We start from the raw sequence: 72,089 nt of genomic DNA on the forward strand, positions 1-72,089 counted from the left end.
TTACAGCATATTTTCTGGCACACCTCAGGGGACTATCACTGTCAATAGTGGAAACGCACCACATGGATGATAAATGTTAAGATCAGCTCTGTGCTATGTTGTGGATGTGAATTATGATCTGAAATTGCTTCAGCATCTGCAGTTTATTCTGGGGGAAGAAATTGCTTTGTGAATAGTGTAGGCGTTCCTGTGCTTTGGGGATTTGAGTTGCTGTTGCAGCTGCATCTGATAACAGCCGCACCCACAGTGACTTGCCAAAGGTGGGAGCAGGACTACATGTCCCATTAATCTCATGCATGCACATTGTCCTTGACTAGTTTTTCACTGAGATCTAATTTAATCAATGGCCAGAGGTAAAGAAAAATATTTTACATCATCTGATTATAAAAAGTGATTGTCAGGCATGTAAAGAATGCTTTATTATTGCTGAGGAAACTATCACAATTGACACTGTTCTCTGAGGTAACATCGCAAACCACTGGCGTTCCAGTACATACTTTATTTCAGTAGTCATCAGCCTAACGTTCTCCTGGTCTGAAACGTTTTTTTTCCCTCTCACAGCTACTTGTTTTACATGCAGAAATCATTAAAGAGTCTGTATGCAGCATACATAGGCAAGCTTTCTCAGCCCCAAAAACTCACTTAAGATGCTTCAACTTTCTTCCAAAACCATGTTATGCTTCAAAATCCTTAACACAATTTAAAGTTACATTGGATCAACATAATTTGATTAGTGGGGGATGCTTTCAAAGCTTGAAGGTACGTCACCTTTGCAGTCAGCACCCCCTTCAGTTTATAATACAGAACACATGGCACTTGGGAGGTAATAGACATTCCAGTATGTCAGTGCTCTCCATTTTGTGCTAACATGGATCATCTGTCACTTAATTGTTTGTCTTATAAATGATGCCTATAATGGGCAAAGTGGAGACTTTTTATATCATCTAACAATGAACACGTTTAATTAGCATTTCATGCAACTGAATCATGTTAAATACTTAGACATAAGCCTGGCAGCTTATTCTGCCTTTCATATGAATTTCATTACTAGTTTGCCAAGACATTCTATCTGTGCAGATATTAGTGTTTATATATGCACTTCATTTCTTGTGAAGTAATTCTTAACTCAAACAATAGTGTATTTGGAAATGTTTTATGACTTGAACCATACTGAATTCCTTTTATGCTTTAAAATTCCCAGTGCTGCAACCCATCTTGTACACAGAACCAGGTGCTTCTGTAAACTCAGTGGGATTCAAGAACACAAAGTGCAATGTGGAAAAAAATGTTAATAATCCTTAAAGAAATCTTACAAATCAGGATCCTTTTAGATCGAGAGTCACCACCAGAATTCTCCATTTGTATTTCTTCTAAAGTGAAGAATGGCAATGTCCTATCTGAGCTATTCTTGATTATTGTTCTTTAGGGTCATTTTGGCAATAAACTTGAAACTTATTTTACCACAAAGTTCTCAGACAAACTTTCCATATTAAATGAGATTGTGAATTGATTACTCTAGGTTGGATAGAGGATCAATCAAAAGATTCATCAGGAAGCAGATTTGAGTAAAAATTGCAATTTTCCTTAGCTTTTCACTGCACTGAATATGTATTGCGGCCCATCAAAATTGACTACAATAAATTTATAGAGGATTTTATTGAATTCTCATCAAATTCTGTATTTTATATATCTATGATAATCATAAGATTTGCATAAAGGGAAATTGCAATTGATCAAATTAATTAAGAGCAGGAGCAGGCCACTTGGTCCTTCGAGCCTACTCAGCCATTCAATGTAATCATGTTTGGGGATTATAACCCAAATTCCACATTCTCGCCTACCCCCAATAACCTTTCACCCCCTGGCTTATCAAGAATCTATCTATTTCTGCATTAAAAATATTCAAAGACTCTGATTCCACCACTTTTTGAGGAAGAGTTCCAAAGACTCATGATCCTCCGAGATAAAAATATTCTCCCCATCTCTGTCTTAAATGAGTGACCAATTATTTTTAAACAGTGACCCCTAGTTCTAGATTCCCCCACAAGAACAAACATCCTTTCCACATCCACCATCTCAAGACCCCTCAGGATCTTGTATGTTTCAATCAAGTCGCCTCTTACTCTTCTAAACTCCAATGGATACAAGTCTAACCTGTCTAACCTTTCCTCATAAGATAACCTGCCCATTCCAGGTATTAGTCTCGTAAACCTGCTCTGAACTATTTCCAAAGCATTTACATCCTTCCTTAATTAAGGAGACCAGTACTGTACACAGTACTCCAGATGTGGTCTCATCAATGCCCTGTATAACTGAAGCATAACCTCCCTACTTTTGTATTCAATTCCCCTCACAATAAACAATAACATTCTATTATCTTTCCTAATTACTTGCTGTACCTGCATACTAAACTTTTACGATTCATGCACTAGGACACCCAGATCCCTCTGCATCTTATCTGCCATCTCTCACCATTTAGATAATATGCTTCTTTTTTATTCTTCCTGCGAAAATGGACAATTTCGCACTTTTCCACATTTACTCCATTTGCCAGAACTTTGCCCACTCAATTAACCTATCTATATTCCTTTGTAGCTTCTTTATGCCCCCTTCATAACTTACTTTCATACCTATCTTTGTGTCATCAGCAAATTTAGCAACCATACCTCTGGTCCCTTCATCCAAGTCATTTTAAAAAATTAATTCATGGGATCTGGACATCGCTGGCTAGGCCAATGTTTATTGCCCATCCCTAAGTGCCCTTGAGAAGGTGGTGGTGAGCTGCCTTCTTGAACCACTGCAGTCCATGTGGTGTAGGTACACCCACAATGCTGTTAGGGAGGGAATTCCAGGATTTTGACCCAACGACAGTGAAGGAACGGCGATATATTTCCAAGTCAGGATGGTGTGTGGCTTGGAGGGGAACTTGCAGGTAGTGGTATTCCCATGTGTCTGGTGCCCTTGTCCTTCTAGATGGTTGCGGTCATGGGTTTGGAAGGTGCTATCTAAGGAACATTGGTGAGTTCCTGTAATGCACCTTGTGGATGGTACACACTGCTGGCACTGTGCTTCAGTGGTGGAGGAGCACCAATCACGTGGGTTGCTTTGTCCTGGATGCTGTCAAGCTTCTTGAGTGTTGTTGAAGCAGCACTTATCCAGGTAAGCAGAGAGTATTCCATCACACTCCTGACTCGTGCCTTTATATGAATTGTGAAATGTTGAGGCCCCAGCACTGAACCCTATGGCACACCATTCTTTACATCTTGCCAACCAGAAAATGACCCATCTATGCTTACTCTCTGTTTCCTGTTAGCCAGCCAGTCTCCTATCCATGCCAATATGTTACCCCCTACACCTTGAGCTTTTATTTTCCACAATAATCTTTGACATGGAACCTTATCAAATGCCTTCTGGAAACCTAAGTGCAATATATCCACCCGTTCCCCTTTATCCACAGCATGTTACTTCCTCAAAGAACCCCAATAAATTGGTTAAACATGATTTCCCTTTCACAAAAGCATGTTAACTCTGCCCAATTGCCTTGAATTTGTCTTAGTGCCCTGCTATAACATCTTTAATAATAGCTTCTAACATTTTCTCTAAGACAGATATTAAGCTAACTGGCCTATAGTTTCCTGATTTCTGCTTCCCTCTCTTTTTGAATAAAGACCTTACAGTCACTATTTTACAACCGAATGGAACCTTGCCAGAATCTAGGGAATTTTGGAAAATTAAAACCAATGCATTAGCTATCTCACTAGCCACTTCTCTTAAGACCCTAGAATTAAGTCCATCAGGATCCGGGGACTTGCCAGTCTGCAGTACACTTCCCTGGCAATTGTAATTTTCTTGAGTTCCTCCCTCCCTTCCATTTTCTGATTTACAGCCATTTCTGGGATGTTGCTTGTATCGTCTATAATGAAGACCAATGCAAAGTACCTGTTCAATTCATCAGCCATCTCCTTATTTTCCGTTATTAATTCCCCCGACTCATTTTCTAGTGCACCCACCAGCGTTCACTTTGTTAGCGTTGGCAAGATGTAACGAGTGGTGCGCCACAGGGGTCAGTGCTGGGGCCTCAACATTTAAATATCTATAGAAACGCCTACTATCTGTCTTTATATTTCTAGCTAACTTTCTCTTGTACTCAAATTTTTCTCTCCTTATTAAACTTTTTGATCCTTCTTTTTTTATATCCTATCTGATCTTCTGGCCTGCCACCCATCTTTGTGCAATTATATGCTTTTTCTTTAAGTTTGATATTTAAGGCAACAAATACATAAGGCAATAAAACTTTTCCCTTTAGAGTATGCATCAAAAATATATCCCCCTTTCATTGACTTTTATTTTGAATAGTCGTCATGTGAATCTACCTTCTGTTGGGGACTGATACACACTTAGTTGTGCACTGAAATATCAGAATGCTTACCTTTAACTCCTAACATTCCTGTGCTCTGCTGAAAGCAAATAACAGTATGGGGTGCTGGGAGCTGAAGTCAACCCCCAGTATTTCATTTGAACCTCCATCCTCTGAACCTGTGCGAATGGATCTGTTCTGTTAGGACTACTCTGCGGTAGGATTCCCCAGAATTTGTTTTGTAAACGTGTGTGAAGGGGTGGGTTGCGGGTAAATGTTTTTCCATGAATGCTGAAAGAGGCCATTGTGCAGCTGTGACCTAATATATTCCATTAATTTTTCGGATCAGACAAGTAAGGATTTTAATGAAACGATGTAGCTTTTAGTATATCAAATAATTGATAAATAATAAAATAAAAGTTGATCATGCTCGAGGCCTAAGATGGGTCAGCACTTGGAAAAGAATAGACAAGTTGGTATTTTGAATGGGTTCCATCATTACAGTGGGTCACACTCGAAAGTTAACCTTTCTTTCCTGAGTTAGGTGTTGAAGGAGCTGCTGTGCATTTCCCCAGTCAATTTTTTCCTTTATCAGTAAATGCTTCTAGTGCAGTGATGGGAGTGTGGGCCACAGAGCTGGCCCTATAGTGTTAAGACAATGTGACAAGAGCTTTGTCTTGCATAACATTTACCTTTACAGTGTCAAACTTCAGCCATGGAGCCTTGGCCACCCATGTGTGCACATCAGGAAAGCACAGTGTGCTTGCCATGATTTTCCACTCATTAATTTTAATAACAGATAATAGTGGGAACCACATCCATGAGTTCCAGATACATTTCCCAGTGGGGGAGACTGTGCCAGGACTATCCACTTGAAAAAATTGGCCTCGCACATGTATGTATGTATTTACTTATTTTTCTAGTTAACTGATCTATCAGGTACTAGACAAACAACTTCCCACATAAATACAGCAAGGACCCAAGGCTTAAGGGCATGAATTTGCCAGAATGTTCCACAAAGTGAAAGAAGACCTTGACAACCTTGTAGCGCTGATATCAAAAATTTTGTTTTTGTAATTTTCTGTTTAAGTTGGCAAACTTTCACTTGGCTTTGAACTTGCGGAGCACTGAAAATGGATTTTTCTTTAACAAATCTTCACCAACAAGGGTGAAGAAGTTAGATTACTATTATCAAGCAAAAAAAAACTAATTGGGAACTTCCTCAGAGCTGGTGTGGCTCTGCTGTTGTTTCTTTATTGGAAACCCAACTTTTGCCCGTGAATTGGGTTTCCACCAAAATTACAACAGCGGAGCAGAACCAGCTCCAGGGAAATGCCGGGCACTTCACTTTTGGTGTCAGCTATTAAAGTGGATTTGGAATCTTGATCAAAATTACCTTCAAAAGCACCTATTAGAAGAAACCAGCATCTGATTTTTAACATCCCTAAGCTGCAAAGCTATATTGAGGCAATTAGCATTGGCAAACTAATGCAATCAGTAAGTACGTGGGGCAGGTTTTCCTCAGATTTATCGAATACTTTTATTTGAGACGAGTACATCAATGAGGATATTTATGAAATTGCTTGGATGGAGTTATTGGCACTAGAAGTGTAAAGAGTAGAACTAATGAGCCCAATTTTCATCTTCTTAATGTATCAAATTGGGTCAGTAATGGGATAGTAGAAGCTGGGAAATCCAAGGCCAGAATTTCCTCGTCGGCGTGCAGGAGCGGGCCCCACACGCTGATGCGTAAAATGACGCGTGGTGATGTCAGCGTGTGTCCCGACGTCACCGCGCGTCGTTCTGATCGTCCGTTCGGTGGGCGCGCGCCAGAGTCGGCTGTGCACCCGCCGAACTGTCAAAAGCCTATCAAGGCCATTAATTAACTAATTAAACTGCTTCTGAGGGCTGCCCGTCCAACCTTAAGGTTGGCGGTGGGGGGGGGGGGGGGGGGGGGGGGGAGCAGGTAAAGAGCCCAAATGGCCTTCGCAATTTTCATGGAACCTCATCCACAGATGGGATGAGTTTTCCTAAAGGCTTTATTATTTTAATAAATTGTTTCATGTGAGTTGGTAAACATAAACATGTTCCACCTCATGTGACAATGTCACACGAAGGGACATGTCTGAATAATTTTATTTTGTCACTTATCAAATTTTTATGACTTTCCTTAGTCTCCCTGAGGCAGGTCCGTGCATCGACTCTCCCTCCTCCCCCGCTCGCACAGATAGCGCTGAGCACTCCGGGATGTGCGTCACGCTGGGCAGGCCTCAATTAGCCTGCCCACGCAAAATGGCGTTCGGCTGTGTGCCCGCCCAGCCTGCCCAACGGAGAGAAAATTCTCCCCCAAGAGAAATTGGCCCTGATGGATTTTCCTGGGTTGTGGGAGCCATGCTATCTTCCAACCAGGCCCAGGGTGTGCATCTGAAACTCTGTCCCAAAGCAAAAAAAGCTTCATTTGTGCATGTCCAAGATAACATATTTACAGCAAATGGAGGACCAATGGAAGGATGTCAGCTGTGCCAGCCAGTGTCCTCTTGTTGGCATTTATCTGCAGAGAAAGGCAGCATACCTCACTTTGGCAAATGTTGTTGGGGAGGCTCTTCACCTCAGCAACAGCAGATCCCCAGTAACAGCACAATGCACGTGGATCTCTGACAGACCCATATGCTGGAAGGTTCTTCAGAAGCATCCCAATCGCAGCATGCCATGGTACTAAATAAAATAAGCTATACTAGGGTGATCATAAGCCAGTGTGCCTTTTTAGCCACACCTGCCACCTATCATTTCTGTGGACCCTGGTAAACATAGCTGGGTATGTCTCTGGCATTCTGCTTTGTCAGGGTATGGATCAGTGAAGGGACAGATACTGAACTGTGAAACTGTAAACAAGTAAGGCACAGCTCAGCACATTGTATCTGCTTTGACAGCTGCTGCAGAGTCGTGCCATCGGCTGCAAGGGGACCTGTATCAATCGTACAACAGAGGGTTTGTACATGTGCAGGGACAGTAACAATCAGATGTGGCCTGAAATGTGCCCGTACTTTCATGCAGCTATGCTGCCGTGTTCACCTCTGAGATGGTCCTGTGAAATTGTTTGGAGGTAAACCTCTCCCACCAGCATTTCATGCAGCATTATCTCAACTCCAGCAGCAAACAAAGATGATACCAATGTTCTCAATGTTTGCAGGCCAAGGACTGCTCCAGTGAAGACATGGCCCTGAAAGCCAAGAGGAGTTCAGTGACCTGTCACTGGAATGCCTTTTGAAGGCCCACCATGATGTCCTCCGCCCCGCTCTGGCCGCAGGAGGTCCATCAATCTCACCACTCCAGCTTGGGAGGCAGTGGCAGTGGTGGTCAGTGCCAAAGCTGCACAGAAGAGGTTGGCCATCCAGTGCAGAAAGAGGATGAATGATCTCACCAGTGGCTTCAGGGTAAGGCAACCATCTCATCACTCTAAACTCACAAGCCAATCACACATTCACTGGCATCTCACTCACTGCCAGCTCAAGGGACATCACCACTCACTCTCTCACACACACCCTCACATCTCCTCTGGAGACTGCCTCCTCAGCCCTCATCACCTTGAGGCCACTTGCATAGATCAACATGTGCCCCCACACACATCCTGGGCTAACCCCTTCCCCTCACCCTGCAGTTTGTTCCCTTGCCCGAGGCCACTTTTACCCCTGCAACCATTGAAAAGTCACCCCCACCTTATGGCTGGTCTGGTAGGTAGAGACCTGCCTGTGAGCCCCCCTCAACATGATGTGGTGCCGCCTACAAAGCTTGGCACTGAAGACCATGAGTGCTGCCTGAAGCAAGGTAGGCAAAGAAACTTTGAAGTCCTGAGCAATGTACAGCTCACCAGGTGCACATCGCTTATGTACGGCTGTGAAACACATCAGCGTGATTGTATGTCGATGTGCCCGGATGATCCAGTGTGGGGGCGATGATTCCAGCGAGCGGGGCTTATAATGAAATACAGATGTATTAAAATGGCGTTCCTGATGTCTGGGAGCAGGAAATGGGCCCACCAATGATGAGTAGAGCGGACGATTGCAAACTGGTTTCATGACATCATGAAACTGATTTTTGGCCTTCCCACCATTTTGTCTGCTCACGCCCACCATGACGCTTGATGCCAATGGGGATAGAAAATTCTGCCCAGTGACTCTGAAGCCATCAGATTGTTATTAAAATCCAACTGGTTTCCTTAGGGTAGAAAACCTGTTATCCTTACCTGGTTTGTTTATGTGTGACTCCAGTCCCACACTGGCATGTGTTGTGATATACCTTTAAGGGATATCAGCATGACATCACATGGAGGGAAATCTGTCATGTGATCTAGTCTTAGTTCCACTTTTGCTTTGGGCAGAGCACATGCACACAGCTCTGATGCCTTCAATCTTTATACCTATGGGCAGAATTTTGTCCTTGACGTACGGGATCAGCGGGGCCGATCAAGAAGCCGACCGCCGCAATCAACAGCACACCGTGATTTCATGCTGGGCGGGCTAATTAAGGCCTGCCCAGCATGATAAGCGAGCAGCAGCGCTCAGCACTGCCTGCGCGGGCAGGGAGAGGAAGGCGAGCAGGCCTAGCACGAACTTCGCACATGCATGTGAGAGAGCGCTGAATAACCTCCCTGAGTCACGGAGCTGCCTCAGGGAGATGAAGAAGACATTGAAAAAATTGATAAAGCACAGAAAAACGTAGTGAAACATGTCCCCTCATGTGACTCTGTCACATGAACAGGGACATGTGTTTAATTAAAAAATAAAGTTTTTATTTTGTTTGTATTTGCTTTTGGAAACCTCATCCCGCCCGTGGATGAGGTTTCCAAAAAAATGCGAAGGCCGCTTGGCCTTTTCACAGTGAAAAATTAACGACAATTGATAACTTAATGACTTTAATAGGCCTTTTAATTGTTGGCGGGCGCAGTGCCAGCTCTGGTGCGCGCCCGCCGACTGAACTACCGTGTGACTGCACGATGACGTTGGCACGCTCGTCCGATGTCATCACGTGTCATTTCACACTCGGTCGGGTCGGGCGAGCTAAAAATTCTGGCCTGTGTATAACCGTTCTCATGTACCTAGTCTTTATAAATGAACCCACAATGTGTTTACCCCATCCATTGTGAGCAATTGGTGTCTTGTACAATAAATAATTCCAAGGCATTATATCATTATAACAACACGACAACATGGTTGACTCTGAATTACTCTCTGTTGTAGCTGAGCAAACTAATCAGTTGTATCAAATTGAAGAAACCAGGAATGACATACAGGAGGTTCGAATTACATCAATGCAGTTGAGTGGAAAATCACAAACAGAAATAATTTGTTAGAACAAGGCTAAACCCCGCTCCCAATCAACACTTGGAAACTAGCATTGCCAAAGGAACATTTACCTTTACCAACGTTCTCACTCCACTTTGATTCCTTTGAATTAGACATTAGACTCCTGAGCACTCAAACATTGAGCACATGGTGTATTTCTGGGGAGAAAGGGAATCAGGAAATGTATTCTAAAAGTAAATAGGATGAGGAGTTGAGCTCTGGAAAAATAGATTTTTTGTGGGGAGCCTTAGATGTTCCTAAAAATTCTCATCTCTTTGTCTATTACTTGACTTATTGCATGTGTCAGGGTCCTCTCAAGTCTTTGTACCTTGTACATTTGCACCTGTGCTTTATGTGAATGGATTGTTACCTTTTACACAGGGGAAGTATTATAAATGCTTTACTTTCAATATTAACCTTGGTTAAGTGAATAGCTTTAGTTTGTTCTGTTTCCTTAGCACATGTACACATTATGATTTAAAGATAACAGATTTTATTTTATCCAGCTGTGTTTGTAAATTTAATAATGTAGGCAGTTTAACAAATGTCTAGTGTCAAGGTTCCAACAGACTTGAAGCATCCGTGACGATGTTGAAGAAAACCATGTTTTCTTTTGTTGGCTCATCTGATCTTGTTAGAGAAATATCAGCAATTAAATTATAAGATTGCGGCTTTGTTGAAACTTCAGTTAGAAGGAATGGTAGCCTGAAAATACGAAACAGAAAAAAAAAACAAGAACAGGATCAGCACAAAAGGAACAATATTGTGCACCATTATCAATAAACTGCATAGAATACATCAAATGTACACGGAGACGAAAGTAATATCACGCACCTCGCAATAGTTATCAACATTCCCAACCATCCCAATCACACATTACGAACGCTGCCGGGTCCTGTCCAGACATGGCTCGGGGTCAGTTTTTCAACTCTGCATTGATGGCAGTGGACATTGCTTGCTGTCAGGGAAAAGATGATAATGAACAAAGTTACCCAATACCAGCTGGTACTTGGAAAAGTTAGTCTGCAATTTTACCAGAAATATAATTCTCTGAAAACTGCATTATCTTCCTGTTTTTAAAATACTGATATGTAAAATATTGGGCATGGAGAGAAGGAAAAGAAGAAGGATTTGCTAATGTCAGGGATACGCTTGCACAATCTTCTCCCTCAACTCAGAAGCAAGTTAGAAAGGATGATATTCTCAGCTAGTCAGACCTAATGGGTGAAATTGTCCCAGATTTGCACTAGCTGCGGCAGCGGGCGTGAAAAAAGTCATTTTACCCACCGGCTGCAATGGCAAGTTTTCACGCTGTATTGTCCCATTTCCAGTGCGTCCCACCTCATTAATAACGCGTCCATAGGAAACAGGCCAGATTGCTGGCCAGGCATCCTCAGAATCTCCAGCCCCGCTGTCACCTTAGGCCTTCAATTATCCAGGCGCCATATTTAAAGGACACCCCTGCACAGAGCTAGCTCTCTCTAAGGGATTGAAAGCTGCTGGAAAGCCATGGCTGCCAAAGGGAGGAAACACGCTGCCCCAAATTTAGCGACATCTCCCTCGAATGCCAACTGGATGCAGTGGAGGCCCATCATGAAGTCCTCTACCCCAGGCTCTGGGCAAAGACAAGGAAGCAAGGTCACCAATTCATCATGAGAAGCGGCGGCAGCAGTGGGGGTCATCGCCAACGCCCTGCAAAAGAGCCACCTAGTGCCAAAAAAGGTTGAATGATCTCCATTCCGCCAGGGTGAGTCACTCTTCTCATTACTCTCAACTCACACACTCACAAGCCCACCACACATCCACAGGGATCTCACTCACTGCCAGTTCAAGGGACATCACCATTCAGTCTCACGCACACACCTTCATCTGCCCTGTGGATTGTGTCCTCATCCTGTTCATGGCACCACTCACCACCTCCATATGCCAGGCATACTAATCATCTGGCCTGGCAAGCATCCTGCTTACACTTTCTCCATCTCCATTCGTATAGGACAAACTGGCACACGACAGCAGGGAGGGTTCACAGACCGGTGGAGGAATGCCTGGAATCAAGGCCCTCATGGACTTTGAAAATAGGGCCATCCAGCTGGCCGGCGAGGATCTGGACCATTCCTGTGCTGACGGTGAGGTCGGCGCTGCTCTACTGAGCGAGCACCCAGCGGCGCAACATCCATCAGACAACCATGCTGTGCGTGATGTGTCCTGTTTCACAGGCCACTGCCATGCACTAATTATCTCCCCTTGCTTTCGCAGGCACATCTGGGAAACAGAAGGAGCCAATGACCCAGGGCCTCCAATCAAGCCCCGAAAAAACCTCTGAAGAGGAATCTGAAGGCACCTTCCCTGAAGTCCCATCACAGCGCTCACCCACACCCTCCACCAGCGCACAGACACACTCCTCGGTGGGCCCTAGCTTTGGAGTAGCCTCTGGATCTCAATCTCATGAGCACATCTCACTGTCTGATCCACAGCAGGCGACGGCAGGGACTTCCCTGGTTGTCCGCACTCGGAGGACTGCTGGAGGCAAGAAATCTGCTGAGTCCAAGTCAGATGACAAGCCCCTGGACTCGGTCATGTCACGGTTGCTGGAGCTGCAAAGGCAAGCTCGGGAACATCTGGAAGGGATGTCCGCTGCACTCCTCAGATTGCAAGGCACACTGGATTAGTCCGTCCGCCTTCAGGCTGAGGTGATAGCGCTGGCATGCCAACACACTGTGGCCAACACTGGTAGGATGGATGCTGCCATGGCCAGAACACCGGTCCTGCATTGCTGCACGGGTTGAACTCCATCGCTGACGTCATAATTGGCCTCCAACAGTGTCAACGCGAGAGGGGTGTGGGGCAGGTTAATCTCACTCCAGCTTCCCCTTCTCCTCAAGGAGTCAGACAGGGGTCTTTGGGCATCCATAGGGAAGAGGATCAGCAGGTGCACACCCCGGGGCCATCCATCCAGGTGACTCCAGGAATATCCGGCCGATCCAAATCCCCTCTTCCTGTGACTCCTGTAGCTGAAGCTCAATAGGCCAAGGAGGGTGCAGCTGGCCCACATCAGGACACCCAAAGCAGGCCGGGGCCCTCCAGGTCTCGGCCCTCCAGAGGATGCCCGCCAAGGCCATCACAGACAGGGCGTAGCAGTCAACAGGCTGCTTCCACCTCCGCTTTGGATGTTGGGGGAGCACCAAGACGTAGTAGCAGAGTTAGGAAGGTTAAGAAGATGTAGTTACACAGTCTGAGCACGGGTGTTAATCACTTGTATTTAATATTCACTATTGCAAATAAACTCCCAAGAATGTTTCCTTGCCTATGGCTCCTTGTTATGATGAACAGTGTTTGTGTCACTCAAATTGAAACCTTGGTTCCTGCACAAGATAAAGGCAGGTGTCTCAGTCCAGGGCCTCTTCCCTGTGCAGTGTGTAACCTTCAGACCAAAGTGAGATCCGGCTTCACACTCACTGGACACATTAGTGATGCCTGCACCTCGATGGTGCTTGTCATTGCTGCCAGAATGTAGTGGGCAGGAATCACAGAGTTCTCTCATTCTCTCTGTGAGCTCTCAACGGCTTTAAGGTGGGGCTGACCCCCATCTCTTCAGCATCTGTGACCAGTGATGCTGTGATCCTGAAGGGGTCAGGTACTGAAGGCTGATAAAGGATCAGTTGCACGTTAAAGTTTCACAGCTGCGTTTCCATGATATGACCTTGGTCACAGAGTGCAAGCGAGCTGCCCTCAGCCAGCCAGGAGTCAGACATTCTCAAAGGCCATATGATGATCTCTAGAGTGTCCTTACTGCATGTCGTCATCGTCTTCCTGGAATCTAGCGACTATTAGGGCCTCCGCTGCGTCTCCATGAGCCTGAGCACTGAGGGTATGTGCGCTGCCATCAGCCACACAGGAGCCAAACGTTAACAGATGCAAGGTGAGGATGTCACTACTGTGCCCACAGCATCTTATCATCATCCTCCATGAATCTTGCAGCTATGAGGGCCTCCCAAGCACGCCTGCCTCGTGTGGCCAGTGCGAGGGCCTCATCGCTGGCATCCTCGCCTTCGGGGACCTCATCATTGTCATCCCCTTCGACATCCTCCTCATCGGAGGAGACATGCAGCTCTTCCATCTCCTCCTCAGCCAGGTCCTCCCACTATTGCAACGCCAGGTTGTAAAGGGCACAGCTAGTGACGATGATTCGCGACACCCTCTGGGGCCTGTATTGCAGTGGCTCCACTGGACCTGTCGAGGCACCAGAACCTCATTTTCAAAATGCCTATCGTTTGTTCCACCAAAGCCCAGGTCATGGCATAAAACCAATTTTTGCCCACACATATCCCCCCCCGCCCCTGCCATGATGCCCAACACCAACAAGACTGGACAATTCCACCCAATGTTAATTTATGAGCAATGCTGAATCTATGTAAGAGTATGATATATTTTGTCCTGTGTATAATGTTAAAGAAAGGTTATATAAATCTCTTGTCATTATAAGCAAATGACCATTAATTACACAATTTTGTTCCCCTATAAACATGGAAAAACACATCCTCCAATGGGTGAGTTATGACACCTGAAGCAATGCATCTGCATTCTGATCATCTCACCCACCCAATCTTCAAAGTCACAAATGGCCTCTGCAATCAGTTTTTCCCTCTGTGCCCAAAATACACATGGTTCTTATGGAGCTATGAAGCGCACAATATTATTGCTTTCCTTTGTTCATCAAACCCCCCTTGTCAACATAGCAGCATACATTTTGCAGCAGCCTTCTGCTGGAGTAGCACTCTCTGTAAATCATCTTGTCAGACAAATAAGCCTGTCCTTGTGCTTAATGGTTTATCCACAAGGGGTATAGTCCGCTCCCAAAGAAAAGAAGCCCAAATATCCCAACGTTTGACTAATTTGTCCCTGATGGATCTCAATAACTTTTCACCCATGGACTGCATATCATGGGCTAATGTACTGGCCTGCAGTTTTGAATGCGGAATCTATACCAGATACCTTACACCTCTCCATCCCACTACCGGAGGTAAGTAGTAAGAGGCTTCTCTACACTGTTCATGTGTTCAATTGGCTTCTTCTTATCCACAAGAATTAAGTATTCTGACCCAAAGGACACTAGCATGATGACACTTCACTTTGCATCTATTACTTCTTCACTCTCCTTCACTCTGAAATCACTACTTGCCTTTCACTACTTTCTACCCTCTCCTCATCCTTGTCCCTCTGCACTATCTAGGACTTATTTTTGCCCTTCCACATTTGTAACTATTGAAATGTTTGTATTGGTTGCTTTGATGTACTGTGCTGCTTTGATTTTGGTTGTGCCTCACTGTGTCCTACAAACGTAATGTAGAGAGAACAACTTGTACATTTATGATTGTGCTCACCATTATCCTTGTGAGTAATGACTTGGAAAACAATGTCCTCCATGTCAATCTATTCAGATATTCGTGGCTTCACAATTCTGGGAGATGTTACATGAATTTGGAACATATCCAATGTGGTGCATCTCATTCCCATCTTTGCAACATGACTGGCTTTCAATGCCTCTATGTTGATACAGGACAACATCCTTGAACTTATACACCACCTTTATCTGACACTGAGTTAACATTATGGACAGGGTTCATTCAGAAAAATTAATCTAATTCTGAATAAGCTTTCCTGTACTTCAATGGTATGCACAATGCATTATTTTCATTTAAAAAAACGGTAATAATAGATTACATAATCATGTCTATATATCCTGCACAAGTTGAGCCTACAATGATAATGTTCGCAAAATGACAGATCAATAACGTGAATAAATTGCATAATAATATTGTAGTTTCAACTCTACATCAGAACGGTTTAACCTCTAATCATGGCACTGCTCCTTTACATCCTTTCGTGTTCCCCCCACCCTTCTGTCCTCTCTAGTTTCATAAGCTGTTCCTAGTGTTGATACGCCCAGTAATTCATAATCAGATAGCTTGGACTCAAACTCGTTTAGTGGACGTTACTCCAAATTCAAACCCCGCTCTCAGGAATTAAATAGTGCACCATTTTGCTTCACTACTCACTTTCATTTTTTTCATTTTGTGTCCAGCCATCCACTTCACTGTTGTAAAGATGCCCTCTGCATCGGTACCCTTTTAGAAACAAGGAGCCCCCCCAAACTATCACGGGGGCAACTTTTGTCCACTGAGTTTTGATGTGAGCTTAAAAATAATTCGCTCAGGTGAAAAAGAGGTCCAGAGATCTTTGAACGTCCAAGCATCATTTAATGATGTTAGCTGACTTTCCCCGTGTTTCTGGTGTGAAGTGGTGCAGATTTGCATTGCTTGGAGACCAGGTAAGTCTGAGGGATTGGCTTCCCAACCATCTTGGGTGAGTTCCCTCAATTGGTGGCGTGGGATGGCGAGAGTACAGCAAGGGAGTCTTCAAATTTCTTTGTGGGGCTTGGAGGAGCATTGGTTCCCTTCCTGGAACCACAAGATATTTTATTTTACAAGCTGCAAGTTAGCTTTATGGGCCTCTTCTGACCTGATCCTGTTCCACCCTAGTTTGGCCAGGCGGGACGCCGACTGCCATTTCCTGCTCAAGCCTCCAAGGAAATGTTGTAGCCAGGTCTCAGTGACACCATGCCAAAAAAAGGACCCTGCCAAATTTGGGCTGGTGTCCATCCTTGCCTCCTGCAGTGGGTCAGCAGGTCAGGCCCCTGTGGTTTCGGGATGACTCAGTCACCTGAGGGACTTGAACTGTGCAGTCACCTGGCAGAAACCAAATGGTTAGCATTGAAATCAATCCCAGGTCAACAGAAAACTGATCACCAGTTCCATGTGATATTTTGTACCGCAAATCTACTACAATTGCCAAACCCTGTAAGCACTGCAAACATTATCGTAAAAAACTTGCTGGGAGGAGTCACTGATGTTGGCTGATGAGGGGATTAACATTAACACAAACACAATCATTAAAGGGAATTTCACATTCAGTGGAGCAAAACTTTCAACATAAAATTCTCCCGATGTATCTCCCCTGAGAAGGGCCAGTTACTTTTTGGAAGGCAAACCCCTTGAAGACCCACCATATATTTCCCACGAGGAAGACAGTGCAAAAATATGCTTCCAATGGATCTTACCCTGTATGTCCATCGTTCGGTTGAATGGGCAACAGTTTTCCTATTTCTGGAAACCAATCCAGGCATCCACTGGAGATCAAAGGCTCAGTCCTGGAAGTACACATCAAAGGCTCTGCCTGTCTGGGAGCCAGTCAGTGCTGAGCCTTTTGGCGTGTATCTGAGTGCCAGTATCAGCATCCAGGAATGAGAAGGAAGATGATCCCAACCCAGTTCATGGAAGTCATAAATATTCTACATGCTTGCCACAAAATTATGCTTCTGGCTTTTACAGCATTAATGTCACTTTATTTGAACAAATTAATTCTACACTTTTTTAACATAAAACAGTCAGCTAGAGAGGGGAATATGTCCACTTATTCATCTTAAACTTTGTCTCTTCTGACTGGGAGACAGCACAAGCCGCTTTCATGTCGCTTAAATGTAAATCATTCTTCTGAGGGAGGAAATGTCATAAATAGTCTTATTAACAGATCCTACAGGAGAAGTCCTCTGAAAATCATCTTACTTTTAACTCATCGAGCTTCAGTGTCCATTTAATTACACTACACTCATAGGACTCACCAACATCCCCACTCATTTTAAACTCAAAAGTTCAAAAATTCAACACAAATTCAACAGGCAGATCTTACTCTTAATATCAGAATTATTAATCAGAATTATTCATTAACTGTTTTGTTTTCACGATACTATAATACTAAGCTAATGAGATTTGTTCTTTAATGTATTCATGTGGAGTAATAACATTGATTTCAGACAAACGCGTAAATTATCTTCACATTCATTTTGTGAAATTCTTTGATTTCTGTTTACATTCATTATTTATAAAACCCAAACAACTGGGGGAAGGAGATGGTTGAATAATACACCCGAATCCATCAACAATTGGCATTGAAGCTTGATATGTGGAAGTTTGGTGAAAAATAGCAGGCTTAGCCTTCATGATGAAATACTTAAATTTTAAAAAAAGCCATTAGAACATCTGTCACACATTGGACTTGTAATGGGTTATGTAACCGAAAACTACTGTTGGAAGCCAAATCACATTAAGTGCTCAGTCATGAGTTTAAGTATTTAATTATTTTAATTTAATTCACCTAGTTATATATCTACTGGTGTGTTTATGAAATGTTTACTTATCTGTGCAGTTTTGATTACATATTGGCAAACCAAACTACATTCACTCACAACTGCATTAACAAAGAGTTTGCTATCCTCTATTTGTTAAAAGCATTAAGTGATCTCCATGTGGCAAAGTTACCAGCTCATGCATTGCAATGGCTTCTCTTGGAACATAACCTTTAGTGTGTGATGAGTATCCATCAATGGCCCTCACTTTTTCTTCAGCTAAATGCTGCCCCTTAACAACATCCTCCATAGACATGGGTCCAAAATTTGAATTGGATTAAAGTTGGGGCTATCAGTAATGACTATGATTAAGCAGTAAATATGGCAGCAACTTCTGGGAACTGGACATATACAGTTAAATGCATAAATCAAGGGATTGCTGTCCGAGTTGCCCTACTTGTCCATAAACTTCACTACATTGGTGAGTCACCAGGAGACTCAACATTAAAACAGATGAAGGTCATATACTTCCTACACGTACCCTCTGGACATACCAGATAAAGTTAGGGGCAGTCCATTCAAATCTAAGTGAACAGTGTGCTACGTCTTAATTACTACCAAACAATCTTTCTGACTCTGAAAATTTAATTTTGCAAGTGTGGCATTTCATCCCTTCGAATATAATTTTAGAGTTTTTTTTGTCTCTTTTATCTCTCACTCTTGATCCCTACTTTCTTCCCCTCTCTTTGCTGTTTGTACATGATTTTGCGTTGAAGTAAATATTCTAATTTGTACTTCCTGGTTTTGACTCTGCATGGCTCAGTGAGATTTTCAATATGATTGGTCAAATGGCCACATTGTTGCTTGTCCTGTTCACCTATGTAACAGGTGTTGGGTGCTGTGTTGGAAATAATCCATAAAGACCATAATTCCTGCTCAAAAGCCCACAGAAGGCCTGTGGGCACCTGTAAATGAAATGGACAGTGAGCACTGTTCCTTTGCTACTGACCACACAGTCTAGGTCAGGGAGTTTCCACCATGCCTCAGCAAAAGTTAACATGGTACAGCAGGTTATTCTTCAAGAACATTCATCCCCATAGGGATTTCATATACACACTGATGACAGCCACCTGCCTCTCTTGGCCACACCAGTGCTTATAATTTTCTAATGAGCAGTAATTTCTTCTAGCTAAAAGTTGGGTAAGCAGAAGTCATCACTTCCAGCACTCGCCACAAACTCCATATCCTCAATCCATATACCTGGCCACTTTCTCAGAATGAACCAGACTGTTCACAAACCCAGTACCCCATTTGACCCCAAACAAAGCTTGACTCCACTTCCTCTCCATGACCAAGCCAACCTACTTTTACCTCTGGGAAAAAAAATTGCCGCACCTTTACGCAGCGTTAAATTTAGATTCGACTAAGACAGTGGCTGATTTTAACTAGTTATGTCTGGTGGAATCTGGGTGCTACAGAGTTAAAATTGTAGTGGTGGACTTCTCACTTTGATTCACACCCACTGGCATTCTCCTTCTGGTATTTTTGTGGGTGCCCATTTTAATTAAGAAACAGCCTCACAAATGCATGCAAATTGTGGCCCCCATGATGTACCTCAGACCATCCTGCCACCTCCCCAGCTAACTGGATGAAGCACCATTCAGTGAAAGCTGGAGGTGCAGCAGAAAAACCCAGACAAGTGACAAATTATTTCTTGTAAGGTGCTGCGAAGCAGGTGGTGACACTCTGAGCTGCAAAAAATAATGCGGGAGCACCCCCTTGTCTACATGGCAACCCCAACCTCCCAGACCTGCCTTATTTCCTGGTTGGCAACATCAAGTGGCCCAGGGTTGGTGAGCTGAACCGCGCCACCCATTAGACGTATGACCTTGTCACGTGTATATCAATCCTGTTATCTGCCCACTTGATAGTTGAAATCCAGCCAAACAACTAGCCCTAGTAGCCCTATTATGGTTGATTATAACTCAGATTAGTTATTCAAGATTGGTATATAATGTTATTCTATCAGATGCAGTAACATGTGATTTCTGCAAAGGAAAAGATCAAAGTTTGCGGGTGACCTGAAACTGGGAAATGTTGCAAACTGTGGGGAAGATAGCAACGGACTGCAGGAGTATGTTAAGTGGGCAGATGCATGACAAATTAAATTTAGCACAGAGAAGTGATCAGTGAATCATTTTGGTAGGAAGAATGATAAGAGGCAATTTAAAAACAGGGCACAGTTTTAAAGGTGATGCTGGAAGAGATACCTGGGGCTATGTACACAAGCCTCCTCGATCCCCTTCTGAGTCGCGGTGTCTGCGGTGACTTCTCCCAGAATGCTTTAGTCACTTCTCACTACTGCCCTCTGTTGGATGCTCTTCCTCCTGTTGAGCACAGGAGTCCTTCTCCTCGATCCCCTTCTGAGTCGTGGTGTCTGTGGTGACTTTTCCCAGAATGCTTTGTCGCTTCTCACTACTGCCCTCTGTTGGATCTTGTTCTTCATCAGAGGTACTAGGTAGAACTATATAACCTGTTCCTATGTTGTAGTGAAGGGGCAGCAGGGAACTGCAGCTGAAGTGAGTGAAGTGCAAGGCAGGTGAACTGACTTTGAAGAAGTTGGTAATCACCTGTCAAGCACTGAAAGCACTTTCTTAGGAAAAGCACTGCGAGTACCAGCCTTTCACATGGGCATGGCTGCAGCCAATCAATTTTGCTGTTCGAAGGCTTCTCCGGCCTGCCAGTTTCACCGAAGAAGCTCTCGTCACTGTGCTGGCACCTGATTGACCCTGGTGAGTTCCGCACAGCTCGGGAAACCCGTGTACTAGCCGTTAAAGCCAGAATACTGGTTTAATCCACAGTTACTTGGGGATTTAAATATTAAAATTACTTGCCACGGGGGCTTCCCACCTGTCTACAAATGCACCCACATTAAACTCAGAAGTGCATGGGATCAGGTCCTCAACCCAATGCTACTGTGCAGTGCTTTAACCCCAGCCCACACCTGGACCCACTCGTTCCCTTTGCAGTTAAAATCCTGCTTATTGTGTCCAATTCTGGGCACCTCACACTTTCAGAAGCCATGTCAAGGCCTTAGACAGGAGCTTTACTAGAATGGTATCAGTGTTGAAAGATTTCAGTTACATGGCGAGGTCATAGAGCAGAGAAGGTTAAGGAAGATTTGGTATAGGTGTTCAAAATCTTGAAGAGTTTTGATAGAGTTAATAAGGATCAGTAGCAGAAGGATCAGTGAACAGGAAAACAACAGATTGAAGGGTCAGAATTTTTTGGTCAGCATGCGGGTGCGTGCCCGACCTGACCAGAGGTGAAATTGCGCGAGATGATGCTGGGCGAGCATCCCGACATCATCCCACGCTCACGCAATATTTCGGTCGATGGGCATGTGCAAAAGTCGGAAGTATGCCCGCCGACAATTAAGAGACCTATTAAGGTCATTAAAATTGTAACTGTCTGCGATTTTTTTATGGTCCATCCAACTGTTAATTGGCCAGCCAGTGTGAATGCACGGTCAGGGGCTGATCGCTGTCAGCAGTCCATTTCCCAGCTGATCCTGGGCCCGCCGATCGCGCCCGCTCGCCAACCTAAAAGTCCTCCCCAAGACAATAGACGAAAGTACCTGAGGCGACTTGAGGAAACATTTTTATTGAGTGAGTTATTATGATCTGGAATGCACTGGCTGAAAGAGTGGTAGAAACAGATTTAATAATAACTTTCAAAAAAGAATTGAATAAATACTTGACTGGCAAAATGTGTAGCTGTATAGGAAAAAGAGAGGGGAGTGGGACTAATTGGATAACTTTTTCCAAAGAGGTAGGACAGGAATGTTGAGCCAGATGGTCTCCTTCTGTACTATTTAATCCTACAATCCTATGATCGTTATGTTCATGAACAAGACAAAATGGATGTTCAAAGCTAGTGTTCCCAAGGAAAAGACCTTGTAGAAAAATCTCCAAGAAGAATTCTACAGTACAAGTTATTTATATTGAATATCCATATCATTTTATATTATCCTTCATTCTCCTTTTTCTTCATCAGGGAATCATAATTCTAAATGGCTAATGATTATTATGCACGTGACTGATTTAAAGTAACTCTGAATGCTGCAATGTTACAAGCAGCTATTAAACAGAATGCAAATGCGCAGAAAGGAGTCACAGATGAAAACTGCTCCATTACAGTAGTGTCTCTTGATCTCCAGGCAAATGTCAAAACATGCTGTGTCGCAACAGGCAAACTACTGAGAGAGACCTAATGAACAGAGACGTTTCTTCTGTCTTTTCGAAGGCCATGCAGTCATCATGCTCTATCTCCGCCGTCTAATATTCAGAACTCTTTTCAACTCAGTGTGAAATTTTGCAAGATAAAGAAGGTAGTATGGCTTTTTATGTACTGTTATTTAGTATTTAGCTTAACAGCTGGCTTCTTTTCTCCTTGACTTAGTCAAAAAGTTATGAGTTATTCCCAACTATCGAGCCAATGGTTGTGTTATTATATTCTTCTATAGGATGTGAGTAGTAAATCATTTTTATTGTCTAAATTGGCAGCAAAATTAAAGATGCATTTTAACCCTAAAGTATTTGTTGAGGCGTTACATATTGTCGGACAATAGAGTGAGATGAAGCAAAGTTCCTTACTACCTTTTCTTCATCTATTTACAGGAGATAAATATCATTAATCAACACAATCAATTTTTTTGGTTGTATATGGCGGATTTTGTTTCTGATCGACATACTCCTATCTGTTACTAATGATCATGCCTATAAAACATTATTGAGACAGGGTGCTTAATTAATACCTTTAAATCCAGCTCCCATTAGGAGCCCAGTTTAAAAATCATCACTGCTGTGCAGGTTTCCCAGGGTGTTCGGGAAACTGAGCAGCAAACTGGGGGCACAATCTGCTCACTACATAAGGTAAGTGCCTTTCTCAGCACTATTTGTGAATCAGGGGAACAGGTTTGCTGCTTTCAAGGCCCTCAAGGAAACCTTCAGCTTTCCCCCTCCATTTCACAGTCTCCATCCATCCTTCATATTGTGGCTGCTCTCCTCATTCTCGACTGGAGGCCTACCCGCCTCGCAGATTCCCACCCTTTCCACCTCCCCATAAATATTGGGACCAGGACCTGAAGGGTTCTCAGAATTCCCACATTTTTCATATCATCAACAAAGATATGACTTTTGGACTTTTAAACTGTCGATTAAATGTAAAACCCTGCAGACAGGAGGCTGGGCCCATGAAGGCCTGGGGCTGGACATGCCCGGGCTTATTGAGTACAGCGTGGATTGTTTAGCCTGAAACCAGACAACGAGAGGAGACAGAATACACATTCTTCCTTTTAATACAATCAACCCAGAGAAAGACTTCACCTCACACGAAACTGAAGCCCATCAAAAATCTTGCATAAATAATCGCTACTAACTACTAAGGCAGGAAGGCACAATCAATTCAATTATGCGAACCCATCAATGCTCCACACATACAATGGCTTTCAGTTCAAAACTAGTTACTAGGCAGGAAGACAAGGATAAACATCATGCAAGCCCATTAAAAACAACAAGACTACAATCACCTAAGGAAGCCCACCAAAATCAAAGAAAGAACTAACCTTGATTTGGATTGAGATAAGAAATTGGAAAGACAGTATAACTGGGCAGTCAGTTACGAGGGAGAGAGGGAAACCAGCTGGCAGGCAGTGAGCAGTTGGGAGCGGTTGAAACAGAGTTTAAGCAAGAAGATCTGGAGGTTTGCAGGCCCGCAGGCAACATCACGGCGAGGGGCACGGTATGGCAGGCTCAACCGAAGACAACAAGGCCGCAACCGCAGCCCTCCACGAAGATCGACCACCCACAACCGCACCCTCCACCCAACTGAAGAACCTTCGCAGATTCCACAGACCAGGACCGTGTGGGGACGCAGGCCCCAGAGGACACAAAGAGCGTACCCCAAAACTGCAACCGGCTTACCTGGCTGGATTTTGAACTGTCAAGGAACCCTGGTTGGTGAGCATGATCCCTGACCTCTCCTAGTTCAATTTAGTTAGGTTTTGGGGGTGGGACAAGGGTAAGGGGATTAGTAGCGTGATTTTCCCTCGTTATGCCGTGTGTTCCCCTTTCTTAACTAAGTGTACTTTGTAGGTTTGTAGGATTACACTGAGATTATAATGTTATAAATTCATTTGTGACTTCAATAAAGCCAGTTTTTTCTTGCACCAAATCCAGTTGTCTGCTGCACTTTGTCACAACCTCCAAATAAGTCCAAGGTCTAGAACCCAGGGAGTGGGAGCGATTCAGACCGCTCAGAAGTCAGTTTTGAAAGCTGACACACACTACCACCCCTTACAGATCTCTGATCCTCCTGAAATGATATATGTCTGGTGTCAGGGGGAAAACTGGACACTGCCATTTTCCTCTGCTTTGCTGCTAAGTAGCAGCTGAAAATTGGTTCCAATTGATAGGAGAAATGGTACTCATTCTTTGCACCATCCTGCTTCTGGATAGCATTGCATCCAACCTTTTATGATGTCTGTATCGGACCGTGCCTCAAAAGTGATCTGCATATGAATGTAAGGTGGCTTCACACTCTGATTTCTTCCAATATCAGCAGGTACAAATCAGGGGCAAAGTGCTTCCATAAAAATCTGCCACCACTGATTCTTGAGCTGTTGTGCAGATGCTATGAATCTCAAGGAGTGGGTTGTTATTGTCGAGATAGCTTTTAAAAAATTTTTGTGTGTAAATTAGTTTCATGCTGCTTCAGCATTTGTCACAGAATGCTGTGAATGTTTTACAGTTAGTGATGGAAACTGTGCTCGGTACTTTCTTCCTCTTCCCCACCTCCCCCTCCCTTATTCAAATGCTGACAAAGGGACACAATCTAAGGTCTCTTTGACAGCGGCTGAAGTCACTCACTTGTCCCGAGATGCTTGAACAATGTAAGAACCTTTGCCCCCCCTGACCTTATCTCTGCTCCCAGCCACTTGGAATGAAAAGGAAAGCTATAGCCAAACCAGCATTCCATCAATCTTTCTACCTACCCTCGTATTTCCTTTTCCTCAACCTACTGCTTGGACCATGCTGCCACACACAGACTAGCTCTCTCCAAGGCAGGCTCCAGAGGTGCCCAGGTTAATGCCTAGGATGCAGCTGCTGTGGTTACTCCAACACAAATTAATTCCTTGAGAACAGAGCATTTACAGCTTCTGGCATATACTCATTATTTAAAAAAAAAACTTAACATGATTCATTGGACAGTGTTGATCTTATAATCTTACCCCATCACCTGAAAAACAAATCTCTTTGGCTAACCCATGTTGCTTTAGTTGTACTTGCTCCTTTAATGGTGCCATCCAGGGCCAGCAGGCTCCAAGACATCCTTCCCTCCTCATGGTAATGGCCAATAGTGTGCCCTGAGAGTGCCTCATTAGGCCTGAGAGCAAGCTTGGGCACTGAACTCGGGTTTCAGTAGAGGACATTTCTGCTGCACACTATACTATTTGCTCGTGAACAATTCTGGATAAGTAGATCCTCTCTCTGTTGGAGTTGGCGCCGAAACAAACTGACAAATGCCCAGATTTACGTACATCGCAGTTTTAGAAACTCAGAGAGTTACAAGCAAATTAGCTACGCATGAATGTTACACAATGTACCGTCAATGGGATTTTAAATATGTAAACATTGGGAAAACAATGTTGCAACAAGACTGGAATGATTATTTTTTCTGCATTTTTGTGAGATGTTATTTGCGGCCCAGCCAGATTTTCATCTATTGCGACAGAGTCTGTGCCTAAGACAATGGATGAAACATCAGGCATTCAAAAAATGATGGATAGTATTTAAAGGTAATCATTTTTTTATGGTTTGATTTAAGCACCTTGAGGTACTCTTTACTTGGAAGTTGCTTATAAGCAAACCTCAGCAATAAATTTAATTTGGCTTGCCAACTAACACAGGACTCTCGCAGTTCAGATGGCCCTTTGCTTCCTCGGCTTGCATTGTAAACAACCTTTATCCTATTCCATTTTCTTTTGTGGTCTTGTTTTGTTGCACGTCTATATCATGGTCAACTGTTCGGTTATTTTGCAAAAATTATTGGACTGCTTTTGTTCTCGCACAACATTGCCTGGAATTCCTAATGTTAAACAAAAACTAGCACTAAAAGCCACATTGGAAAAATGAAAAACATTTTTTTTTTATAAAACAAACAATAAAGGCTTGTTAAAAATATCCTTTATGCTTGGATCTTCATTTTCATGAACTCCAGATGGGCGAACAGACCACACATGGTAACCCTGCCCTAAACAGACAAGAATATCACGTCGTAGCCCAATAGCTGCACTGGTAAGGGGTGGGGTAGGGGGGTGGGAGGGGGAACAGTGTACGACTGACCTGAGTCAATTTACAATGGTGCTTGTCTATTCTTTCTCAAAAAATGAATCAGTAATCTTCTTGAAATATACAGATCTTCTTAAATTACTCTCAATGGCCGGAGGTGTGGAGCCATCAAATCTTGATTGACTTGAGTTGTAATATGATAGATTTTCACATGTTTGAGTACAAGAACTTTGGGCAGAATTTGCGTGCGCCTGACCCGATCAGGCGTAAAATCGCACGAGATGGCGTTGGGCGAGTGTCCCGACATCATCGCGCAGTCATGCGGCATTTTTCTCGGCGGGCTGAAATCTCCGTTATGAAATAAAATAAAAATAAATATCCGTGGACAGCATTTTTGTGAGGTATATTTTCAGGGGCTTGATTGTGATGCAAGGACATTATTTTTTTCCAGCTTTTTGAACCTTTATTTCATCAGTTGAAGGTCTGCAGCTCCCTAACGCAGCTGTCCGCCTCCCGGGAGCTCTCTCACAGCGTTCGCCCACGCCCGCTGCAACGTCATCGCCCGCCCTCTTCCTGCCCCTCACCCCGGCAGTGCTGAGCTTTTCAGCGCGCGTTTCACACTGGCTGGCCATTGGACATCAACAGAGATATCAATGGCATAATGATTAAGAAAATCATTGAGATTATTTTATTCCTTTTCAAGAAAATCCACATGAATTCCAATTTTTGTCCGGCTCAATGCATCAAAGCACTTTTTAAAAACCTGTGGTAACAAAATCCATGAATGGAAAGAAAGTGCTGACCCTTCACAGGTCAGCCTTGACGGTCTGTGGCTGCATCATCAGCTTCTCTACATTGAAATAATGGTTGCAAGTGATGTGATGCGATTGATACCTCTGAAGAGTAGATGCTAAGGATTGCTGCAATAGATTCACTCGTTCTAAATTTAGTTCCAGTTCATTTATCAGGGCATTAATATTGTCCTTTTAGCACCAAGTGTAGCATCTCAGTATTGAAAGACGAGATTGCATTCATTGATGATGATAAGCATTTTTTGCAAAATGATATGCACATATTCTGACTGTGGAAGTCAGGTTCAGTTTTAGCAAACCATGCCATGCTACTTTTAAGCCTTTTAGGTTTGTGACAAAAGGAAGCGCACAATCTTTTCTTGCTGACCCATTGTGTTTCAGGTGCTGAACAGTGCGAAATGGGAACATTTTCCTTCCAATTCTCCCACCTATGTGGATTTGCACTGATGTATATGACAATACCTGAAGGCAACTGAAGAATGCGATACAATCAATTGGCGGCTCTGCCAAATGAATGCCAACTAAGGTCAGAGGACACACTACATGTCAATCAAAAGATACCTGTGAATTCAACAGTATCAACATGCATTTGTGTAGTGCCTTTAACATGGTAAAATACCTCAAGGCATTTCACAGGACATTATTAAAGAAACATTGATACTGAGCTACATTAGGTGATATTAGGACATGCGAGGGACTAAGACCTCACCCTGTATATTTTTCTTATAAACTATATCGAGATGTGCTCATCGCTATCTCTAAAAATTTAAAACTGGACACAGACCTATAATGGCTGAATATATGTCTGTCTGTGAACCTCGAACAAAAGGAACTACCTAGCAGTATCGCAGAAGCACACACCTCATTATCTCTGAAGAGACACATTTTGGGCTGCACAGACCAAATTCAAAGAGAGCTATACAAAGGCCATTTGCATTTCATATCCCAGACTGACCAACAGGTGTTGACTCGTCTGCTAAGACAAAGGGCACTGCAACCTACCTTTCAGTTCTTACTGGTTGAGACATTTCCGCAATGTTAGGGACACTGATGAAGGATACACACCCTTTGTGAAAGAAAGAGTGGAGAGGTGGGAGTCATGTGATGTGGACCTAGCTTATGGAACCAGTAATATTGCCTTGAGGAACTGCAAAGTCAGTCTGCTGACTGCAGTTCTGCAGAGCGATTGGATTTGCTCAGATCTCAGGTTTGCCACAGGTGCAGGGGACCATCGACTGCACTCAGATCTCTGTCGAAACACACGGTCAACAACATCAACTGCAAGGAATTCCATTCGCTGAATGTGCAGCTGGTGTATGACCAACGGAAACCCATCCTGCAGGTTTATGCACGGTTCCCAAGGAGTGTTCATGACCCCTACATTCTCAGTCAGTCACAGATCCCTGACATCTTCCAGAGTCCACAGAGACTGCATGGATGGCTCCTTGGGGACGAGGGCTACGCGCAGAGGATGTGGCTGATGACACCCGTGCGGCGGCCTCAGGCTGCGACGGTGTAATGAGATTCATGCTACAACTCGCAACTTGGTGGAGCGAACCATCGAGATGCTGAAAATGAGCTTCCATTGTCTGGACTGGTCTGGTGGAGCCCTGCAATACCATTCAGAGGGAGTCACACATCGTCGTCACCTGCTGCACCCTTTACAACCCGGCGCTGCAATGGGGAGAGGAGCTGGCTGAGGAGGAGCTGGAAGTGTCCTCTGATGAGGAGGATATCAACAGGGATGAGGGTGAGGAGGTCCTCGAAGGCAACAATGATGGCAATGCGGGAATCACACTGGCCAGGTGAGGCAGGCGCTCGGGAGGCCCTCATAACTGCTAAATTTGTGAAGGATGATGACAACATGCAGTGAGGAGACAACATAGATCCTCACATTGCATCTGTAAATGTTTGACTCCACTCTGGCTGATGGCAGTGCACATACCCTCTGTGATAAGGCTCCTGTCATGAAGACGCAGCAGAGGCTCTAATAGTCGCTCGATTCCAGGGGGATGATGACAATATGCAGTGAGGACAATCCATAAATCTTCACATAGCCTCTGAGAATGTCTGACTCCTGTCTGGCTGAGGGCAGCTCGCTTTTGCTCTGTGATCAGGGTCATATCACGGAGATGCAGCCGTGAAATTTTAAATGCACCTGATCCTTTGTCAGCCTTCAGCACCTGAGCCCTTCAGGAGCACAACATCCCTTGTCGCAAATGTTGACGAGATGGGGGCCAGCCCCACCTTAAAGGTGCTGAGAGCTCACAGAGAGAGTGATGGAACTCTGTGACACCTGCCCACTACATTCTGGCAGCAATGACCAGCACCATCGAGTAATGTGTCCAGGGAGTGTGAGGCTGGACCATCACTTTGGTCTGAAGGCTGCACAGAGCACAGGGAAGAGGCCCTGGACTGAGACACCTGCCTTTATCTTGTGGAGAAAGGTTTCACATCTGAGTGACACGAACACTACTCATCATACCAAGGAGCCGTAGGCAGGGAGACATTCTTGGGAGTTTATTTACAATAGTGAACATTATGTACAAGTGATTAACACCCGTGCCCAGGCTGTGCTGTGGCTCAGTTCATAGCACCCTCGCCTTTGAATCAGAAGGTTGTGGGTTCATGTCCCACTCCCTGAAACCAAGAACTGTGAATGTACTCGAAAGAATTACAATCTGTGACTGTTGATAACTCGAAAGAGTTACATCTTCTTAACCTTCCTAACTCTGCCGCTACATCTTGGTGCTCTCCCAACATCCATAGTGGAGGTGGAGGCAGCCTGCTGACTTCTACACTCAGTCTGTGATGACCTTGGCGGGCGTCATCTGGAGGGCCCCGGCCTGCTTTCGGTGTCCTGCTCTGTGGCAATGGCATCCTCCTCAGCCTGTGGAGCTGGAGCTGCTGGTGTCACAGGAAGAGGGAACTTGGATGGGCCGGACTTTCCCAGAGTCACCTGGGTGGATGACCCCGGGGTGTGCGCTTGCTGAGCCTCTTCCCTATGGGTGCCCGAGGGCCCCTGGCTGACTCCTTGAGGAGAAAGGGTACCTGGAGTGAGATCGAGCTGCCTCACACCCCTCTCATGTTGACACTGTTGAAGGCCAACTCAGTGATGGAGTTCAGCCCACGCAGCAGTACAGGATCGATGCCCTGGACCAAGACCTCCATGATGAGTGCCACCCTACTGACGTTGACCTCAGTGCATTGGCATGCCAGCACTATCACCTCAGCCTGAAGGCGGATAGACTCCTCCACTGTGCCTTGTAATCTGAGGAGTGCAGCAGACATCCCTTCCTGGTGTTCCCGAGCTTGCCTTTGCAGCTCCAGCACCTGAGGCATTACCGAGTCCAGAGGCTCATCATCTGACATGGACTCAGCAGATTTCTGGCCTCCAGCAGTCCTCTGACTGCCCAACACTGGGAAGTCGCTGTCCCTGCTGCCTCCACCTGCTGTGGATCAGACAATGTGATGTGCTCACCAGAGTGAGATCCAAAGGCTACTCTAGAGCTAGCTCCCACTGAGGTGTGTGTCTCTGCGCTGGTGGAGAGTGTGGGTGAGCTGTGTGATGGGTCTTCAATGAAGGTGCCTTCAGATTCCTCGTCAGAGGTTTCTTTGGGGCTTGATTGGAGGCCCTGGATTGTGGACTCTGTTGGCTGTTTCCCAGGTGGGCCTTTTATTCTCAAAGTGTGTGAGGACCTTGATTTCTGGCATTCCTCCACCAGTCTGTGACCTCTCCCTCTTGTTGTGTGCCAGCTTGTCCTGCATGAATAGAGACGGAGAGAGTGTAAGCAAATTGCCTACCAGGCCAGATGATAAGTATGCCTGGTCTGTGTGGGTGGTGAGTGGTCCCATGGACAGGATGAGGACAATGAAGGTGTGATTGAGAGAGTGAATGGTGATGTCCCTTGAACTGGCAGTGAGGGAGATCCCTGTGGATGTGTGATGGGTTTGTGAGTGTGTGAGTTGAGAGTGATGAGAACAGTGACTTACCCTGGTGCAATGGAGGAGATCATTCATTCTTTTTCACACTGGGTGGCTGTCCTCTTTTGTATGGTGTTGGCGCTGACCACCACTGCCATCGCCTTCCAAGCCGGGTTGGTGATGTTGCTGCCCATCTTGCGGCCAAAGTGGGGGTAGAGGACATCACAGCGGGGCTCCACTGCATCCAAACGGCACTCGAGGTACACGCAATTAAACCAGGGGACTGCAGCCTTCTTGCCTTTCGAGACCATGTCTTCTTTGCAGCAGCCATGGGCTGGAAGCACTGAGAGGTGAGAGTGTGGCTGAACTTTAAATATGGTGCTCAGCATGAAGAAGCCAGGTGGCAGGCGAATGAAAGCCCGCCCACCATCGAAATGGCGTGTTTCCAAGGAATTCATAATTAATGCAGCAGGATTGGGGTGATATGGCGTGAAAAGCTGGCATTGCTGCAGGCAATGTTCTTTTTCCTGCCCACTATCGCGCTGAGGGCAAATTTGGGACAATTCCACCCAATATTTCTTTTATCTGTGGTCTCTGCGCTATAGATCTTTCTTTTCTCTATTCCTCTTTTACTGTACGAATGCAAAGGAGACAATGTTGTGAGCCTCCTCACACATTGAGTGTGTGCAAATAAACTAACCCTTTGAGTTCACCCTATCTTGAGTTTGCTGTGAGGTTAATAATAGAAATGAGATCACACCAAAGCTGAAGGTTTGGGAAATATGCCATGGCTTGTAAAGGGAAAAGAAATCAAAACACCTTTCTGTTTCTAGATAGGTGGTGGGAGGAGAAATTAGTGCTGTTTAAATTAATCCCTCACCATCCTGCCCGTAACAGGCAGCTGGACAAAAGCTTGGTCAAAAGGGTATTATAGAGTGTCTTAATAAAGAAGAGATGGTTAGGAATGCCAAGGCATTTAAGGTGAAAATTCCAGAGCTTAGCGCCTCAGCAGCTGAAGGCATGGTCACCAGTGGGGGAACAATTAAAATCACGGTTGTACAAAAGGCAAGACATAGCGGAGAACAGATTTCTGCGAGGAGGAGGTTACAAAGTTAGGGAGAGGTGGTATCACGGAGGGATTGGAAAACAATGATGAGAATTTTAATTTTTAGATGCTGCTGGACCAGAAGCCAATGTGAGGCTGTTGAAGAATCAGCGACTGAGCTTCAGGATAATTTTCTGCCATGTTTCTCCATTATCGAGTCCATTATCTGTGGGAAAGCCAAGTTCAATAGAGTAAAGATAGACCTGGGCCAGGTAAATTGGAATCAGTGGTTGGAAAGCAAAGCAGTAACTGAACAATAAGCTATCTTTAAAGAAGAGATAGTTCAGACACTGTCAAGGCAAATTCCCACAAAGGGGAAAGGTAGGGGAAAGAAATCCAGAGCTCCCTGGATAACCAAAGAGAGAGAGAGAGAGACTAAGGTGAAGAAGAAAAAAGCCTGCTTATGAGAATTGTCAGATAGATAATATAACTGAGAACCAAGCTGAATGTACAAGGATCAGAGGGAAAGTGGAAAAAGAAAATAAGAAAAGCAAACAGAGAGCATGAAAAAAGGCTGTCAGTTAACATAAAAGGGAATTCCAAAATCTTCAATAGGCATATAAATGGTAATAACATGTAAAAGGAGGGTTGGGGCCGATTTGGGACCAAAAAGGGGATTTATGCATGGAGGCAGGGAGCTTGGCTGAGGTATTAAATGGGTACTTTGCATCTGTCTTTACCAAGGAAAAAGATGCTGCCCAGGCCATAGTTAAAAAGGAGTTATTTCAGACATGTAAAGAGTTTGAAATTGATTAGGAGAAAGCATTAGATAGGTTGTCTGTACTTAATGTTGATAAGGCTCCAGGACTGAATGGCATGCATCCAAGGACACTGGGGGAAGTGAGAGAGGAAATTGTGGAGGCACTAGCCATAAATTTTCAGTCTTCAAGAGGCTCAGGTGTGGTGCCAGAGGACTGGAGAATTGCAAATATTACTCCCTTGTTTAAAAAGGGATGTGAAGATAAGCCCAGCAACCACAGGCCAATCAGCTTAACTTAGTGTTTTTGGAAAACGGAAGTTTTTGGAAACAATCATTCGGAACAAAATTGATAGACACATGGACAAATGTGGGTTAATTAAGAAAAGCCAGCACGGCTTTAAAGGGCAACCTGTGTTTAACTAACTTTCTGAAGGTGTTTGAAAGGGTAATAGATATGGTTGATGGGCAATGCCATTGATATGGTGTACACGGACTTCCCAAAGGCATTTGATACAGTGCCACATGGTAGACCTGTGAGCAAAGTTAGAGATCATGGAATAAAAGGGACAGTAGCAACATGGTTGTGAAATTGGCTGAGTGACAGGAAATAGAAAGTAATTTTTCACACTGGGGATAGGCTTGTAATGGAGTTCCCTAAGGCTTGGTGTTGAGACCCTTGCTTTTCCTGAAATATATTAATAACCTAGATCTTGGTGTAAAGGGCACAATTTCAAAATTTATGGATGACACACAACTTGGAAGCATTGTGAACTGTGAGGAGGATAGTGTAGAACTTCAAAAGGGCATAGAGAAGTTGGTGGAATGGGGGATAGGTATCAAGTGAAATTAATTGCAGAGAAGTGTGAAGTGATTTAGTTTGGTAGGAAGGACATGGAGAGACAATATAAAACAAAGGGCACAATTCTAAAGGGGGTGCAGGAACAGGCCTGGGTGTACATATACATGAATTATTAAAGGTGGGAGGACAGGTGGAGAGAGCAGTTAATAGATCATACGGTATCCTCAGCCTTATTAATAGGAGCATAGATTACAGGAACAAGGAGGTTACGTTAAATTTTTATAAAGCACTGCTTTGGCCTCAACTGGATGGAGAATTACATCAGATTCTGGGCACCACACTTTAGGAAAGATGTGAAAGCATTAGAGAGATTGCAAAAAAAGTTCGAGGCATAAAGAATTTCAGTTATGTAGATAGATTAGAGAAGTTGGGATGGTTTTCCTTTGAGAAAAGGAGGCTGAAAGGAGATTTGATAGAGGTATCCAAAAGCATGAGGGGTCTGGACAGAGTAGATAGGGAGAAACTGTTCCAACTGGTGGAAGGACTGAGAATGAAGGGGCACAGATTTAAGGTAATTGTCTAAAGAAACAGTGGAGGCATAAGGAGAAACTTTTTCTCACAGCAATCTGGAATGCGGTGCATGAGAGTGTGATGGATGCATGTTCAATCAAGGCATTCAAAGGAGAATTGGGTTGTTATCTGAAAAGGAAGAATGTGCAGGATTACGGGGGGAAGATAGAAGAACAGCACTAGATGAATTGCTCATTTGAAAAGCCAGCACACACATGATGGGCTGAATGGTCTCTTCCTGTGCTGTAACAATTCTGTGATTCAGTGATATTGTCCATGACAGAGACTGAAGTCCAATCCAAAAATCAAGTGCAGTGTTTTCGAACACCTCAGCCATTTCCACATCCTTGAATCACAAAGTTTGCTGCAGGTATCTGATGAAATACCTGATTGCTGGTGCTATTTGCTCCTTTTGTTAGCTATGTGATGTTACGCCATAATTTGTTGAAAAGTATTTAGCCTCTCTAACCTTGAGTCATTTTGCCGTTTTTCAATAAATTCACTTTGATTCTCAGGTGACAGATTAAAGTACTTAAGCCTTTCATTTTGTGCTTGTGGTCTCTTTCACATATGTCACACTGTCGCCCAAAAATCTCATCATAATTGGCCAACGATTCAATAAAACCTAAGAATTAGCTATTGGATTTATCAGTCCAATTGGACCTTGTGCCACGAAAAGTTAATCCTTGACACGGTGATGTCCTGAAGCCCAGCTGGCATCACCAAGGGCACGTCAGTTTTATAAATAATGGGGAAGAATCACGCTCACAGAACGCCTCTAGACTTACCTTGATTCACCAGGGGAGCCAGCACTCTGGGCTGCTACCTCTGTGGGCTGCTGCTTGCATGGCATTTTTCAATGATATCAATGAAGAGTGCTGCACGGGTTGTGCAGATAGTGGCCATGGCGTTGCCTGTCTCCCAAAAATTCACCCCCTCCACCACCGACGCACAGTAGCAGCGGTGTGCACCATCTACAAGATGCACTGCAGGAACTCACCAAGGCTCCTTAGGCAGCACCTTCCAAACCCACGACCACTACCATCTAGAAGGACAAGGGCAGCAGATAGATGGGAACACCACCACCTGGAAGTCCCCCTTCAAGTCACACACTATTCTGACTTGGAAATATATCGCCGTTCCTTCACTGTCGCTGGGTCAAAACCCTGGAACTCCCTTCCTAACAGCACTGTGGGCGTACCTACACCACATGGACTGAAGAGGTTCAAGAAGGCAGCTCACCACCGCCTTCTCATGAGTAATTAGGGATGAGCAATAAATGCTGGCCCAGCCAGCAAAGCCCACATCCCACAAATGAATAAAAATAAAATAAGTGCTGCTCGAAGCACAAATTTCTCTCCCGGTATGCATTCTGAAAAAAGTATTTCTTAAAAACCCTGTTGTTTTCCTTTGAATAAGGAAGAAAAAAGAAGTTAATATTCGTGGAAATCAATCATAACAGCTATGCACGTTTCCCTAAAATTGAATATATTTGACCAAATAAAACAACTCAAGTGAAAATCTTTTAGCTTAGGTCAGGTTTAGGCAATTTATTTGCAGTTCCTTTCATAGTATTCAGAAATGCTAGGATAATTTTTCTGATAAGAAAATTTAAAAAATCATAAAATGCTTTTGGTTTAGCACTTGCTGTTCAAAATTACTTTAGCAAATATCATTCAACATAATTTGTATTCAACAGTGATTTGTAATGTCAGTCTTGCCCGATGGTGTGTTTTATGGCCAGAAAGTTATTACCTGTATTCAGAACAATCGAAAAATTAAAAATTAAAACTTATGAAAGCAGAGACAGTTGAAATGAACCTTTTTGAACAGTGTCCAAAAAAAGGAAACCCAATGTTACTGTTTCATATCTTCAAGTTTCAAGTTTTTTTGTGCTATTTCAATGATTTACATGCAGATCTCACAAATCCACATTGCTGTTTCCTTTGGGAAAAAAAAACAAATAAAAAAATATAGCTTTACCAACAGAAAAAGGATTTAAAAGGTCCCAGCAACTGTGTAAAATACAAACGAAATCTCTGAAATACAAAAATCAGTCACAGCATGAAAATCAATCTTCACCAAAAAAGTTCAATAAAATTCATGGTCACAATTTCCTTAAAAATATTGCCCAAAAAACATTAAAGGTCCTCGTATTTTTGATTTCCTTTTTTTTTATTTCAGTAAAAGTTTGCTGAGTTCCACAAACGTAGACATTATCGTGGTTTATAACTAATGCGATAAATCTCAGCAGAATATACCAAGCATGTTTTCAAAGGGTTAATTAAGCTACTCCACAACAGTAATTCAGTGCACAGAAGTTTCACAGTTTCAATCACAATCCAGGTCATCTGTGTACTTAGCTGTTTTCTGTTAGATAAATGTAAATAAAGCTTATAACATTTAACTTATTAAATGATGAAAATGATACATTCTCACTTTCTAAATTGCATTTGATAGTCATTTTTTTTTAAATTAGTTTTGAGATTGAACCCTGACAATCTGAGCACCAATAGTGAAGATATAAGAGACCATCCCACACCAGCCCTCACCACCACCCCTGCAGCCTAATTCTTTATCAACTTAAAGTGAACCTCTTGTGCATTTTGTAAATCAAAGCTGGAAGAATATGCACTGTGCCGAGTGAACGAGTATCAGTGAAATTGGTCCCGCTTTTACTCGCACCATTTGGATGAAGCTGGCCGACAGGAAAATATAATCCAGCATTTTTATGTGTATGGAAATAATGCAACTGACCACTGGTGGTAGTTATCAAGTTTAATCAGAGATTGTTTTATAGATACCCATTAGTTATACGAAAGTACATGTTGTCCCCGAGCAACTTTGTTATTATTCCGTGGAGGCAAGGTTCGAAATATAACTGCGGCTGTGGTGACATTTTATGGGGAAATATGAACAGTCCTGCACTGGTTCCGAAGGATGCTTCTTCAGTAACTTTTCTGTTACTTTACTTTTTGGCAAGAACAACGCTTTCTCAGAGGCATTCTGTTTCGAATTTTCCGACACTTCGTCAAACTTATATCAGTGGTTGTGAGTCAGTTAATCTGAGGAAATGCCAAGAGTAGTGCAAATATCGGGTACGTTGCTGATCGTTTTATTTGATTTCTTGAATTTTGTCTTGTGGTTGCTCTGTGTGTGTTCTATTTCACAGCGCGCAAATGAGGGATGGAGATCATTCCATGCATGGTGCATATTTCCTGCAGTGAGAGGGTGACAGAGCTGATTAATGACTCCCCTGTCTTCTTCCAACCTTTATGCTGATTTCGCCCCATACCTAAATCACTTATAAAGCAACTAGCAAGTTTTTCAAAACCATTGTGTGCAAGAAAAGAGTAGACCACAGAGCAGGCTGGTTCTCTAGAATTGGGGTCTCAGAGGCACTTGTTGAGAAAGTAAGGCTGAGGAGGAACTCACTATTTGGCTCTGAGCATTGCAGGATGCCAAGTAAAGTAGCCAATGTGGAAAAGGGTGGAGGCAACCAGCAGGGCAAATGTCTCTTTTACAACACTTAAGCTGTTTCTCTCAGATTCTGCCTGTTTACCACTGATGCTAATTGAGATTTCAGGAGAACCCCACAGAGTTTCCAGGTCAAGATTTGCATTGCCTCATCGAAAGTCATGGGGACAATCAAGTTCTTCTATTTCAGCCCTATGAGAAGAATGGAGGAGCATCCATTGAGGAAATGATGATCTGAAGGACATTCATAAATGTAGGGTAAAATCATCAGGAATGTTGGATCATGATTGGAGATTCTGATCAGAGGCGATAACCTCAACAACATCATCAAAGAATGTCTACTCTGAGTTTTTCTAAATGCAACCTTGGCTGCCACTTCATTTCCAGTAAAGTTGCGGGAGAGGAATAGGAGCAGCTCTGAGGAAATTCCAGGCTATAGCTTTAAACAATGTGAAAATCAAAAATGCCTAACTTACATGATATTATGATTTTTTTTTTAACATTCAATTGTCTTGGCTTTTAGTACCTTTGTTATGGTTTTTACTCGAAAGCCACACCCTCTCCCAAAAACATGTGTTTGAGTTTATTATTCATACCCAGAGTTGTGACTCTGAAAGCTGAAGGCAAACCCTGTGAACTGAGCATCATCCATAGGTTTAGTCATTTCCAGTACCAGATAGCTTTTTTTCAGCTTCCAGTATATGACACAGATTATGAAAGGTATATTGAATGATGTAGTGGGTGACATATTTCAGTCAGTTGCATATGCCTATGTTATGCCCTCGATTCCTGTATGTGAGGCATTAAAAAAGTGGGTGTGGACAAAACCGACCACAGCTTGACATGCCTCCTACGCTTATGTTCCCAGTCCTGCCAAAAAGTCAGCAAAGGGAAGGCAGCAAATCCTGACCAATAACTTTCTTCGTCTGAAGTTGGTTTATTTCAAGGTTTAACAAATCAGTTGAATTTTGAGAGGGTCTCAGACAAACAGACTGAATTGTTGCTGGTTTTTGATATCGCTTTCTGACTGGTTGTGTGTGGTCCAATAGCTTGGGGATGAAGATAAGCAGAATGTCACGATGAATTTGCATCTGGCATTTGACCTTCAACACCCCCCTGTCTCAGACTCTTTCTCTTAGCTTCCTTCCCGACAACTCCAATGTTTCCTCCTCAACGGGGAAGAGAGGCCGAAGATTGAAGAGCCATGACAAGTGGTCAATCGTTCCAGTGTATTACAGGTTATTGTCTGCTTTAAGTAGAATGTAGACAATGTAAATGTCCTTTGATTCCCATGTTGCCAGCCAAGGTGCTAAACTGGCCGATCATAATGGGATGATTATAGGAACATCAAACAAACAATTAAATATTATGTGAACATTTTTGAAGACTTCATGCATGCTGCAAGTGAAAGAGCTGGTGAAGGTTGTCAGTGTAAAGGGACCCACAAAACATTAATGATAACCTCTTTGAGCACTGTAACATAGTGAGGGCAAGGCGGCTATAAACATAAATTTAGTTTGTACAGAGAAATCCTAAAAGGTGTGTCTGACTCTTATCTTGCCTGAAATAGCCAGGTCATGAAATTTCTTGCAACAATGAGCTATCTGATTACGATGGCGGGGTGGTGGGTTGGTTGGGTGTTGGGGCTCTGCCCTGCAATTTGCCTGAGCAGTTCCTTTGGCCAGTCTACTGATTTGTATCCCAAAGGAGCACCTCCCTCCTGATCCTGATTTGGGCCAGTCTAGCCTCCATTTCAGGCCTCCACAGTTCTGCAGGTGTAAGAATTATATCAGGCAAGTCTTTTCCGAATGGCTTAATGGTGACCGCCCAATTGGCAAATGCCAATGGGTCAGTAGGGAGCTCAGCTAAAACATCCAAATGAAATTGGTCTGGAAAATTTGCTGGGATCAATACCAAATCCCTTGGATGGATGGAACTCACTATGCCAATAATCTTGTCAGACAGGAAGTACTAGGCTACAATTAGAGCAGATTTTGGGACCATCTCGCTATTGCTGGAGAGCAGCAGAAGGAAGAAAGTGGAAGGAAACTGGCACCAAACTGTATTGAAAACCAGACGAGTGAGTGGGCACTTTTAATCACCCAGGTTACTTTCCCCTTCCTGGTGCTGCCAGGAGTTGATGGCTCCTGATTTTAACCTGTTCAACTGAGCAGCTGAAAAAGCCACATGTAGCAAGCAAGGCTGGTGGGCTCCTTTCATCGCAAACGCACTTCAGACCCTAAGGACATCATTAGGACCCAACAGTAACTCTAACTTGGCAGCCTGAGCAGGGGGCCCCAGTACGTTTCCTACTTGGCGAAGATGATGGAAAAGTGGATTGGGTCAAGAAGAGATTCAAACAGGTAAGGTCATGTTTACTTTTCTCAAGATGACAGGAGGAGAGATGGTTCTTTGTTGGGCAAAATGAAAGCTTAGGCCTCTTCAGATAGCTCACTGCTCAATCATGAGACCCATATAACATGGTTCCAGAAGCTCACCCTGCTACTTATCTGATCGCTTGGAAAAGCTTCTGGTTTGCATAATTTTCTACTGCTTTCACCCGGAATGGATATGAGGTTGGCTGCAGGGAATTAAATGGAGCACCGGACTTAAAATACCCAATGCCCCCCTATACTAATATGAAGGTAGCTTGTGAGGTGGGTGGGTGGGAGTGATGGTCAGGAATTGCTGGAATTGTGTGGGAAAAGTCAGGAAGCCAACTGAGCTAACCCAATTAATTTTGGCTTCTGGGTTCCCTATCTCCAAACTGCACAGCTGACGGGATGCACATCCAGGTGACATGTATTTAAAGCTATATATAAAGCTACAGTAAATGGAAATTGGAGGTGTGCATGGTGGTTGGTGGATCTAGAGCAAGAGCAGCAAACATTCCCCTTCAATGGACCTACGTACACAGTTACTTTGATTTTCACCTTGTGATTCATACCTCACAAGCGAGCACAAACAGACAGCAATGGCTGGGATAGCTGCACAGAGTCCACATCAGGGGGCACAGTTCATCTCCAAGGTCTGTGGAGCTGGACATGGATACTGAACCTGGGGCCTGTCGCTGAGAAGGAGGATGCAAGATGTGCATCAGCAACTTAGCCAGTGCCTCTCATACTCTTCACAATAGCAGTGAGGATGGAGGACTTCAACTTAATTACTAGTGGAATGGTGGAGCAGCAATATAAGTGGCTGGCCTGGTGATGCGTGTCCCACCTTCAACCACCTCCTTTTCCTCCTCCTTGTTCTCCTCATCGAAAAATAACTGATGGGTCCTTTTATCCTCCTCTACCCACAATCCTCTCTGCTGTGCCATGTTGTGCATGACATAGCACACCACTATTATTCTGGGCACCCTCACTGACACATATTAAAATACACCTCATAACCTATCTAAGCACCTGAAGAAGCACTTCATCATCATTTCAATGGCTTGCTCGATGACACATCTGGTGGCTCTCGTTGTAGTACGCCTACACCTCATTGGCAGGGTTCTTTACAGGTATCATAAGCCAAATTTGAAGTGAGTATCTATTGTGACCTATTAGCCAACTCCTAGATCTATTCCCTCAAAAAAAGTCTTGTTAGACTGCATCAATATGATAACTTACTGACAGCTCACAGGGGATCTGGTGCAGAACAACATGAACCTCTTCTTATGGTTGCACACCAGCTGTGCATTGTTGGACGAATATCCCTTGCATTTTAGAAAAACTCCTGGTTGTCATGTACAGTCAATGACACTCTCTAGGAACCCATCCAGAGAGATGAATCTAAGTACTTTCTCATTTTGACTATTTTCACCACAAGGAAAATTTACATAATTGTCAGTCTTGGCAAACATCAGTGATCTGCCTTATGCATATATGCGTAGCTGACTGGGAGGTCCTGGATATGTTGTTAGTCACACCCTGGAGGGATCTGGAGGTAAAAACATTGAGTGTGGTGGTCATTTCCATGGTCATAGGTAATGCATGGCGACCAGATCCCAGAAGGAAGCAGGTCTTCCAGTCAGGGGCTGTATATATCTGTCATCATCTCACGTGACAACCTCAGCCTGTGGAAGAATTATTCTTCTGTGAGATCAAAGGACCTGAACCTCTGTCTCTAAACCCTATGGTGTTTGTAGTGCCTCTGATGACCTTGATTCCTCCCCCTTGTATGCACCGCTATCCTGTGCATTGCTCTCCAATGCACCTCCCTCTTGTGCACCTCCCCCCTCTGAACCTCTCTCCTGTCCAGCTCTGTCTTGTGCACCTCCCTCCTGTGCACTTTCCTCATGTGCAGCTCTGTTCTGAGCACGTGCTGATTCCACCACTGCACATCACTACTGCAATGGATAGTGATTAACTTCCTCTTCTATGGTATGCATCAAACACATCCAAGGTGCATCCCACCCTGATCTTATTGATTTGAAATCATCAAAGGTTGAAAAAAAGCTGCACCCACACAAGTGAAATGTTTGCCAGAAAGGAACTGAGACGCCAGCTGCAGTAAGTGCGGTTTTATTCAGATGGGACAACGACAAGTTTAAATACCTACCTGAGCTGCTCCTCCATCAAGCTTCCATTTCCCTGGTCCATTTCCCAAGTTCCAGGAATCCTGTGCTGCTCAAGTAAAACTTGGTACAAAGTTAAAAACAATTTAAAGAGAGCTCATTACCGCCTCCTAAGAACGTTTCTTATATCAATAATTACTCACCTGCATCCAATTATTAAAACTTCAGCAAGCAAGTCTTGTGCTGGTATCTGAAAGCTCCTAAACCCAGAAGTGGGCACACTGGAGCGGGCACACTGCAGTGGGAACACTGGGCACACTGGAGTGGGAACACTGGAGTGAGCACACTGGAGTGGGAACACTGGAGCGGGCACACTGCAGTGGGAACACTGGAGTGGGCACACTGGAGTGGGAACACTGGAGTGGGAACACTGGAGCAGGCACACTGGAGCGGGCACACTGCAGTGGGAACACTGGAGTGGGCACGCTGGAGTGGGAACACTGGAGTGGGCACACTGGAGTGGGCACACTGGAGCGGGCGCACTGGGGCAGGCACACTGGAGTGGGCACATTGGAGCAGGCACACTGGAGCAGGCACACTGGAGCGGGCACACTGGAGCGAGTACACTGGAGTTGGCACACTGGAGCGGGCACACTGGAGAGGGCACACTGGAGTAGGCACATTGGAGTGGGCACACTGGGGTGGGCAAACTGGAGTGGACACACTGGAGTGGGCACACTGGAGTGGGCACACTGGAGTTGGCACACTGGAGCGGGCACACTGGAGCGGGCACACTGGAGCGGGCACACTGGAGTTGGCACTCACGGGTTGTGCTCCCACTTTAAAAATCAAAATATTTTACCTACCCCCAATCAATTCCTGACCCACCTGTTCTTTGAGGTTAAAATTTCCTCTAATGTCTCAATTCTGGATCAATGGGTGAATTTTTAAATCCCATTGCTACTCACCTATCCGAAAAGGCCCCAGAGTTGAAATCTTGGCCCAATGTTCAATGCACCACTTTCTAATCCAATCCCAAATAATCTCAAATATGCTGTGCTCCTTTTCTCCCTCAGGGTTACCTTTTTTCTACAGTTTGGTTTTAAACTCAACCTTTGTGCCACTGGACCTTTGTTCTTTGATCTACCTTGTGCGCTCCCTGCCTGTTTTTATCTTTGGTGGTGTTTTGCACTCAGGGCCTCGGGCTTTTCCTTTTGGGTTTCCGAAAGAGAAAAGCTGGACTTTTGTTTCCCTGGTTAAACATCAAGGACCTCATTCCCTCTGCAGCTCTAATCCCATGGATGCTATTCTCTCAGATTTCCAGGCATCCTATCTTATCAATATACAAGTCATACTCCCCTCCTAGCGTGATTATAAGCAGTTGTAGGCTGAGAACTAACAAACTCACATGCTGTTTAAATAACTAGTTGTTCAAACAACATTACTGAACACTGTGGGATATTGATATCAGCAAGGAACATCACAAACTGTAACATGCCACAATAAACAGATCTTTATTGCTTAAGAACTGGAAAAAACTTACAGCCTGCGGTAAATATCGAATGAAGCTGATGAATGGCAAAGCTTTAATAGCACTGATCTGACGTAGCCTACAACCAGGAATATTTTCAAGTTTATTCAAAGAATTAGCCCATCATACCTCATAAGGTTAGAGATTCTACTTGGTATTGTGTTTTAGACGGTATTTGATGTTGACTTGAATTATTTACTCAGTATCATTTTCACCATTACCGCTTGAGCAGTGGAGCAGATTGCTGCCTGAATGACCTTTCTGCTTTTTATAAACCCCTCAGCTGCTAATGCCAAATATACGGCATGCAATCTGGACCAGTAGGTTGGTTCCTGCCCATTGTTTTTGTGTGTTTGTATGTTACCATAGAAGCCAGACATGTTGAATATCTAATTGATTACTGAATCGAAGTTGTTTGTAGACTGCAATCCTGACAGCAACCCCGCTGATCGAAAACAAAACGACAGTATCATTGGTAGTTGCGGACGAGTAGGGAAGAGACACCAGTTGCAGAAACCATTTGATTTAGCAAATGATTTAAAAGGTCTTTCTCAGGAAGCGGCAGATCAGCTTTTGGAACTAAAGGTCCATTGTCGAAATTGCTGTTACGCAGGTTGTAGAATTGAATGGATCTTGCAGTGATCTGTCGCACATATTAGCCCAGAACTTCTGAACTCTCGATGGCCGTACCCTGGAAGAACCCCCCCCACAAGATGCCCTGGGGGACCCCTCAGAAGTCCTGATACACTGATTACATGGGAATTTGGGAATTGCCTGGGACGTTTGGACTTCCGATGGGAAATTCCTCTGCATTTGGAACCCTGCGAATCTCCGAGTTAGAATTGGTGACTTTGGATGTTTCCAACTCGATCACTTACCAGAATAGTTACCCAGGAAAAGTTACAAAGGATTAAAACCAGTTCTAACTCCTAGGTAACTATGCTACTGACTCCTGACTCCCCACTGGACCCTCCCAACTAATCCCCCTAACCACCTAGTACTCCCTCACCCAACCACCTGCCACCCCGCCTCTTCAACCACTTAGCTGCCACGCTACCCCCTCATCCACCCACCTGCCACCCTACCCCCTCACCCATTTACATGCCATGCTTCCCCCTCAACATGTATCTGCCACCCTACCCCTTTACCGACCCACCTGGCATTCCGTCCACTCGCCAACCCACCTGCCACTCTACTGCCTCACCCACTTACACCCTAACCTTCCCTCCATAGTTCCTCGAAGTGGCTTTGGGATCTTTAAACTTCCCAGAGTACGGCAACTCGTGCTGTAAACAGCTTGGCTTGGTATGGTTTGGCTTCTCCTGATGATACAGCACTACGAAGGAAGGACTCCCAGAACAGGCATTTCTGAAGAGGCCCAGTTTGGAAGTCCGGGCGAGAAATGCAGAGCTCCGGTGCAAGGTAAGAAAATACGAGTGGTGTGGCAATCCGACGGTGATTGCCACCACTCAGAAGATTCGGCCCTTAAGGTTTGTGCAGCTTAAGACTCCAAATGTGTAATGTTACAAAGGGCCATAGGAAAAAGCACAGTCCGATTGAAACATATGGGACTACATTTTTGTTTCAGAACTTCGTGCACGAGAATGCATAATCAGAAATTCAGCTAAAAGAACAAGTTAGAGAAAGGTTAGCTTGGCTCAGTCGATTGCATTTCACCTCTGAGTCAAAAAAAACTGTGGGTTTGAGTCCAACATGAAGATGTGAGTATCACCTAGATTGATGTTTCAGTTCAGTCCTGAGAATGACATTGTCATGTTATTTGGATGAAATGTTGGATTGAGATTCAGTCTGCCTTTCTAGGTGCAAGTAACTCTTACTTTCAAAACCATTTACTGCTGACAAGTGAATACAAGGAAGCTGAAAGTTAGAGGAACTGGAGGAATTGGAGAATGGATCCGATAAAGCACGATACCTTTTAAGAATATATCATGGAATGAGATAAGGTCATTTGACTCATCATGCCTATTGCCTCCATATACAACTTGCCCTCATACTCAACTCATTCAGCCTCCTGAGGGAGGCAACCAAGCATTGCTAAAATGTGTGTTCTATCCTCAAGGACAATCAAACAGAACAACAGAATCTTAATCCAACCTTACTACCTGTATCCACACTTACAACTCTGAAACCAGTCACCAGATAGCTAATCCATGTTTCAAGAGCACATGAACCATCAATTTCTAAAGGATTTATCAGCCTGTTCTGGTGACCTTCATTCCAATTCTTAAACATGTTCATCCAGTTACACTTTTATAAGTAAAAGGTCTGCACAGTGGTTCACCATCACTATTCAGCAGGCATCCTGCCACTGACAAAGTCCTTGGCTGATATACAGACCATGGAGGTGAGAAACCCTTGCGCAAACCCCACCCCCTCCACCCCACCCCCACCCCCACCAACCCCCCATAAGGGGATGGAGTAGGCTTTCTTTGTTTTTAATGAAGTAATAGTGTGTGTATAAGAATATATTATTGTTTGAGAATTAGTATGCAAGGTGTTTTAAATATAAACTAAAACATGAATGCCTGAAGAATACAGATGTTTCTGGTTATGGACTAAAAGAAATACTTGCATTTATAAGGCACCTTTCACAACCTCCAGATGCCTCAAAGCATTTTACAGCCAGTGAAGTGCATTTTTGAAGTGTAGTCATTGGTGTAATGTACGAAACATGCAGTCAATTGTATACAGCAAGCTCCACAAACGCCAATGTGATAATGACCAGATGATCTGTTTGTTTTTGTGATGTTGATTGAGGGATAAATATTGGCCAGGAAGCATGAGGTAACTTCCATGCTTTTCTTTGAAATTGTGCCATGGGATATTTTACATCACTTGAGAGGGTGGATGGGGCCTTTGGTATAAGGTCTCATCCAAAGGGCAGCATTTGCAACAGTGCAGCACTCCCTCAGCAACGCACTGGAGTGTCAGCCTTGGTTTATGTGCCCAAGCCCCGGAGTGAGACTTAAGCACTCACCCTTCTGACTCAGAGCTGGGGGTGTCACAGCTGACACGACTAGTGCCAACGTGAATGTCACACGATGTGATAGCGTGTTGTTTCTTAAACGTTTGATGAGATTAACACGGATTAATTTATGAATAATTATTTTACTGATTCATTTATGTTGTAAAACAGGACCCTGGTCAGGATTTTCCGGTTCCTTCCCTCCCCCCGGGATCTTCTGACCCCCACCCAAAGCCAATGGACTTTTGGCTGGCCTGCCACATCACTCGCGGCAGGTCCTGTCATGGTGAGGCTGGAAAATCCCATCCTCCTCTGCCTTTGTTAATGCAATAATGAGTGAATTTTAAAGGTGCAGTAACTCAAGTCGTTTTATAACAGCAATAGTTTTAAAATGTAACAATGGCTGGTCATTGGTTAAGTACAAAGAGGTGCAGAAAAACAGGATGCCTTTTCAAAATGTTGCCCAGGAACAGGAAATGTTCATGTCGAATTTGAGTTCAAGGGGTTTAACCATGCTGGATAAGCAGGAAAAACAGAGATTGAGCTGCTGTGGACAGAAATGGTTGGACTTGTTGGGCTGACTTTTCCCATGGGCTTCAGGACACTGAGGTCTGGACAAAATGGAAATCCTGAACCTTCACTTGCTGGCAACAAGGCAGGCTCAGCAATCTTCCCAGAGGAGGCCTCCTGATTGGCCACCTCCTGGCTGGTCGTCCAATTAAGTCACAGCAGCATAAGCGAGTGCTGCTGAGGCAAGCAAGAGATTGAGAGGGCTTCTCAACATAGCGGCACTTTCAGAAGGGAACGTAAAAAAATAAAAATTCAAAGGGGCGGAACAGGGAAACCCCTCCAGGTGCCTCACTAGAGCCGGAGGAGCGGCCTGTCCTTCCTGCAGCCCTCTATTGGCACCATGCAGGCATTGGCTCTGATGGCCTCCTTGAATCCCACAGGAAGCCTGTGCCCAAGAAGCCAGAGGCCTCTGCACATGGCTGAATTTGGCGAACTGGTAATATGTCCCCTAATTGCATAGAGCTTTAATGAGTTCAATTGGCTCCCTGCCTCCGTTGAGTGGGAAGCCAATTCACCAGCCCATGCCCTCAGGAAACTTTGCCGGTGGTGGTGAATGAGTTGGGGAGACATCCTACCCGCTATTTTAGCTGCCTCTCCTGCCTCCTAGCTCACCACTCCAGAGCCAAGAAAATGCTGCTCATTGTCAGATGACCTGCACTTTGGGACATAAAAGACAAGGCATTTTTAACACTCAAGCACAAAGTAGAAAATAAGGAGAAGACACAAAAGCAAAATATTGTGGAGGCTGGAAATCTGAAATAAAAACAGAAAAATGCTGGAAAGACTCAGCATGTCTGGCTGCATCTGTGGAGAGAGAGGGTAAGAACCTTGGCTTGTATGGGTGAACTTTATACCAATAGGAGCTTATCACCAGTCTGGCTAAAGAAACTGAACAAGAAGTAGAGAACAGATACATACTCTCTGTCCAATGACCTAACAGATGATGTCTGATCTGTTTGGAACAGTACATTACTGACTAGACGCTGCAATATGTTAATCTCAGTTGTGTGCCAATAAAAAATTTGCTGTAACCATTTGGTATCAAGTTTGAACCCCTTTGCCTTTCGGGGCAAATGGCAGTCTTATTGAAACCCAAAAGGAAGACTAGGACCCGAATTTGTCTGCCACCCTCTCACCAGTTACGATGGGAGTGCATAAGATGGGTTGTAGGCTTTGTTCCATTGACTTATAGTGGGGAGTCTGGGGTGGAAAAAGTAGCAGATGTAAAACAAAAATCTTTTTGAGGATGTCATTGGTTTGTTTCCCTTCCTGCTTCTAAAAATTTTACATACAGTTTAATCACAACCAACTTCCGGTTGAAATATGGCTTAAAAAGATACTTTAGATTAAGTGTGTCAACAAACTATGACAGACATGCGACACAGCAAGTGTGACAACAGGAAAAGCTTGCAAGATAGATAGATATAGATCAGTAGACCAACTGATTTTCATGGCATTATTGTTCAGGGATAGTATGAAATTTGAGGTATATATACGATGTTTAGCTGTTAATTTGGTCTGTCTCTCTGAAGTCACTGTGGAAAAGTACTCGAAGTAGGTTCTAAGGCCAATCAAAATGTAATTGTCATTTGTTGATAACTGGTTGTAGAATGCAAAACCCTTGGAAAGTTTTGGCTCCAAGTCAAAAAAAAAACATGCTTTTTTAATTCACTTTTTGCACTATGAAGCGTGGATGTCTGGATTATGACTTCTGGAGTGTGATATCTGGCGCATTCTTGAAAATTTTATGTAGTTATATATGTTCCTGCACGACAGATAGTGGAGAAATATAGAACTATTCAATGATTTAGACAAGTCATTCCACTTCCTACATAACTTTTTTGTCCAAACATTCATTTAATTATCAAGCAGCTGTCCGAAAATTGTAAACATGAAACGTGGTTTGGGTTTTGGGTACCTACTCATGGCTATCAGTATATACAGTGAGCATCTGGAAAACCTGACTCACACTGTGGGGATGTGTCCAGTGGCACAGATACAAACCACCCGGTATTTGACAGCTGTAATAATGGCAAGCTGTGCTGATTCATAGCAATGAAAAGGCGACCTTCTGAGCTTCAGGTTTTGGAGTCTAGAATCAAACGGTGCAATTTTGAAAGTCGCGTTGAACAATGGTGTTAACTTTATATATATATATATATATAAGCAATATATAAAATATATATAATATATACGTCTGTTGTTGCTGTATCTATTTGCTCAGAGAAAATTTATAAATGGCTGAAATTCACAATGATAAAACTAAATTATAAAATTGAATATGCACTATTATCCTTCGGGGACTGTGATAACGATCTTCTGAGGAAAGAGAAAAGAGAAGAAAAGAAACGTACTTGCAAACAAGATTTCCAGCAAAATATTGCTGGTGGAGCAGGAGCAGCTTCAAGGAATTTATGGTATTAGAGATGAATTATAGGCAGAAATGTGATCCATGGCTGGTTTTGCCCAAATTTGCAGATGAATAGCACAGCCATGAGCTTCAGATACAATCCCAGCAAAGATCCCCATATTCTTTTATAGCTGATTTTCCAATTACATGTTGGACCTGATTTAGCTGAAAGTTTATACTATAATAATATCGCATTAATGCTATGCATCATTATTAAAGTGTAAAAGCTCCAGGAAATAACGAACAAGTAAAAATTCCAAGAAATAATGGGACAAGTTATGCCATCATTTGCATTGCGCCATCATTTGCTGGGATATTTGTGCCTCTCCGTTAATAGCCTCACCTAAGCCAATAAAATTTTGTTCTTGTCACTCAGCCATCCATTGCACAGGAACAAGTATCAGTTCACTGGATTATGTGTACAAAGTGACTTAGACTAAAAGGTAACGGCATGAGTGATTTAGCACTGATGTGATTTATAGCTCTTGCTTTACTTTCGAGGCTCTTACTTTACTTTCAAGAGACTGAGAGGGCTCCTCAACGTAGAGGCACCTTCAGTAAGGTACGTCAAAAATAAAAATTCAAAGGGGCTGAACAAGGAAACCCCTCCAGGTGCCTCATTAGAGCCAGAGGAGTGGCCTATCCTGCCTGCAGCCCTCTATTAGACTTTATTAAATACGGCATGAATCCTAGGCATCAAAGAGACAAGTTCATCAATTACCACCAGATTGTCAGCTTCCCCAGGGTGCGAGGGGCTTTTGAACAGATCTGTGTTCCATTGGAGACTCTACCTGAGAAACCTGTTATATTCATCAACAGGAAGGGGTATCAGTCGTTAAATGTGTTAATTGTCTCTGATGCGCATCCTGCAGGTTAACTCAGAGCATCAGAGAGGTGCTCATAATGCCTTTTTCCTTTGCCACTCCACCTCCATGACTTTTTCAGCAGGGAGGGGCAAGGGGGCAGATGAATCCCAGGGCATAACATTTTATAAGGCTGGATTTTACTTGGGGGTGGAGGGGGGGTGGGGGGGGCGGGGGCGGCGGGGGAGGGGGTGGAGTGGACCGCTTGGACCCCAAGAAGGAATGTCAGCCAGCAGCCGACACACTTGAAAGAAGCCTGCCTTGCAGCTACAGTAGGCTGGACGGTGGGCTAAACTAGGTGAGATTGGGACTTCCGCCCCTCAGCGGGATGAAGTCCCGCCCTCAGAAGGGGGAAGAAGATTTTTGGATGATGCAGAAAGGCAAGTCCCAGGTTTAGGATGGGGAGGGTTCTGAGACCCCAGGCAGGGGGTGGGGATTGGATGGGGGGTGGGGGGGGTTATGTGTGGGGGATCAGGTTTTATTGGACATGTGGCGAGGAACAAAGATGGGGCGTGACGATGCACAGAGGGCACCCCAAACGATGTGCCCCGCCCCAACCCCCCATTTCCTTTCTTTACCTTGGCTTGAAAAAGACGGATTGCCCACTCCTGCAACCAACCATATTATGATGTCGGCAGCATATTATCCCGGTCAATTGGCATGGTAACAAGCTCCATTGACGTTCTACTATTTAGTTAAATCTGGCCAGCAGGCTGCCGATTTTGGCACCCTCCAACCCAGCGTATTTTGGCGGGCAGCTCGGGTGTGGGTGGGTAGGTGGTGGGCCGGGCACCCCTCATATTTTACATGCCACCCCCCAACGCCGAAAATACTCCCGGTGGGGGAGGGCTGTAAAACCCAGCCTGTATTCTTCTCATTAAATCTTCCTGTGATATTTTTATAGAAAAAGGCAAGTGCTAACACTAAAAGTTATGATTAAAATGTTTTTTTTTAATGTTGTTGACTTTTTAATGTTTAAGATTTAAGGTAATGACATCATATGCAGTTCACTTATCTCCCAGTGGCACCTCGCAATCGGAATGATATGGTACCTGTGCCATGTGATTGGCCTGGCAGAGTGAGCCATTGATTGCACCATGAATAATGTCACTGATTTATGTTATACCAGAGGCTGATGTTTCAATGAAGTATGGCGTAAATATAATGTGATATAAATGGACAGCGTAAATGCCTAATTAATGGCATGGGTCACCAAACACATTGTTCTAGCAAAGCCCAGTCCATTATTTCACATAGCATCTGTACGTTTCTTCAATTTTCTTGTTTTATTTGTATAAAATATGGCCATCTTTTAATTTAGGCATGTTGACTTCATTGCTACAGGCTTTCCAATGACAGCTAATGGTACCAAAGGCACAACACGATGATATTCAGGTATTAGATGTGACAAACGACAAGGGTTGCATTTCTGACACAAAATCATTGGGACAGGGTTTGCGGGAAATACAAGATGATTCGAAGTTGAGTGTTACAAATAAGGATATTTTCTCCATCTGTTGAATTTTGCTAAACCTGTTCTAGAAGTGGTCCCCATGAATTAAAATTACCACAAAAATACCCTGATCAAATCTAGATTGCTTGGTCGCTCAACTGCTCTAAATGGTGAATGACACATTCTAGAGCTTGAATTATTTAAGGATGTAATGAATGTTAAAGAAAACAATCCTGGAATGCATGGGGCAGGGTTCCATGGAAGCCATTGAAGGTAGGCCTTCTAAATGCTGGGTCAGTCTCTAGCTTAGACCTCAGACGTTGTCCACAGTTAGGTCTGTGCCAGAATTTGTGTTCACTACAAAATTTTTTATCCCCTCTCTCACCATTACTGGATTGACGCTTGCTACTCATCTTTACTGACTTCTCTTCCTCAATTGACATTTTATTTTCTTTCTCATCCAAATCTGGAGAATGATATCCTCAAGGGTTTCACTGCTGGAGATCACTACTTTCTTTTCTGGTTATCATTTACATCGCTACATACAGGGATTGCCTTCAACTTCTTGTGGATAAGAAAACACGCATATGCCTATCTACCTATATTATGCTAAATTAGATGATTACCACTATGATTGCATACTAATATAATAACCTACTTATTACACAATGGGGGATTCATGCATGTGAACAAAAATATGCATTTATATAGCACCTTTCATAATCTCAGGCTAGCCAAAACACTTCACACCCAATTAAGTGCTTTTGAAGTGTATTCACTGTTATAAAGTTAGGAAACGTGGCGGCCAATTTACACATAGCAAAATTGCAGAAACAGAAACAAGATTGTGACAAATAATTTGACTTTTTTTTAAAACAATATTGTTTGAGGAATAAATATTGGCCAGGACACTGGGGAGAACTTCCCTGTTCTTCTCAAATAGTACCAAGGGATTTTTCACATCCACTTGGGAGGGAAGACAAGGCCTTGGTTTAATGTCTCAAATGGCAGTCATTCCTAACTTTTTTTTGCAATGTGTCTGGTTACTCATCTGCGATTACTGCTTGAACATTTATATAATTGGTTTCGATGGTTCTGATGCCTTAAAAGAACAAGAAGAACAAGTTTAAAAACTCACATTCTAGAAAATTCAGGCATTTTCTTGAGCATTCCATCTTAAGCACTGGATGGCTTAATGGTGACGCATATATTGGAAATAATTATCCCTTGGTTCAAGCACTCATTGTTCCCTTGATCATCCAATAGTACAAAGTGTGTAGCATGTGTTTTGTATTTGTATGAACTAATATCATTACTGCATTGAAATCTATAAGGCGAGATGATGTTTATGGGGACCTAACACGGATTTGTGCTCTGTTAATTTCCTATGCTTGAAACTGTGGTCTGATTTGAAACTTACTCACACTAGAAACAAGGTTCAGGCTGTTGTTCTAGTGTCCGGTGGGAGATTCGCATCACCGGCGTGTGGGGGGGCCCGACACAATTTTAAGTGCACTCAGGCACTTTACTGGCCAGCGTTGGGCTTCCTATGGGATCAAAGACTCTGAAGGGCAGAAATCCCACCCCCAGAGCTGCCAGCCAATCAGAGGTTGGCAGCTCTCCATTGCTGGCAGCGCCACCAGAAGCGGTAGCTGCTGCCAGTAATGCTCCGAGGCCTATCCAAAGGATTGACGCTGGATCCCTGGAGACAAGTTGAGTATGGATGGGGGGGATGGGATTGCAGGGATGGGGTGGCCGGAGAGGGGCGGGGCAGAGAGGTCAGAGACAAGGACAGGACTTGACTTTCAGCGGCACTCCCTTCCCGGTGCCAGGTCGCTTAATTGGGCACTGGGCGCCTGTCAACGAGGGACAGAATCCCCAACAACGACCCCCACCCGCCAACTGTTGGGTGGCCTACAGGAGCCACAGGGGAACAGTGCAAGTTGCATTAAATCCCTGCCCCACCACACAATTTTTATTTTTGCGGAGCGCTGAGACAAACACCAGCAGTTCCAAGAAACAAAAATTGTGCTTCCGAAATCTCTTGATACCGATTCCACACGGATAAAGCGCAAGCACCTGGTCCATGTGCTATTCGCAGCAGAAACCCTTTGGGCTCGAGAATAATTGACTCTAAGTAGCTCATTTATAAGCCTAATTGGCATCCTGCCGTCAATGTGTGTGATTCCTGTCCAAGCCTTTCCCACCCCCAACTTAATTGGGAACAGTTTTCCCAATACCAGGAAACAGCTTGCAGCATCTCATTATGTAAATGACCAGAAATTTGGGAACTGACTGTATTGTAAATGGAAGAAATGTAACCCTACGAAAATACCACTAGATAAATCTCTCAATGTCACAACAGATTAAATGCACAGAGAGAGAACCTCCACACTCAGAATTACAATTCATTTTGTAAATTGGATAGTTCTGGAATCTTCCTTCAATTAACCTAGTTTCCTTTCAACTTGCCAAGCCACTGGATTTAGTAATCCAGAGACCCAGGGTAATGATCTGGGGACCTGGGTTCGAATCCCTACACGGTAGATGGTGGAATTTGAATTCAATAAAAAATCTGGAATTAAAAGTCTAACAATGATCATGAAACCATAGTTGATTGTTGTAAACATTCATCTGGTTCACTAATGTGCTTTAGGGAAGGAAATGTGCCATCCTTACTGGTCTGGCATACATGTGACTCCAGACCCACAGCAACGTAGTTGACTCTTAAACGTCCTCTGAAATGGCCAAGCATTCAGTTGTATCAAGCCGTTACAAAGTCTCAAAAAAGGAATGAAACTGGACGGAGCACCTGGCATCGGCCTAGGCACTGGAAACGATAACGGCAAACTCAGCCTTGAGTTGCTCCTTATTAACATCTAGGGGCTTGTGCCAAAATTGGGAGAGCTGTCTCACAGATTAGTCAAGCAGCAGCCTGACATAGTCATCTTCATGGAATCATACCTTACAGGTAATGTCCCAGATACCACCATCACTATTCCTGGGTATGTCCTGTCCCACCAACAGGACAGACGTAGCAGAGGTGGCGACACGAGGGTATACAGTCGGGAGGGAGTTGCCCTGGGAGTCCTCAACATCCCATGAAGTCTCATGGCATCAGGTCAAACATGGGCAAGGAAATCTCCTGCTGATTACATCGTACTACCCTCCCTCAGCTGATGAATCAGTGCTCCTCCATGTTAAACATCACTTAGAGGAAGCACTGAGGGTGGCAAGGGTGCAGAATGTACTCTGGGTGGGGGACTTCAATGCCCATCACCAAGAGTGGCTGAGTAGCACCAGTACTGACCAAACTGGCAGAGTCCTAAAGGACATAACTGCTAGACTGGGTCTGCAGCAGGTGGTGAGGGAACGAACAAGAGAGAAAAACATACTTGACCTCATTCTCACCAACCTGCCTGTCGCAGATGCATCTGTCCATGACAGTATCAGCGGGAGTGACACTGCAGAGTCAATGTGGAAACGAAGTCCCGACTTCACATTGAGGACACCTTCCATTGTGTATGTGGCACTACCACCGTGCTAAATGGGTTAGATTTCGAACAGATCTAGCATCTCAAGACCAGGCATCCATGAGGCACTGTGGGCCATCAGCAGCAGCAGAATTATACTTGAACACAATCTGTAACCTCATGGTCCAGCATATCCCCCACTCTACCATTACCATCAAGTCAGGAGATCAACCCTGTTTCAATGAATAGTGCAGGAGGGCATGCCAGGAGCAGCACTAGGCATATCTGAAAATGAGGTATCAACCTGGTGAAGCTATAACACAGGACTACCTGCATGTCAAACAGCATAAGCAGCAAGTGATAGGGAGAGCTGTAACCAATGGATCAGATCTAAGCTCTGCAGTCCTGCCACATCCAGTCATGAATAATAGTGACAATTCACTTGAGGAGGAGGCTCCTCAAATATCCCCATCCTCAGTGATGGGGGAGCCCAGCACATCAGTGCAAAAGATAAGACTGAAGCATGAATTACAATCTTCAGCCAGAGGTGCCAAGTGGATGAGCCATCTCAGCCTCCTCCAGAGATCCCAGCATCACAGATGCCAGTCTTTAGCCAATTCAATTCACTCCATGTGATATCAAGAAACTACTGAAGGGACTGGATAGCACAAAGGCTATGGAGCTTGATAATATTCCAGCAATGGTACTGAAGACTTGTGCTCCATAACTTGCTGTGCCCCGAGCCAAGCTGTTCCAGTACAGCTACAACACTGGTACCTACCCAGCAATGTGGAAAATTGCCCAGATACGTCCTGTACACAAAAAGCAGGACAAATCCAACCTGGCCAATTACCAGTCTACTCTCGATCATCAGTAAAGTAATGGAAAGGGCCATCAACAGTACTGGAATTCACCAAGGCTCCTTCGACAGCACCTTCCATACCCACGACCACTACCATCTAGAAGGAGAAGGGCAGCAGATAGATGGGAACACCACCACCTAGAAGTTCCCCTCCAAGTCACTCACCATCCTGACTTGGAAATATATCGCCGTTCCTACACTGTCGCTGGGTCAAAATCCTGGAACTCCCTTGTTAACAGCACTGTGGGTGTACCCACACCACATGGACTGCAGCGGTTCAAGAAGGCAGCTCACCACCACCTTCTCAAGGGCAACTAGGGATGGGCAATAAATGCTGGCCCAGCCAGCGAAGCCCACATCCTGTGAATCGATTTTTTTTAAATGACTGCAAGTTACAGAAAGTGCCTGATTTTCACTGTTGTTCGGGCAGCAAGTTGAAAATCTATCCCTTTGCTTCAAACACTTGGTGCCTCAGCATGATGTTTTGGGTATTTTATTTTAGGTGGGGAGTTCTTTTGTAGTTTAATATCCATTTTATTGAGCCAAAGGGAATCTGCAAACCCTACATTTCTGCAGGATCTGTAGATTCATTGAAAGTGTGAGATCTTTCATGGGCAGCCGCTGTAATTGGAATAGGAGGATAGTAATGTTCAGTCTCACTGCTCTTGTGAAACAGGAATGAACAAGGCACTTACAAAACTCCCTGAACACCTCATGTACTTTTCATGCCTCCAGGAAGATACCAAAGGCAAAAACCTAATCTTGCAACACTGCGCCAAGCACAAAGTGGTCTGTAGTCTGCAGACCCTGACTTCTTTCTGTGAGTTGTAAGTCCTTACAATAAGACAGAGGGGGTAGAATTTAGCTATGGGCCATTGTTGGGCACACAACCAAATGTTGGGCTGATTGTGCACATCCCAACAGGAAGGCACAAGACCAGCTCAGAATTAGAGCGTCAGCCTTTTTTCAGTAAACTGCCGCGACCTGGATTGCCTTCAGAGGCAGCTCATCGCTGCTAACTGATCTATGTTGGGCTGCTGGTCTCTCTCTGTCACCAACGTTCAGGAAATCCCTGGAAGGTGAAGGACCATCAGGGTGAGCCACAGAGGTGAGGCTGCCTGCAGTGCGGAATATCAGGGGTGTGGTGGCGTGGGACTCAAGGCAGCAGAGGCCACCGATTTCCTTTCACTCCTATTCTTCCTGGTCCCGCAAAGCTAGGCTCATATTCACCTTTAGGGCCTCTGCTGCTTCCCCGAGAAGTTTGATTGAATGGAGAGCCCAAAGGCAGTCTCCTCAGCCACCGGCAAAAAAAAAACAATTGGATTAAACCAGCTGCAGAGCAAACAGGGAAAATAACCTGGCAAAATAAACGACTTGATTTGAACTTTTGTCCCATCTGGTTTCGAATGGGCAGAGGGAGATCAAATCCCACTGCTCCCCAACCTCCCCACCCACCAATCAGTGAGCAGTATCAGAAACAGCATCTGATGTACAAAACCTCAGCGAATCTAGTAACAGGTAATTTAAAGTCATTTGTAAATTAACGTAATTGTCTCGTTAAAAAATAATTTGAAGATAGTCTGCAGGAAATTGCATTTGAACAAACAAGTCAACACAAACTTTTCTTTTGCAACAGAAACAACAACTGCTAGAAAAACTCCGCAGACATCACAGCATCCGCGGAGAGAAAGACAGCTGACGCTTCGAGTCTGTATGACTCTCCGTGGACACTGTCAGACCTGCTGAGCTTGTCCAGCAGTTTTTGTTTCAGATTTCCAGCATCCGCTGTATTTTGCTTTTTTTCTTTTCCTTTACGTGTAGGTGTTGGTTTTGGTATAATATCCGATTTCACAGTGACATTTCCCCTGTAAATTTTGCTAGAGGTGTCTTAATTACGCGTGGTAAACTTTAATGGATAACTAAATCAGAATGTATTCGAGAACAAAAGGAACATTTTTGTTTTAAGACTCAGGGCAGAATCTTCCCAGGTTTGCACTAAGTGCGGTAGCGGGCAGGAGAAAGGACCTTTTACCCCCTGGCCACAATGGCGGCTTTTCATGCCGTATCATCCCAAACCCGCCTGATTAATAATGCGTTCGCGGGAAACATGCCGTTTCGATGGTGGGCGGGATCTCATTCACCCGCCACGCCAGCACCTCGCTGCTTCATCACGTCGGGCGCCACGTTTAAAGTGCAGCCGCACGCACACCTCTCAGTACTTCCAGCCCAGGACTGCTGCATAGAAGACATGGCCCTGAAAGGCAAAAAAGATTGTAGCCCCCTGGTTTAATGACGTGTCCCTCGAATACCTTTTGGACACAGTGGAGGCCCGCCATAATGTCCTCTACTCCTGCCCTGGCTGCAGGAGGGGCAGCAACATCACCAATCCAGCATGGGAGGCGGTGGTAGCGGTGGTTAGCTAATTCCCAACAGAAATGGGCAGAGTAAGTCACTCTCCTCATCACTCTCAACTCACACACTCACAAACCCATCACACATCCACAGGGATCTCACTTACTGCTGGTTCAAGGGACATCACCGCTCACTGTCTCACACACACCTTCATTGTCTTCATCCCCTCCATAGGACCACTCAATGCTCACACACGCCAGGCATACTAATCACCTGGCCTGGCAAGCGTTCTGCTTACACTTTCTGCAACTGTACTCATATAGGATAATCTGGCATACAACAACAGGGAGAGGTCACTACCGGTGGAGGAATGCCTGGAATCAAGGTGCTCATGGACTTTGAAAACAGAGCCATCCAGCTGGCCGGTGAGGATCTGGATCGGTCCTGTGCTGACGGTGATGTCAACACTGCTCTACCAAGTGAGGATCCAGCAGTGCAACATCCATCAGACAACCATGCTGTGAGTGATGTGTCCTGTTTCACAGGCCACTGCCATGCACTAATTATCTCTCCTTGCTTTCACAGACACATCTGCCAAACAGCCAATGGACTCAATGACCCAGGGCCTCCAATCAAGCCCCAGAGAAACCTCTGACTAGGAATCTGAAGGCACCTTCATTGAAGACCCATCACAGCGCCCACCCACACTGTCCACCAGCGCAGAGACACACACCTCAGTGGGACCCAGCTTTAGAGTAGCCTCAGAATCTCAATCTGTTGAACACATTTCACTGTCTGATCCACAGCAGGCGGAGGCAGGGACTTCCCAGGTCCCCGGTACTCGGAGGGCTGCTGGAGGCCAGGATGTTGCGGAGTCCGAGTCAGATGATGAGCCTCTGGACTCGGTCATGTCACAGTTGCTGGAGCTGCAGAGGCAAGTTCAGGAACATCAGGAAGGGATGTCCGCTGCATTCCTCAGCACCTCGATGCTGCTTGCTATTGCTGCCAGAATGTTGTGGGCAGGCGTCACAGAGTTCCATCATTCTCTCTGTGTGCTCTCAGCACCTTTAATGTGTGGCTGGCCCCCATCTCTTCAGCACCTGTGACTAGTGATGCTGTGATCCAGAAGGGGTCAGGTGCTGAAGGCTGACAAATGATCAGGTGCACTAAAAGTTTCAAGGGTGCATCTCCATGATCTGACCCTGATCATAGAGTGAAAGTGAGTTGCCCTCGGCCAGACAGGAGGCAATGTGAAGATCTATGGAGTGTTCTCACTGCATGTTGTCATCGTCCTCCTGGAATCTAGCGACTGTTAAGGCCTCTGTTGCATCTCTATGACAGGAGCCTTATCACAGACAGTACGTGTGCTGCCATAAGCCAGAAAGGAGTCAGATGTTCACAGATGTAATGTGAGGATCTATGGTGTCTCCTCACTGCATATTGACATCATCCTCCAAAAATCTAGCAGCTATGAGGGCCTCCCGAACGATTGCCTCATCGCTGTCATCGTCACCTTTGAGGACGTCCTCACCCTCATCCCCGTCGACGTCCTCCACATTGGAGGAGACCTCCAGCTCCTTCATCTCCTCCTCAGCCAGCTCCTCTCCCCATTGCAGTGCCAGGTTATGAAGGGCGCAGCAGGCAATGTCGATGCATGACACCCTCCACTGGGCCAGTCCAGTGGAACCCAATTTTCAGCATCCTGATGGTTTGCTTCACCAGGTTGCAAGTTGCAGCATCAGCCTCATTATAACGTCACTCTGCTGCAGTCTGGGGCCGCCGCACGGGTGTCATCAGCCAATTCCTCTGCGGGTAGCCCTTGACCCCGAGGAGCCATCCCTGCAGCCTCTGTGGACCCTGGAAGACATCAGGGATCTGAGACTGACTGAGAATAAAGGAGTCGTGGACACTCACTGGGAACCATGCACAGACCTGCAGGATGCATTTATGGTGGTATCACATCAGCTGAACATTCAACGAAAGGAAGCCCTTGCAGTTGACATAGTTGACCTCTGGTTGTGACAGAGATCTGAGCGCCACATGAGTGCAGTTGATGCAACCTACACTTGTGGAAAACCTGAGATCTGGGCAAATCCAAGCGCCCCTGCATCCTGGCTGCCCTGGTCCTGGGTGAAAAGCATGAAGTTGTGTTGCCCTCGTGAAGATGGCAACCATGACCTCGTGGATTCATTTGTAGCTGGAGGCTTGCGATACCGCACAGAAGTCATCTGTGGAGCCCTGAAAGGTGCCATTGGTATAAAAATTGAGCACTGCGGCCACTGGCAGTGGATGCCCTCCATGTCCCTGTGGGGTCAAATCCAGCAGCAGCTGGCAGATGTGATCAACCAGTTTCCTAGACATGTGAAGTCTTCAATGACACTGATTCTCGGTCATCTGCAGGAATGAGAGGTGGCGTCTGTGGACCTTGGGTCTAGCTAGGCACCAACCAGCGACGCTTTGCTGTAGCTCTTCAGTGGTGTGTGCAGGAGCCCCAACTGCCCCTTCTTCCTGAGGGTGCTGCTTCTCCTTCTGCCAGCCAGGCACCTCCATCGTCTCTTCTTCGTCTCCGCTCCTTTTAAGCCATGAGTCATACAGCTTGATCACCAGGCTCCATGCTCCTGATGTACTCCTCCTGCAGGATGAAAGAAAGAGACTGATGGGTTAACATGGGAGAACTAAGAACCTCTCTTGGTTACGTCTGAAGGCCCCTTAACGCATCCTGGAGAGTGCTGGCCACCACGTGAATGGCCAGAGATTAGTGCGCTGCATGGCTGCCCAAAACCCCACCCACACCCGCCCCACTCCACCTGACCGATTGGCAGCAGCTTTGCCCATTGGACTGCATGCTGTGCTCTCAGCTCAGGCACAGGCATTCTCCTAACTCGCACTGCAAGGCTGAACTGTTAGCTTGAACCATGGGGGATACTGGTCCAAACCAGAATGATGACATTGCAAGGGGCTGTGAGCGCCTTCACCAGTGGCTGCTCCATGGCCAGCTTTAGCAAGGAGATTGAACACGTTGTACAGTTGTCCAACTCTTCAGAAGTCCACTAAAATGCTCATGATTTTGCTGTCTGTGCCCGAGGGGTGAAAAGCTCTGGAGCACTTGGTGGCACTTTCATGCTTCTGTGTAGTTTGAATGGGCAGATAAGCTACAGGCCAACTCCACACGTGTCAATGTGACTGTATCTGAACTGTCTCAGCTTCAGAGGAAAGGTCACTTTATACAAGGTTTTCTGAATGTGTGGCTGCTTCCCTCCCCCCTACCTCGCACATGCTCGTGTGCTACCTTAAACTGCAGGGCAGCTCTTGGACACCCCCCCTAGCACCCCCCAAAACTCACCCCAACCGCAAGGCAGCCCTTGGACACCCTCCCACACCAACTCACCCTAACCACAGGGCAGCCCTTGCCCCGGTACCACACTGTCAGCCAGACGGGAAAAAGTGACTTGCCTGCACCCTCACCTGAATGCGCGGCACCTCAACCTGGAAGCCTAACAGGCAACCCGGGCGAGCACTCCGCAAAGTTACTGGGTACTCACCCCCAAGTTCCCTTCGAAGTGAAGCCTGCCAGGTGCACGCCTTATATCAGCTGTTGTGAAGCACGTCGGCAATCAACACTGCCGTGCTCGGGTGATCTAGGGCTGGGGGGTGATTCTGGGTCACTGGGCTTACTATGATACGCAGATGTATTACAATGAGGCTCCTGACGTCTGACAGCAGGAAATGCAGCCCGCCATCGACGGGCAGAGCGGGTGATCGCAAACTGGTTTCACGACGCTGTGAAACCAATTTTTGGCCTTCTCGCCATATTGTCTGCTCACGCTTGCCAAATACACCCGACACCAACAGGCATGGAATATTCTGCCGTCAGTATGGTTAGGCCCTCCTGTGATCTGCCTAAGATTCCCAAACACTGCCCTGTTATATTGGTTTGCCGTAAAATATTTGGTTTTGTTTCGTATGGCTTGTGATACATTATAATCAGCAAAGTCCAGCTGAGATTAGGTGGTGCAGCGATATGGAACACCTCTGGGATCTTAGTTTGAATCCAATCCAGATTGACGAGGAGAGAATTTCTCTTTTGCTGCCAGATAGCCAGGTTTCATATGAAATGGGTTTGGGCCATCAGTTGCTGGTGATTAAGGCTTCACAGAACATACCTGTGACAAGTTGGTTGCAATTAGCGTGAAATTGGTATTCTCATTCCGAGATGCCACAAACACAGCTGGTGAAAGAGACGGACACATTCACATTGAACCATGGGGATATCTGCCTGGGAATGCATTAATGAAATAGATTAAAGAGAGGGTGACCTCTGCAGGACTGATGTTTCTGCTCTTTGCCTCCAGCATCACCCAGTTTCCTGTGTGCAAAGGTTAGGAAAATTGATGCAGACCCAGGTTGCCAGATCTCCACCCTCTGGATATAACCTTAGGGTAGCTGGCTGATGAAGCTCGGATTGACCTAATGCCGGAACAGGGTGGCCACGGTTATCAATAATGAGATGGGAGGGGTGTTCCTGACCCCCCTGCTTCCGTTACCATGTTGCTTGCTTTCTGGGGACCGCAGGGCAATAATGCCTCCAAATCATGGCACTATGGCCTGCCTCTGGACACCACCAACTGGACAGATGTTTATGAGGTAGGGCCATCCTCAGTCACTGGAATGCAAACATGATCATATGATCAATTTGTAACCTCTGACAGCTAATCTGCATCCACAGGCAGAAAGTTCCAATGGAGAGAGGCGACTTGAGGGGCATAACTTGGGCTAACGCGGGTTAGGCATTGGGGCAAATTAGAGAAACAGAAGGTTGAAAGAATGCCGTCTCTTTCCATTGGGAGAACCTAAGATTGTTGCTGTTGCTTCCCAAGACTTATAATCATCTAGCCTGTGATGATTGTGGGAAGCTACATTAGGTGCAGCATTTGAGAAAGACAACTTCTGAGGTCCTAGATGCTGAGCCTTCTCCTCTTCCTCATCCACCAACACTTGGATACAACAGGTGTGTGGTAAAGTGGAGTGCTATGTACCTTTAAGAGAATGCAGTTAGCTGACCAAAGCAAAAATAAAAGCAAAATACTGCGAGTGCTGGAAATCTGAAACAAAAACAAAAATAGCTGGGAAAACTCAGCAGGTCTGACAGCATCTGCTGGGAGGAATACAGTTAACGTTTCGAGTCCGTATGAGTCTTCATCAGAACTAAAGGAAAATAGAAATGTGGTGAAATATAAGCTGTTTAAGGGGGAGTGGGACAGGCGGAGCTGGATATAGGGACAGTGATAGGTGGAGGCAAAAGAGAGATTTCCAAAGATGTCATAGACAAAAGGACAAAGGGGTGTTGACGGTGGTCATATTAGCTAAAGGATGTGCTCATGGTGACATTAAGGGTAGAAAGCAGGATGAGCAAGGTACAGATAGCCCTAGTGGGGGTTGGGGTAGGGGGAAGGGATTGAAATAGGCTAAAAGGTGGAGATAAAACAATAGATGGAAATGAATTTTAAAATAATAATAGAAATAGGTGGGAAAAGAAAAATATATTGAAAGTATATATAAATTATTAGAAAAAAGGAGGATCGGAAAGGGGGTGGGGATGGAGGAGAGAGTTCATGATCTGAAGTTGTTGAACTCAATGTTAAGTCCGGAAGGCTGTAAAGTGCCTAGTCGGAAGATGAGGTGCTGTTCCTCCAGTTTGCGTTGAACTTCACTGGAACATTGCAGCAGGCCAAGGACGGACATGTGGGCATGAGAGCAGGGTGGAGTGTTGAAATGGCAAGCGACAGGGAGGTCTGGGTCATGCTTGCGGACAGACCGAAGGTGTTCCGCAAAGCGGTCACCCAGTCTGCGTTTGGTCTCTCCAATGTAGAGGAAACCGCATTAGGATCTGCGAATGCAGTAAACTAAATTGAGGGAAGTGCAAGTGAAATGATACTTCACTTGAAAGGAGTGTTTTGGCCTTTGGACGGTGAGGAGGAGGGAAGTAAAGGGGCAGGTGTTGTACCTTCTGCGGTTGCATAGGAAGGTACCGTGGGAGGGGGCTGAGGTGTAGGGGGTGATGGAGGAGTGGACCAGGGTGTCCCAGAGGGAACGGTCCCTATGGAATGCCACCAGGGTGGGTGAAGGGAAGATGTGTTTGGTGGTGGCATCATGCTGGAGTTGGCGAAAATGGCGGAGGATGATCCTTTGAATGCGGAGGCTGGTGGGGTAATAAGTGAGGACAAGGGGGACCCTATCATGTTTCTGGGAGGGAGGAGAAGGCGTGAGGGCGGATGCACGGGAGATGGGCCGGAGACGGTTGAGGGCCCTGTCAACCACCGTGGGTGGAAAACCTCGGTTAAGGAAGAAGGAAGACATGTCAGAGGACCTGTTTTGGAAAGTGGCATCATCAGAACAGATGTGACGGAGGCAAAGGAACTGAGAGAATGGAATGGAGTCCTTACAGGAAGCGGGGTGTGAGGAGATGTAGTCGAGGTAGCTGTGGGAGTCGGTGGGCTTGTAATGAATATTGTTGGACAGTCTATCACCAGAAATTGAGACAGAGAGGCCAAGGAAGGGGAGGGAAGTGTCAGAGATAGACCATGTGAAAATGATGGAGGGGTGGAAATTGGAAGCAAAATTAATAAATTTTTCCAGGTCCAGATGAGAGCATGAAGCAGCACCGAAGTAATCATCGATGTACCGGAGAAAGAGTTGTGGGAGGGGGCCGGAGTAGGACTAGAACAAGGAACGTTCCACATACCCCATAAAGAGACAGGCATAGCTGGGGCCCAAGCGGGTACCCATAGCCACACCTTTTATTTGTGAGACGAGTTTAAGCAGAAATTGCTCAGTGAGAGAACAAGTTCAGCCAGACGGAGGAGAGTAGTGGTGGATGGGGATTGTTCGGGCCTCTGTTCGAGGAAGAAGCAGAGAGCCCTCAGACCATCCCGGTGGGGGATGGAGGTGTAGAGGGATTGGACATCCATGGTGAAGAGGAGGCGGTTGGGGCCAGGGAACTGGAAATTGTTGATATGATGTAGGATGTCAGGGGAATCGCGGATGTAGGTGGGAAGAGACTGGACAAGGGGAGAGAGAATTGAGTCAAGATGGCAAGAAATGAGTTCCGTGGGGCAGGAACAGGCTGACATGATCGGCCTGCCGGGACAGTCCTGTTGGTGGATTTTGGGTAGGAGGTAGAAGCGGGCCGTCCAAGATTGGGTGACTATGAGGTTGGAAGCTGTGGAGGGAAGATCTCCAGAGGTGGTCAGTGACAGTCCTGGAAACAATGACTTGATGTTCAGTGGTGGGGTCATGGTCCAGGGAGAGGTAGGAGGAAGTATCTACGAGCTGGCACTCAGCCTCTGCGAGGTAGATGTCAGTGCGCCAGACAACAACAGCACCACCCTTGTCAGCAGGTTTGATGCCAAAGTCAGGGTTGGACCTGAGAGAACGGAGTGCGGCAATTTTAGAGAGAGACAGGTCAGAGTGGGTGAGAGGAGCAGAGAAATTGAGACGGCTAATGTCACGCCGACAATTCTCAATGAAAAGATCAAGAGAAGGTAAGAATCCAGAGGGAGGGGTCCAGGTGGAGGGAGAATATTGGAGGTGGGTAAAAGGATCCGTTGAACGGGGAGAGGACTCCTGCCCAAAGAAGTGAGCACGGAGACGAAGGCGGCGGAAGATGAGTTCAGCATCGTGCCGAGCCCGAAATTCATTGAGATGAGGGCGTAAGGGTATGAAACTGAGCCCTTTGCTGAGCACTGAACATTCAGCATCAGAGAGGGGAAGGTCAAGAGGTATGGTGAATATACGGCCGGGGCTGTGTAGTTAGTTGACCATGTGACTGTATTGACCAATCGCTACACAGTGCGGGCTTCTTGGTTAACTGTAAGTCTAGAGCTGGAGGTGATTGAAGAAGCACACATGGTGTTAGTGCTCTGTTCTTCATTCCAATAAACTACCAGTGTTTGTTTAGTTAATTGGTCTCTCTGCCTATATTGTTTCAAGCACCAACTAATGTGTTAATATCAAGGGAGCAGCTAGTGTTCACCGGACAAAACGAACCTGATAACCAAAAACATAAAACTGGCAACGCGGATAAACTGGGTCAATTGACGACAATCAAGAAAGCCGCGGTGGGCCAGTTATGTTACTTCGCCACTACCTTGAAAGCTGTTTGAAAACGCAGTCTCCTTAGTCATCGAATATGCTGCAGTTTGGGCATCTTCAGCCATTCGACCCCGTTTCCAATGACTGGTCTCATTACGTTGAACACCTAGCGTTCTTTGTTACTGCTAACAACATCTCGGGGAGGACAAGAAGAGGGCGATTCTTTTGTCCACACGCTGGAGCAAAACATATGGGCTGATCAGCAGCCTCACATCACTTAACACCCCCGATACAAAGACTTTCAATGAATTAGTAACATTGTAAAAAACCACCTGAAGCCAAAGCCCTCAGTCACTATGCAGCGTTTTAAATTCAATTCGAGAAATAGGCTTCCAGGAGAGACAATCGCTGGCTATGTAGCTGCTTTAAAGGAATTAATGGAATATTATCAGTTCGGAACTTTAATTAATGATATGTTGAGAGACTGATTAATATACAGAATCGGGGACGATGCTATTCAAAAGCGATTGCTATCTGAAACTAATCTAGACTTCAGTAAGGCATTAGGATTGGCAACAGCCATGGAGAGCGCTGTTAGAGACTTGGAGGCAGTAAAAGTTTACAAAATGGCACCGTCCATCTTGTAGGGCAGGAAGGGCCGGTAATAAAAGGCGTGAAAACATCAGACTCCGCAGAAAGGCAGGGAAACGCCCACTATGTACAGACCATTGAAGGACAGCAGTACTACAGTGAAAACCCACAACATTAATGAGAGAAATGCACCCAGGCAGCCTGCAGGCGATCGACAGTTCAGAAATATTGAATGTTTTTTCTGCCACTGCAATGATCACATAATCGGCACTGTCAAGGTCGGCTGAGACGGCATCTTAAAAACAAGGGTAGAAATCGTGAAACCTGTCTCATTGAAGAACCAGAGGAAGCAGAATCTGACATCTATTCATTATACAACCTGAAAGTGGGTAGAACTGAGCCAATCCAGGTAGTCATTAGAATCAATGGACAACCCATCAAGATGGAGGTCAATACTGGGGCATCAATGTCCATCATAGGAGAACATACATTCAGACACTTGAATAAAGGAGTCCATCCTTTAAGTTTGGAACAATCGAACACTAAATTAAAAACATATATGGGTGAAGAAATAAGAGTGAAAGGGATATGTCAAGTCCTGGTGCAGTATGGGGGTCAGTCTGCAAATTTACCCCTTCTAGTAGTAGCTGGGGCCGGCCCCAGTTTAATTGATCGCAACCGGCTCAGAAAGATTAAATTGTAATGGACCGAGAGTTTTCAAATCAGAACGAGAAACTTACAGGAATTGTTACAAAAGTACACTTCCATTTTCAGTGACGAGCTAGGAAGGATTCGTGGGCTACAAGCCAAAATCCCACGTAGACCCTAACGCAACCCCCAGATTTATCAGAGCCAGACCAGTCCCTTATGCTCTACAGGACAAGGTCAAGGCTGAGATAAACAGGCTGGAAAAGTTGGGTATCTTACAACTGGTGCAATTTTCCAAGTGGGTGACACCCAAAGTACCCGTGCTGAAGCCAGACCAAAGTGTTCGCTTACGCAGTGACAATAAGTTAACTGTAAACAGAGTGGCCAAACTTGATAGACACCCGATACTGAAGATTGATGAATTATATTCGAAATTGGCAGGGAGCATCACATATTCAAAACTCAACATGAGCCACACCTACCGGCAGGTAGAGTTGGAAGAAAACTCTAGGGAATTCATGACCATCAATAGCATTGAGGATTTTGGGCGGAATTTCCTGAGCCTGCTGGTGGCAGGCGTGATAGATGGACGTGCGCAGAAATTATGGCGGGACCCACTTCACGACGGCGTGAAGGCAGTTCGCGATCTTCCACTCAGCCTTCCGACGGTGGGCCGTGTTTCCCGCCAGCAGTCTGCAGGGGCTAATTGTAATACATCAGCATATCATTAAAAGGCCATCCCGCCAGGCTCTTGGAACCCGGCCGTATTGTCCGTCCACATCGGCAGGAAAGAACGTCAATGTGTTTCACAACAGCGCACAGGAGACGTGCACTTGGCAGCCTTCACTCTGGGGGAACTGAGGTGAGTGAACAGTAACATTCACCACAGCTCATCCATCGGTTACAGGCCTCAAGGGCGCCGGGGGCAGGGGAGACTGATGCCTGGCCCCGCAGGCGATGCTGAGAAGAGGGGGGGATGTCTGGGAGCAAGTGCTGGCCAGCCTCGGAGGCGACTGCTGAGGGTAGGGGTGTGGTGTCCGGGGACAAGAGCTGGACAGCCCTGGAGGTGACCGTTGTTGGTGGGCGGGGGTCAAGTGCTGCCCTGGCGCTGCATCCTGCGCACAGGCAATCGAGGTGGGGGGCAGGGTAAGCGAAGGAAGTGGCCACGCATTAGGGACACCCCATATAAACTGAGCAGGCCTCTGCAACTGAGACAGATCAGGCACAGCCACAGTGATATGATTGGGGTCAGGCCCCTAGCCTGCCCGCCCATGCAAGCAACTGGGAGGCACCAAAGGGCCACCAAGCGCATCATACCTTCCCACCTCCTGCACCCCACCATCTCCCCGGCACAGACTTTGAGTCTGCCATCACTTTATTGAACCATGGAGCAGTTGGACTGCACACGTTGTACAATCTCCTCGCCAAAGCTGGCCATGTAGCAGTCACTGCTGGAGGTGCACACAGCCCCTTTGCAATCCCAGCATCCTGGTTTGGACCAGTATCCCCCATGTCATAGGTTGACAGGGCAGCCATGCAGCGCATTCATCTCTGGCCATCCGAGGGGTGACCAGCACTCTCCGGGAAGGTCAGGGTCAGGAAAGGTGCTAGGTACAGCTATGATAACCAATAACCACATCTCTCTCTCTCTCTTTCATGCTACAGGAGGACCACATCAGGATCATGGATCCTGGTGACCTAGCTGTGTGCCTGATGGCCCACAGAGACTGTAGAAGACGGAGGACAGAGTGACTGAGGCTCCTGGCTGCGCAAAGGAGCAGAAACCTCATGAAGAAGGGGCAGCAGGAGCTCCCACACACTCTGCCCAGGAGCGAGATTGAGCCGTGGCTGGTCAGCACCTAGCGACACCCAGGGTCTATAGATGCCGCCTGCCATTCCTGCAGATGACCGAGAACCAGTGTCGCCGACGGCTGTGCATGACTAGGGACCTGGTGGCTCACATCTGCCACTTACTGCAGCACTTGGAGCCAAGGGGACATGGAGGGCATCCACTGCCAGTGGCTGTGAAAGTGACTGGCACTGCAACGGGTTGAGGAGCTGGCTGAGGAGGTGATGGAGGAGCTGCATGTCTCCTCCAATGAGGAGGTTGCTGACGGGGTTGAGGGTGAGGGGGTGCTCAGTGGGGACGATGACGCGGATGAGGCTCTCACACCGGCTAGATGAGGCAGGCACACTTGGGAGGCCCTCAAAGCTACCAGATTTATTGAGAATGATGAAGACATACAGTGAGGTGTCCCCGTAAATCCTCACATCGCAGTTGTGAACGTTTGACTCCAGTCTGGCTTATCTCAGCGCCTATACCCTCTGAGAGAACGCGCCTGTCTTGGAAATGCCGTGGAGGCCCTAATAGTCACTCGATCGCAGGAGGATGATGACAACATGTAGTGAGGACACTCCATAGATCTTCACATGGCCTCTGAGAGTGTCAGACTCCTGTCTGGCTGAGGGCAGCTCACTTGCGCTCCATGATCAGGCCCATCTCAGAGCCCACGCCATGAAACTTTAGAAAACCAGTTTGATGCTGTGTCTGCTTTCAGCACCTTAGCACTGGGTGGCTGTCCTCTACTGGAGGACATTGGTGCTGACCACCTCTGCCACCACCTCCCAAGCCAGAAGGAGGGGCTTGTCTGTTGTGTTTGGTGTTCAGAAATTCCATCAATACCTCCACGGTCACCACGTGCTGCCCATCCTGCAGCCAGAGGGGGGGTAGAGCACATCCCGGCGGGGCCTTCACAGCATCCAGCAGTCGCTCGAGGGACCCGTCGTTGAAGCGGGGGGGATGCAGTCTTTTTTCCTTTGCTGACCATATCTCCCAAGGCAGTGGTGGTGAGCTGGTGGCGATGAGCGCTTTGCTGGAGGCTGCCTTTTAAAGATGGCAGCCGGCGTGATGCAACAGCGGGGCGATGGTGAGCAGGTGAATGAGACCTCGCCCCCCCATGGAAACGGCATGTTTCACGAGTGTGAATATACAATGAGGCGGGCCCGGGAAGATACAGCCTGTAAACCCGCCATTTTCATCGGCGGGTAGGACTCCATTTTACCCGCCCATTACCAAACTTAGTGCAATTCTGGGAAAATTCAGCCCTGTATCAACATGCTCGATTACATGAAAATAGCATGTGCTATTTCCCAGTGTACCATAGGGATTTCCCCATGTCGTTGTTTATCTGGATGATGCTTTAGTCACTGGACAAATTGACGAAGAACATTTAGCTGATTTGGAGGAGGTGCTGAAATGCTTCCTACAAGCGGGGGTGCGCTTGAAGCGAGAAAAATGTCTCTTCTAAGCCAAAGAGGGAGTTTACTTGGGCCTTATGGTCAAGGTGCAGGGCCTGCGCCTCTTGGGAATAAAGTGTCAAGGCTATTCACGAGGCATCAGCACCGAGAAACACAACAGAACTAAAGGCTTCTTAGGCATGATAAACTACTATGAGTGATTTCTCCCAAATCTATCAACCATTCTGGCTCCTTTATACGCATTGCTCAAGAAAAACCGGAAATAGATTTGGTAAGCTCCACACCAGGATGCATGACCGAAGGTAAAACAATTGTTAAGATCATTGGCCCCACTGGTCCACTTTGACCCAAAGAAAACATTAATTTTAACTTGCGACACATCCCCTTATGGAGCAGGGTCTGTACTTTCACATCGGATGGTGGACGTCTCCTAACGACCCATTGCTTATACATCTTGCACGCTCAGTGCTGCAGAGTGACGATATTCTCAGATTGAGAAGGAGGCTTGTCTGTTGTGTTAAGTGTTCGGAAATCCCATCAATACCTCCACGGTCGCCATTTTCACATTATATCCGACCACAAGCCTCTGCTGGGATTATTTGGAGAGGATAAGGTGATACCCCCCATCACATCTGCTCACATCCAGAGGTGGGCACTGATATTGGCAGCTTATGAATACACTTTTATTCACTGATCGGGAAGCCAGATCGCACATACTGACACTCTGAACCACCTCCCCCTGCCAGATAACAACATGAAGGTTCCAATTCCCCAGGAACTTGTCTTAGTACTAAATTTTTTGGATTCCTCCTCTGTCCAGGCCAAACAAACCCGTGAGTGGAGAAACCGAGATCCACTTTTATCTCACGTCTGGGAGC

General features: G+C 45.4%; 1 long non-coding RNA gene and 1 other non-coding gene across 2 annotated transcripts; both read right to left on the reverse strand.

Annotated features, from left to right (window-relative positions):
• Positions 1-10,175: 10,175 nt before the first annotated feature.
• Positions 10,176-25,426, reverse strand: LOC144680273 (uncharacterized). The gene is made up of 2 exons (XR_013576514.1): positions 25,181-25,426; positions 10,176-10,404 (listed from the first exon to the last, which is right to left on the reverse strand). It is a non-coding gene; the product is annotated as an uncharacterized LOC144680273 (long non-coding RNA).
• Positions 25,427-53,920: 28,494 nt separating this feature from the next.
• On the reverse strand, positions 53,921-54,051 carry LOC144681183 (U11 spliceosomal RNA). The gene has a single exon (XR_013576714.1). It is a non-coding gene; the product is annotated as a U11 spliceosomal RNA (small nuclear RNA).
• Between the last annotated feature and the right edge of the window lie 18,038 nt (positions 54,052-72,089).

This window comes from Cetorhinus maximus, chromosome 5, assembly GCF_964194155.1.
Source record: "Cetorhinus maximus chromosome 5, sCetMax3.hap1.1, whole genome shotgun sequence".
NCBI classification, from domain to species: Eukaryota; Metazoa; Chordata; class Chondrichthyes; order Lamniformes; family Cetorhinidae; genus Cetorhinus; species Cetorhinus maximus.